The sequence below is a fragment of the Chenopodium album genome, chromosome 27 (genome assembly GCF_948465745.1).
Source record: "Chenopodium album chromosome 27, dcCheAlbu1.1, whole genome shotgun sequence".
Classification (NCBI taxonomy): Eukaryota; Viridiplantae; Streptophyta; class Magnoliopsida; order Caryophyllales; family Amaranthaceae; genus Chenopodium; species Chenopodium album.
The window spans coordinates 5988622-6060710 of NC_137860.1; the positions used below are offsets into that span (position 1 = coordinate 5988622).

At 34.2% G+C, this 72089-nt stretch overlaps 3 protein-coding genes across 3 annotated transcripts; all 3 read right to left on the minus strand.

Annotated features, from left to right (window-relative positions):
- Nucleotides 1-32195: 32195 nt before the first annotated feature.
- On the minus strand, nucleotides 32196-35759 carry LOC145621196 (syntaxin-72-like). The gene is made up of 8 exons (XM_081675934.1): nucleotides 35604-35759; nucleotides 35350-35475; nucleotides 33773-33932; nucleotides 33464-33549; nucleotides 33298-33366; nucleotides 32763-32807; nucleotides 32425-32487; nucleotides 32196-32276 (listed from the first exon to the last, which is right to left on the minus strand). The coding sequence occupies exons 1-8, from the start codon at nucleotides 35757-35759 to the stop codon at nucleotides 32196-32198; spliced, it is 786 nt and encodes a 261-aa protein (XP_081532060.1).
- A 4470-nt stretch (nucleotides 35760-40229) lies between these two features.
- On the minus strand, nucleotides 40230-41979 carry LOC145621212 (peroxidase 27-like). Its single transcript, XM_081675953.1, has 4 exons — nucleotides 41782-41979; nucleotides 41053-41244; nucleotides 40764-40929; nucleotides 40230-40645 (listed from the first exon to the last, which is right to left on the minus strand). Exons 1-4 carry the CDS (start codon nucleotides 41977-41979, stop codon nucleotides 40230-40232), a joined length of 972 nt encoding a protein of 323 aa, XP_081532079.1.
- Nucleotides 41980-45294: 3315 nt separating this feature from the next.
- Nucleotides 45295-47032, minus strand: LOC145621243 (peroxidase 27-like). The gene is made up of 4 exons (XM_081675982.1): nucleotides 46823-47032; nucleotides 46296-46487; nucleotides 45998-46163; nucleotides 45295-45777 (listed from the first exon to the last, which is right to left on the minus strand). Exons 1-4 carry the CDS (start codon nucleotides 47030-47032, stop codon nucleotides 45362-45364), a joined length of 984 nt encoding a protein of 327 aa, XP_081532108.1. The 3' UTR covers nucleotides 45295-45361.
- Nucleotides 47033-72089: the final 25057 nt, after the last annotated feature.

The window sequence follows — 72089 nt, forward strand, 5'->3', positions numbered from 1 at the left end:
TTCTGTCTTTTTGTGAACACCATATGATGAAGGGACTCATTTGAATCATTGTTGCTTGTGATTGAATAGCTCCATCCTTGGTCTTATGGCCAGGATGTTGAGGTAACTTCACTGAGCAGCTATTTGATATATGCATACCCTATCTGATGGTTTTTAGGACTATGTCTACAATACACAAACATATCTTCAATGCCATTACTAGTCTTAGATAACAATGTTTACACAAAAAGACATGAAACTGAGGCCCTAGTTTACATGACTGCCTTACATGTATTCCTTGTGATTCATCAAAATACACCTAACCTAAGCATTACACATGTAACTTAAGCAAAAGTTGGTAAGATGGGTTGTATCATTACATTAGGTGTCTTACCAGGCCAGAAACTTCAAAATACTAGGAAGGTTAGGTGTGACAGTCTATGTGCATTCTTTGAGTCCCCATTTGTTTGTGGCTTCACTTCAGTCAGCATCCACTTCCATGTATGCTTCTTCCTCTGCTGCATTTGGTGTTGGGATGAACATTATGTCTAGAAAAGTAAATTCTTGTTTTATGAGCTCCTTTGGTACATGTAGATGTTTGCATTGGGTAACACCCCTAGTCTGTCCAGCTTCTTCTTCTTCTTCATGTGTGGTGGTGAGAAGTTGTTGTTGCCTTCCTTTTCTAGAATCTTAATCATGACTGATTGCAGTGTCAGCCATATGAACTTGTTTGCCTTAGCATCAAATGCATTGTAGGCATTTATGACTTCTTTGATTAAGTCATCCAAAGTAGTGGGGAAAGCTTGATATTGGAGGGATTGAATAACTTTGAACAGCCCTAGGTCTAGCACATTCAAGTCAGGAGATTGTGCTGGTTGATAGACTGATGATAAGTCTATTTTATATATATATTTATTCCCCGTCCCATGGTCATATTTGTGCTTATTTGAGCTCTACGGAGCTATTTTTATTACTAATATATGTTTTCTAGTGTTTTTGTAGAGTTGGTATTATTTTTGTAGGAATTTGCAGATTAACGTCAATTCCCAAGCTTATTGAGCCACTATGAAAATATTAGAGATGATCGTACCTTATGACGAGTATTTGAAGCCCAAGGTCGAGCTAATTAAATTTGGTTCGGTGATTAAGGGCTCGGTTTGTTTGGAGTACTAATTTTGTTGCAAGTCCAAGATAAATTAAGAAGAAGAAGAAAATTTCAGCCCAAATTTGCTGGCCCAAACGAAGAACCAAGTACTGTTGGGCGTGAATTTTGACGGGCCCGATCGGGCGGCCCGATGCCCGATCGAGCGAGCTTGTTGCCGCGAGTGGAGCTGACTTGATTCATCATTGGGCTTCGTTGTTTTGGGCTTCGTCATCTTGCTCCAAATTCTCGCAGCTTTGGCTTTGAGTGGGAATTAGAATAAGTTGTTGACTTTTATTAAAACTCCTATTAGCTTTTCTTATTTAAGGAGTAGTAGTATTAGTTTTACGGGAGTAGGCTTTTCATTAGTTAGTTTTTTTTAGCTTAGTTTAGTTTTAGCTTTTAATTAATTAGTTTTAGTTTTCTTTTCTCTTTCTCTCTCTAACTCTTCTCTCTCTCTCTCTCTCTTAATTAAACTCTTAGATTTATCTCTCTCTTGTTTCTCTCTCTAAACTCTTAATTTATGCAATTTTATATTTCATTCTTTTAGTACTATCTCTTTTCTCCTTATTTACTTATTTTCCTTGCTTTGATCTTAATCATGTCTCCTTTAATTGCTTTGTTTACTTTAGATTTAATTATGTCCGAGTAGTTTAATTCTAGGGTTTATGGGGATCCATAATTAATATAAAGGGATAATTTGTTATTATTGATTATTGATATTGCATGATAATTTCTTATTGAATTGTTTTAATTCTTTGCAATTGGATTATGAATCGAGCAGATGTAATTTGATTGTGAATGTTTAGCAATATTGAATTGATGAATCGGGCAGATGTTAATTTAATATTAAAGGCTATTTTCAATAGGAACTTAGATCTAGTAAATTGCGAGAGCTTGTTAGATCTATGTTGGTTAATAAATTGCGAGAGCCTGTTAATCATGTTATTTGTGCAATGTTAATTATTGATTGTTATGTTTTATCCCTGAATATTAATTATTGGTGAACCTGTGACCCTAGGCTTTCTTATTATTGATTTTCTCCCTAAACTTAATCTCCGTAGTATAATTTCATATTAAACACAACAAATTGGTTAGCTTAATAATTTAGATTATATTAATTAATTAGGAGTAGAAAGACCAGTTTCCCTGTGGATTCGACCCTACTTCCCTATCTACTTTAGTTAGAGGACTTAGGTATTACTTTTGATTAGGGGATACGACATTACCCTGTCAAAATTTGGCGCCGTTGCCGGGGAAACGGTTTTATTTTTATTTCTAATTGTTTTTGTAGTTTAGATTATTTTTCCCTTTTGCCTCAAAGGACATTAGTTCTTTGAGGTAGTTCTAATATCTGTCTTTTTAGTTCTTTGTTTATGCCCAGGTGTTCCAGATCAGGTTACATTCCATTCGATCCTGAGATCGAACGCTCGTTTCATAGACAGAAGAATTTTTACAGGCAGATCCTAGCAGGTTCTGGGAGTAATAATATTCCTAGAAATCCATTACCTACTTCTAGTGATTCGGAGCATTCTACTGATTCAGAACTAGAGATGGGTACACCACCACCACCTCCACCTCGCAAGCTTAGCGATTATTCGCAACCATCGCTGACGGATTTCCCACATCTTTCTCCTACGCCCGATCTCGAGGGAGTCCAGTTCGAGATCAAGCCCCAGTTCATAACGATGATAGAAAGAAAGCAATTCAGTGGAGCAAAGGGTGAAGATCCTAATCTTCACATTGCAGATTTCTGTCAATACTGCAATACTATTAGGCAGAATGGGGTAACGCAGGATCAAATCAGGGAGATTCTTTTTCCCTTTTCTTTATGTGGAAAAGCTAAATTATGGTTTAATGGTTTGAATAGAGCTGCACTTGGTATTACTAACTAGGAGACTCTTGCGTTGAATTTTTATAATAAATATTACCCTGCAGAGAAAACAGCTTTATTGAGAAGCGCTATCCAGAATTTTGCCCAAGAGACAGATGAAGCATTATATGAAGCTTGGGAAAGATTCAAGGATCTGCAGAGGGAGTGTCCCCACCACAATTTGGCGAAGTGGCAGTTGATTCAAGTTTTTTACAATGGTTTAGGAAATGCATCTAGGACAATTTTAGATTCCGCAGCTAGCGGTAGATTTATGAATTTAAATGTTGATGATGCAGGTCAGGTTATTGAAGATATGGCAATCCATAATTCCCAATATGGGAATGCTAGAGGTTTTGCTAACAAGGGCAAACATCATGTTGATTCAGTCACTTTATTGCAAGCCCAGCTTACTTCTATTTGTCAGAAACTAGATAATCTTACTACTAACAATCCTAATTCTGTTGCTAATGTTTCTGCTGTTTCTAATAATGCTAATGATGCTTTCTGTGAAAATTGTGGAAGTGTAGGTCATTATGAACAAGATTGCAGGAGTTCAATGGAGGAAGTTAATGCTTTTCAAACCTACAAGCAAAATAACCCATACTCCAATTCCTACAATCCTGGCTACCGGAACCATCCCTACCTATCTTACTGTAGCACCAATGTTCAAAATCCTCCACCTCCACAACAACCACAACAAGCACCCCCTCCGCAGCAGAAATATTACCACCCTCATGCTAACCAGAAACCCCCATCACAGCCCCCTACTACATCTTCTGACCCTGCTTTATCAGAAATTAGGGCAATGCTGACCAGTATGCAAAAACATATGGAGAGCAGAGACCAACAGATTGACTCTATTATAGCCCATAATAAAGTCATGGACACCCAAATTGCCCAATTGTCCTCTACCCTTCAATCTCGTCAGCAGGGAGCTTTACCAGCGCAGGGAATTCAACCTACGGATCATGCTAATGCAATCACCCTAAGGAGTGGTTCACACTACGATGGGCCCCTGATGCCCAAAGAGGATGAACCTGAATTAACTAATATTGCTAATCCTGATTCCGTTGTACCAATTTCCCCTGCAGGGCTGCAGGGTAAAATTCCTGATGCTAATATTTTTGATGATTCATTGCAGGGTACAACCTCAGGGAAGGATGCACCCCAGGAGGAGAGTAGGGAAGCACCACCAGTTATCAAATTACCATTCCCTAATCGCCAACTAAAGACTAAGTTGGACAAGCAGTTTGGTAAGTTTCTGGAGGTTGTTAAAAATTTGCAGGTAACGGTTCCTTTTACTGAACTTATTACACAGGTTCCTGCATATGCTAAATTTATGAAAGATATTTTGACTAGGAAGAGGGCCTTTAATGAGGTAGAAACTGTAGCTTTTACTGAGGAGTGTAGTGCATTGTTACAAAATAAATCTCCTCCTAAATTAAAGGATCCTGGTAGTTTTTCTATCCCTTGTCATATTGGTAATGTCTTCATAGATAAAGCATTATGTGATTTGGGTGCTTCTGTTAGTGTAATGCCATCGTCTATTTGTTCTAAATTGAATATGGGTGAATTAAAAATTACTAATATTACTTTGCAAATGGCAGACCGTTCTGTTAAATATCCCCTAGGTATTTTAGAGGACGTCCCTGTTAGAGTTGGTAAATTTTTCATCCCTGTTGATTTTGTTGTTTTAGACATGGCTGAGGATACACAAATACCCATTATATTAGGTAGGCCTTTTCTCCATACTGCAGGAGCCATTATAGATGTTAAAAATGGTAAACTAACCCTATCTGTCGGTGATGATAATATTACTTTTAATTTAGGGAAGGTTTTAAAAGGTCCTATGCTAGAGGAAAACTGTTGTTTGATTGATGTTATTGATATAATGGATGATATTTGTGAGAATAGCTTGACACAGATTCTTGCAAGGGATCCCTTGGAAGAAATACTTTGTGGTAATTTGTCTGCAGGTGATGCGAGTGTCTGGAGTAAGGAGGTGGACATTATTGAGAAAGCTCTTGCCATAAAAGAACTTGATGACAAAGAAAATAAGAAGGTAGTAAAATTAGTTCAGGAATCGAAACCTGTAGAGGTAAAGAAACCTGAACTAAAACCTCTCCCTTCTCATTTAAAGTATGTTTTTCTTGATGAGCAGGAAATGCACCCTGTGATCATTAGTACTGCACTTGATGACCCACAAACTTCCCAACTTCTAGAGGTTCTCCGAACCCATAAAAGGGCAATAGGGTACAGTATTGATGATCTCAAGGGTATAAGCCCAGATTTTTGTATGCACAGGATACACCTAGAGGACAACTACAAGCCCTGCATTCAACCCCAGAGGAGGTTGAATCCCAATATGCAAGAGGTGGTCAAGAAAGAGGTTATGAAATTACTTGATGCAGGTATTATCTATCCTATTTCTGACTCCAAATGGGTAAGTCCTGTACAGGTGGTTCCTAAGAAGGGTGGGATGACAGTGATTAAAAATGATAAAAACGAATTAATTCCCACTAGAATTGTTACAGGGTGGCGTATGTGCATTGGTTATCGTAGATTAAATGTCGCCACTAAAAAGGACCATTTCCCTCTCCCCTTTATTGATCAAATGCTTGAGAGGTTAGCTAACCATAAGTTCTTTTGCTATCTGGATGGGTATTCAGGATTTTTCCAAATTCCGATCCACCCTGAAGATCAGGAAAAGACTACATTTACATGCCCTTATGGCACTTTTGCATATCGTAGAATGCCTTTTGGTTTATGTAATGCACCTGCTACTTTTCAACGTTGCATGATGAGCATTTTTTCTGATTTCATAGAGTCTATCATGGAAGTCTTTATGGATGATTTTAGTGTCTATGGTTCTTCATTTGATTCATGTCTAATTAATTTAGCTAAAATCCTTAACAGATGTGAAGAATGCAACTTGGTCTTAAATTGGGAGAAATGTCACTTTATGGTGACAGAGGGAGTAGTCCTAGGTCACATTGTATCTGATAAGGGCATACAGGTAGACAAAGCTAAAATTTCAGTGATTGAGCAATTACCCCCCCAGTTAATGTTAAGGGAGTTAGGAGTTTCTTGGGTCATGCGGGGTTTTATCGCCGTTTTATCAAAGATTTTTCTAAAATTGCTAAACCACTGACTCAGCTTTTGCTTAAGGATGCCCCTTTTGTTTTTACTGACGAGTGTCTTGAGTCTTTCAACAGGATTAAGCAGGCTTTGATTTCGGCACCCATCATATGTTCTCCCGATTGGAATCTTCCTTTCGAGATCATGTGTGATGCAAGCTATTTTGCTCTAGGAGCCGTGCTTGGACAGAGGAAGGACAAAGTTTTACATGCTATCTACTATGCTAGTAAAACTTTGGATGAGGCTCAAGTCAATTATGCCACCACGGAGAAGGAGTTTTTAGCTGTCATTTATGCTTTAGAAAAATTTAGATCATATCTAGTTGGTTCTAAAGTTATTGTTTTTACTGACCATGCAGCTTTAAAGTACTTGATAGCCAAAGCTGAATCAAAGCCTAGGCTACTCCGGTGGGTTCTCTTACTCCAGGACTTCAACATTGAAATAAGGGACAAAAAGGGAGCAGAGAACGTTGTGGCTAATCACTTGTCGCGAATCAGGTATGATGAGGGTAAGGATTTTCTCCCTATAGATGATTCATTCCCTGATGACAACCTGTATGCAGTTGTAGAGCAACACCCCTGGTACGCCGATTTTGCAAATTATTTAGTGGGTGGTACTCTACCTCTTGACTTGTCCTACCAACAAAAAAAGAAATTCCTGTATGATGTTAAACATTATTTTTGGGATGATCCTTTTTTGTTTCGTGAGTGTGCAGATGGACTATTTCGCAGGTGTGTCCCCGAATGGGAGGTACATGGTATTCTCACTAGCTGCCACACTTCACCTTATGGAGGACATCATGGTCCCTCTAAAACAGTGGCCAAGATAAACGAGTCAGGATTCTATTGGCCCACCATGTTCAAAGATGCTAACATTTTTGTGCAGGCTTGTGACTCTTGCCAGAGGACTGGCAACATCTCGCGGCGGCATGAGATGCCTCAAACTGGGATTTTGGAAGTTGAAATTTTTGACGTTTGGGGTGTTGATTACATGGGACCGTTCCCTTCTTCTAGAGGGAACCGTTATATACTAGTCGCCGTAGATTATGTATCCAAGTGGGTAGAAGCCATTGCCACTCCTACCAATGATGCCAAGGTGGTCCATAGGCTTTTCAAGAAAACTATTTTTCCTAGATTTGGAGTGCCTAGAGCCATAATCAGTGACGGAGGATCCCACTTTCATGAGCGGAAGTTAGATACCCTCCTAAAGAAGTATGGTGTTTACCATAGGACATGGCTAGCCTACCATCCCCAAACTAGTGGCCAAGTCGAAGTGTCTAATCGCGAGATTAAGGTCATCTTAGAGAAGGTGGTAGCAAAATCTAGGAAAGATTGGAGCGATAAGTTGGATGACACCCTTTGGGCATATAGAACCGCATTTAAGACCCCTATAGGTACCACTCCCTATAGACTTGTGTATGGTAAAGCATGTCATCTTCCGGTGGAGTTAGAGTACAAGGCATATTGGGCTATTAAGGAGCTCAATTTGGATGCTAAGCTAGCGGGAGAAAAGAGGCTTCTACAACTTAACCAACTTGACGAGTTTAGGTTGATGGCCTATGATAGTGCGCGAGTCTACAAGGAGAAGACTAGGAGATGGCACGACAAAATGATCCTTCCGAGAGAATTCAAAGAGGGTGATAAGGTGTTGTTATTTAACTCTAGGCTTAAACTGTTCCCAGGAAAGTTGAAGTCAAGGTGGTCGGGTCCTTTCACTGTAAAAAGGGCCAACAAGTTCGGTTCTGTAGAGCTGTTTGATGAGCATGGTAATGAGTTCAAGGTAAATGGTCAGAGGCTTAAGATTTATCATGACGGGGCTACGATTGGTGCAGTTGAACTACTACACCTGACTAGCTCCAGCTCGCCTTGAGAATACTATGGTAAGAAGGTCGTGCGGGACCTAGATAAACCAGCGCTTTGCGGGAGGCAACCCGTATTTTACTTGTTTTCATTTTTGTTTTTCTTCTTTTTCTTATGAGAGGAGAGAGGAGGGAATTTAATGAGTTTTATGAGTTTTTGGTACAGATTATAGGAAAAGGTTTAGTGAAAATTCGAAGAAAGTTAGGTCGACTAACTTTGCTCTCGGGCCCGGTAGGGCGGAGCGTCGCTCGACTGGGCGCGAGAGTAAGGGTTAGAAAAGCTTGAAATTGGCCCGACCGGGCAAGAGAACGCCCGGCCGGGCGCGAGAGTTGACGTATACGGACTTTAAATTGGCCCGACCGGGCGGAATGGTGCCCGACCGGGCGCGAGAAGGAGATCAAAACTTGAAGAAATTGGCCCGACCGGGCGGAATGGCGCCCGACCGGGCGCGAGAAAGGGGTAGATTTTTTGTGGAGATCGCCCGATCGGGCGAAATGGCGCCCGACCGGGCGTGAGCAAACGACGCATCAGAAGTCAAGGTCGCCCGACCGGGCCCCATTCCGCCCGGCCGGGCGCGACATCACTCCCCCCCTCACCCATCTTCTTTCTTCTTCTCCTTTCCTTCTTTCTTTCTTTCTTTCTTCATTCCTTTTTCACTCTCCTTCATTTTATCTCTCTAAAACTCAAATTTCCTCTAACTTCTCTCTAAGATTTCTCCTTCATTTTTCACCCAAATCCAAAACTTTTTACATATTCTTACTCCTCTCTTCATCCTCTACGTTCCTATATCAAAATTTTACATTTTCCACAAAAATAAATTTTCGACCACCACTTCCAATGGCGACAAAGAGGGCCAGAAACTTTCTCGGGGGGAGTTCAAGCGGGTCATCCCAACAATATGACCCGGCTCTTCAACTTGCTCAGTGGCCGACGATCAAGATCGCGACGCCGGAGCAAAGGGAAAAGCTCGAGGTGCTCTACGGACGCGAGGTAATCCCCTCACGGTGGTTACACCGTCCCACTTTAGAAGCTTTAGGTATTTATGGCTTTGTTAAGAGATTTTTGAACGATATTGGTATGCGTAAATTTGTAGATATGCATTATTCGACTTACCGTGAATTAACCTGTGAATTCTTATCTTCTCTTGTTATTCAAAACCATAAAAGTGGTCCAAAACTAATTTTTAGGCTTAATAATAAAAACATCACTCTCTCTTTTGTGGAATTTTGTAAATTGTTTGAACTGGAACCGGAATTAAATAGACAATGGAATGCTGAGTTTAAAATGGAGGATGTGTATTTAGCTTTGACTGGTATTCCTCATGTTTCTGCACAACATGCTAGTGCTAGGCCTATCCACCACCCCGTCCCTAAAATGTGGCAAAGATTTGCCGGTGTATGTTTCCTAGGTAGGAAAGAACCCCATAACTGTCAGACCAATGAACTAGCTGTAATTGGCCATTACATGTTTGGGTATGAGAAATTGAACATAGCCCGGTATATCATCCACCACCTAGGTAGGCATGCTACGGCCAGCAACCACCACACTACCCCCATCCGTCTTGGTGGCCTTATCACTAGGATAGCCATCAAGAAGGCCGGTTTTGTAGAGAGTGGACCCCACTGGATGACTAACATGGGACCCGACACCTACATGACCTCTAGGTACCTTGAGGAGCTTGGGTGGTTGCGGGTAGACGAGAACCAGGTCACCCATTGGTGCATTAGGACAGGGACTGAACAACCCTTGCCCATTTTTCCTTTGCCCAACCCAGACCTGACCACCTTTCCCCCAGGGCAAGAGTCCTACACTTATGCCCTGTTAGTTGCCCATGCTAGGGGTGAGGATCCACAGCAGGCCCAGGCCCAACCACAGCTTGTAGTTCAACCCATTCCACAGCCACCATCACCACCCCGACAGTCCTATTCCGTCCCTCACGGTGACTCTGACCCAGTTTGGGACTTGCAGAGTATTGGCCAGGCCATAGGTCGCATAGAGCAGACCCAGACCGAGTTCAGACAGATGATTGGCTCTGTCGACCATAGGCTAGGCTACCTAGAGAGGAACCAGGGTAGGGGGCTCTACCCTATTTATGATGATTACGCTCGTCGGGGCAACATTCCCGACGATGCTGTTTACCCAGACTGGTTCCAGCCCCCACCTCAGGGATACGATAGGGATCCCACTGCCCATGGTATTTACACAGACTATTCTTCGTTCCATGGGTACGATCAGGACATTCCTTTTGGGGGACCGCCGGGGGGGACTTTTCATGCTAACTATTTTGGTGGTAACTCCTTTGGTGCAGATGGTGCAGGTTCCAGTGGTGGAGCAGGTGGGTCCTCTCGGATGGACCAGGATGAGGAAGAGTAGCCATCTGGGCTACTTTCGAGCCAATGAGGACATTGTCCGATCTTGGCTTGGGGGAGATTTTTGGATTTGGTATATATTTTTCTTCTTCCTTTTTCTTTATTTTTGTTTATTTTTGGTGTGTTTTGTTAGTTTAGATTTATTGCTTTTTAGATTAGTTTATTGCTTTCCTTATATGAAAAGTACAAAAAAATTGAAAAAACAAAAAATAAAAAAATACGAACCAATGAACTGTAAATCATGCTTCCCTGTGCCCCATACTTGAGAAAAATTGTTTTGATTCTTGGTATTTGATTTTGAGCATTGTGGATTAGTTGATCATGATTTGAAGTTTAGTTACTTGGATTCCTAAACATGCGTCAATTTTGTCCAACTACTTGTGAATATAGTGCTTGACTAGTTGATTTGGTTAGGAATGTGTGATTAGTTCCTGGTATGTCAATGAATTTGAGTATTGATTTGCAACTATGAGTAGTGTTTCATGACTCACTATTATGCACATGTGGAGGACGAAGGCATTTGTTCTTTTAGGTAGCCTTCAGATTTATTTAGATACATTTGTCCCCTTCTTGCTACCCATGTTGTTGCTTATGCCCTTTTATTGTTTTTAGCCACATTACAAGCCATATTTGCCCCATTGGTTACTAGTCCCAAGCTTGGCTTGGGGGAGCTATTAGTGAGTGAGGTGAGGGAGTTTGTAGTGTGCACATTATTTGCACAATTTGGGTGGGTTTGAGAAGTTATTTGTTTTTGATCATATTTTTGTTTTGGTGGGTTTTATTGTGTATATATTTGAGAAAAAAATAAAAGTGTGATGGAAAAAAAAGGAAAAGAAAAAAGAAGTTCAAGAAAAAAAAGTGAGAAAAAAAAAAAAAAAAAAGAAAGTGAACTTCTAGAAAAAAAAATGAAAAAAAAGAGCAAAAAGAAAAAAAGTGTTTCATGTTCAAATTATCTAAGTGAAGGTTTATCAAAAGAAAAGAAAGAAAAAAAAAGTTGAGTTTCAACGTAAATATTTCAAGTTATGAGTTCAAAGCTTGTTATTCACTCTTCTTCCATATTATCATATTTTTATGAGTAATTTTGTAAGTGTTGGGATTGTTTATATTGATTGGAGTATATTTGGTGGATTTGTGTTGGAGTTAGTTTTGTTGGAGATGTTTATGATTATTATATTTGATCATGGGTTTATTAGGATATGGCTCCCTTTTAGCAAGGCTTTTCTCTCACATATTCCCAAATTTATCTTACCCTTTACCCTAGCCTTACATTACAAGCTTTAAAGACCTTCCGACCTTGTGCATAGAGTTGTGTAAATGTGAAAGTGTTGTTTATCAATGCAAGTTATGACTTGACATATTCCGAGTCGACTATTAGGTTGAGTGTACGTCTTTTTAAACACACGAGTATTGTGAGTTTGGGAGGGCACTGTTCACATTAAAGGGGTTGGGATGGAGAGCGATCGAGTACATCTTTTACTCGCCACATAAATGAGAGTTGAGTGTGTGAGCACTAGTCTTGAATTCTATATGCTCTTGTGGTTTGCTCTACTTGACAATTGTGGGGGGAGGAAAGGTGATTAGATGAATAGGATTGGTTGATTTTGAAGCATGTTCACTTGATTTGCCTTGAATCGTTTGTGCTTGATTTTTATATTGGGGTGAGGCATGTTTTTATCGTTCATTGAGGAGCTCTTTGCTTAGGGACAAGCAAAGGTTTGGCTTGGGGGAGTTTGATGTGTTTCATTTTATATATATATTTATCCCCGTCCCTTGGTCGTAATTAGTAGTGTTTTTGGCTCCTACGAGCCACTTTTATTACTAATTTGTGTTTTCCAGTGCTTTGGTAGTTTTGCTTGAGTTTTGTAGGAATTTGCGTACTTGGAGCATTTTCCCGGGTATTCCGAGGAGCATCTACAAGTATTGGAAGACCGCGACCCAGTTCGATAGCCCAAGACCGATTGGAGGGATCAAATCGGTGATTAAGGGCTCAAGTATGAAGATCCAAGGAGGAAACTCGGATTGGGCCGAGGAAAAGAGGCCCAATAGAGGTTTTGGTGGCCCAAGAGAAGCGGCCCGGACCAGGTTCTCCGCCCAAAGGCGCGCCCGGCCAGGCGGGGCGGAGCAACATCTTGAAGGGTCCCGCGCCCGGAGCACGCGCCCGACCGGGTGCGAGAAGACATCTGAGGCAAAGGAGGCGGGCCCGGTTGGGCGAGCCACTGCCCGACCGGGCGCGAGAAGGCATTTGAGGAAGAAAAAAGGCGGGCCCGGTCGGGCGGCCCCTTGCCCGACCGGGCGCGTGTAGTTTTAGGTGTTTAGTGTTTTCCGTTCAGTTTTGTTTTAGCGAATAATTCTTGCTTAGTATTAATGTAATTTTATTAGGCAAGATTAGGACTTCTTCATAATTCTCTTACTCTAGTTTTTATTCTCTTCCTTCTCTCTACTCAACTTTCTCTCTCTAGACTTTTATTTTCTTTCTTGTTCCTCAACTCTATTGTAATTCCGCCGTCTTGGTACGATTTCTCTCTTAATTAATCTCAGTATTTTATTCATTCTTTTTTTTCTTTCATGTCTTGTTTAATTATTATGTTTTGCTTAGTTTTAATTATGTCTGAGTAGTCTTCCTTCTAGGGTTTATGGGGATCTAATAAATAATATGAAGGGGGTAATTCTGTGATTGTTGATTATTAATGCTTAATTGATTTCCTATTGATTGTTTTAATGCTATGCAATTAGATTTGGCCAGGTTTAATTGTATGAGTTTAGCAATATTGATTCGAGATTCGAGAGATGAGAATTGATGTTTAGGCTTAGTTTCAATAAGCAGATTAATTTATAAATGGTTAGGTCGAGATTCGAGAGATGAGATTTAATACCGGTAAATTAATTCTGTGATTGTAATACGTAGCGAAAGCCCTTTATGATCTGATTAATTAATGCATTGATGATTGATTATTGTGTTTTACCCTGGAATATTGTTTATTAGTGAACCTATGCCCTAGGCTTTATTATTATTGATTTCTTCCTTAATTATTCTCTTTACTCATAATCTTCGTAGTATAATTTATAATCACAACAAATATTGGTTACTTTAATAATTTAGACTATATTAATTAATTAGGAGTAGAAAGACTAGTTTCCCTGTGGATTCGACCCTACTTCCCTATCTGCATAAGCTAGTGGACTTAGGTAATTATTTTTGATTAGGTGATACGACTTTAGCCTGTCAAAATTTGGCGCCGTTGCCGGGGAAACGGTTTTATTTTTATTTCTAGTTGTTACTAGAGTCTAAATTTTTTTTTCTTTCCCCCCCCCCTTACATTCCTTATGAGTTGAAAATATCCATGCTTACGTCATTACAAGAATTATATGATTTTTATGTAGCACCTGACTATTGTTGTTGTCAACGTCTTTGTCATGAAAATCCTGAATGCCCTTATTGTGAGTTTTTTGTGCGTGCTCCTGATGATTTTAGAGTCTTTCCATTAACATATGATCATATTCGGAAACGATTAGTTGCTAATGAAAGTTATTGGAAGGCTCTTGATGAAAAAGTCTATGGACACTATAATAATACGAATGTTATTGAGGATGAAGAACCATCGGTTATAGAATGTGTGGTTGAAAAATCATTGGTTGACGAATCGGTGATTGAAAAATCATTAGTTGTAGAAACGGTGGTTGAAAATTCCTTTGTTGATGATGAGGTTATTCATGAGGGTAAAATATTCAAATCATTATTGGACGATAAAGACAATGACTACCTCCATGTTCGTTCTATTAATTCTAAATTTTTTTCGGAGGAAGTAGAAGGTTGTGGTGTATTTTCATCTCTTTCTTTTGATTTTTCCTATTACCTTGAGTTCTCTTTATGTGCTCCTAACCTTTTCTTTGTAGGGATTAATGTGCTTGCAATTAAGCCCTATCTAGTGCCTAATGAAATGTTTGCAGGAGCGTTTGATAAGTTACTCAAGGCGTTGAATTCTTCCGATTGAGAGAAGGAGTATGGTCGAGCGGGACCTTGATAAACTAGCGCTTTGCGGGAGGCAACCCGTATTCTTTTGTTTTTTTTTTAGTTTAGTTTTTTTTTTTTTTTTTTTTTTTTTTGTGTTTTCTTTTTGTTTTGTTTTAGAGAGGTAAGGAGAGTGTATCTTATGCTTGTGGGAGTTTCTTTTTGTGCAGGTTTTGATCAAGAGAGCGAAAAAGAAGAAGACGAACTAGTACAAAAGGTATTCCGGGGCAATTAGCAGCAGCAAGCTGCCCCGTCAAATCAGCAGCACGGGCCCGATCGGGCAGAGCTCGCCCGATCAGGCGCGCGTACGTGTCAGCAAAGTTTGTGAACTTCGACAGGCCATAACTTTTGCATTTCTTATTGGATTTTGGCGTGTGACCTATCATTGGAAAGCTCTTCAAGTCTACTTTCCAATGCAATTAGAATCACTGAATTATGATTTATAGATCAAAATTTATGATCAGAATAGTGCACCTGACTCAAATTTAGACTTTTTCCCACTAACACTTTGTTTCATTCTTGCCCAAATTTGTTCCAAATAGATGCATTGCAATCCTCGAGGCTTTGGTGACATTGATGTGGTGATGATGATGAGTAGTCACCTTGACTATTAGCTTCCCTTTAAGACAATGAGGACATTGTCCAATTTAGCTTGGGGGGAGGTTCTCGTGTTCACATGGTATATCTTTCACTCTCTCTTTTTATTTATTTATTTTTTTTGTTTTCTTTTCATGCTTCCCTGTGCCCCTTGATTAAAAATTTTCGAAATTGTTTTGATTCTTGGTTATTGATGATATATATTGAGGATTAGTTGATCATGATTTGAAGTTTAATTGCTTTAAAACCTTAACATGCGTCAATTTTGTCCAACTACTTGTGAATATAGTGCTTGACTAGTTGATTTGGTTAGGAATGTGTGTTTAGTTCCTGGTATGTCAATGAATTTGAGTATTGGTTTGCAACTATGAGTAGTGTTTCATGACTCATTATTATGCACATGAGGAGGACGAAGGCGTTCATTCTTTTAGGTAGCCTTCAGATTTATTTAGATACATTTGTTCCCTTCTTGCTACCCATGTTGTTGCTTGTGCACTTTTTGTTGTTTATAGCCATATTACAAGCCTTATTTGCCCCATTGGTTACTAGTCCCAAGCTTGGCTTGGGGGAGCTATTAGTGAGTGAGGTGAGGGAGTTTGTAGTGTGCACATTATTTGCACAATTTGGGTGGGTTTTGAGAAGTAAATTGTTCTTGTTCATATTTTTGTTTTGATGAGTTCAAAAGTTGTATATTCTTGGAAAAAAAATAAAAGTGTGATGAAAAAAAAAAAGAAGTTCAAAAAAAAAAAAAAAAAGAGTGAGAAATTTGAAGAAAAAAAGAAAAGTGAACTTCTAATGAAAAAAAAAAAGAAAAAAAAAGAGCAAAAGAAAAAAAAAATGTTTGATGTTCAAATGTTCTAAGTGAAGGTTGTTCAAAAGAAAAGAAAAAAAAGTTGAGTTTCAATGAGAAATTTCAAGTTTATTTGTTCAAAGTTTGTTATTCACTCTAGTTCATTATTATCATATTTTTATGAGTGAATTTTGTAAGTGTTGGGATTGATTATTATGATTGGAGTTGTATTTGGTGGATTGTTGTTGGAGTTGGTTATGATGGAGATGTGTATGATCATTATTTATATTTGATCATGGGATTATTAGGATATGGCTCCCTTTTAGCATGACTTTTCTCTCACATGTTCCCAAATATTTCTTACCCTTTACCCTAGCCTTACATTACAAGCTTTAAAGACCTTCCGACCTTGTGCATAGAGTTGTGTAGATGTGAAAGTGTTGTTTATCAATGCAAATTATGAATTGACGTATTCCGAGTCGACTATTAGGTTGAGTGCTTATCTTTTTAAACACACGAGTGTGTGAGTTTGGAAGGGCATTGTTCACATTACAGGGGTTGGTTGGAGAGAGATTGAGTACATCTTTTACTCGCCACATAAATAAGAGTCGAGTGTGTGAGCACTAGTCTTGAATTCTATATGCTCTTGTGGTTTGCTCTATTTGACAATTGCTAGGGAAGATTGGTAGTTGGATGAATTTGATTGGTTGACTTTGATACATGTTTGTCATATTTACCTTGAATTATATTTATTAATTTTAATTGTATTTAGGGTGAAGTATCGATTTATTTATTCATTGCTTTGCTTAGGGACAAGCAAAGGTTTGACTTGGGGGAGTTTGATAAGTCTATTTTATATATATATTTATTCCCCGTCCCATGGTCATATTTGTGCTTATTTGAGCTCTACGGAGCTATTTTTATTACTAATATACGTTTTCTAGTGTTTTTGTAGAGTTGGTATTATTTTTGTAGGAATTTGCAGATTAACGTCAATTCCCAAGCTTATTGAGCCACTATGAAAATATTAGAGATGATCGTACCTTATGACGAGTATTTGAAGCCCAAGGTCGAGCTAATTAAATTTGGTTCGGTGATTAAGGGCTCGGTTTGTTTGGAGTACTAATTTTGTTGCAAGTCCAAGATAAATTAAGAAGAAGAAGAAAATTTCAGCCCAAATTTGCTGGCCCAAACGAAGAACCAAGTACTGTTGGGCGTGAATTTTGACGGGCCCAATCGGGCGGCCCGATGCCCGATCGAGCGAGCTTGTTGCCGCGAGTGGAGCTGACTTGATTCATCATTGGGCTTCGTTGTTTTGGGCTTCGTCATCTTGCTCCAAATTCTCGCAGCTTTGGCTTTGAGTGGGAATTAGAATAAGTTGTTGACTTTTATTAAAACTCCTATTAGCTTTTCTTATTTAAGGAGTAGTAGTATTAGTTTTACGGGAGTAGGCTTTTCATTAGTTAGTTTTTTTAGCTTAGTTTAGTTTTAGCTTTTAATTAATTAGTTTTAGTTTTCTTTTCTCTTTCTCTCTCTAACTCTTCTCTCTCTCTCTCTCTCTCTCTTAATTAAACTCTTAGATTTATCTCTCTCTTGTTTCTCTCTCTAAACTCTTAATTTATGCAATTTTATATTTCATTCTTTTAGTACTATCTCTTTTCTCCTTATTTACTTATTTTCCTTGCTTTGATCTTAATCATGTCTCCTTTAATTGCTTTGTTTACTTTAGATTTAATTATGTCCGAGTAGTTTAATTCTAGGGTTTATGGGGATCCATAATTAATATGAATGGATAATTTGTTATTATTGATTATTGATATTGCATGATAATTTCTTATTGAATTGTTTTAATTCTTTGCAATTGGATTATGAATCGAGCAGATGTAATTTGATTGTGAATGTTTAGCAATATTGAATTGATGAATCGAGCAGATGTTAATTTAATATTAAAGGCTATTTTCAATAGGAACTTAGATCTAGTAAATTACGAGAGCTTGTTAGATCTATGTTGGTTAATAAATTGCGAGAGCCTGTTAATCATGTTATTTGTGCAATGTTAATTATTGATTGTTATGTTTTATCCCGGAATATTAATTATTGGTGAACCTGTGACCCTAGGCTTTCTTATTATTGATTTTCTCCCTAAACTTAATCTCCGTAGTATAATTTCATATTAAACACAACAAATTGGTTACCTTAATAATTTAGATTATATTAATTAATTAGGAGTAGAAAGACCAGTTTCCCTGTGGATTCGACCCTACTTCCCTATCTACTTTAGTTAGAGGACTTAGGTATTACTTTTGATTAGGGGATACGACATTACCCTGTCAACTGACAGGGTAAAATCGTATCCCCAAATCAAAAGAATTACCTAAGTCCTCTAATTAATGCAGATAGGGAAGTAGGGTCGAGTGCACAGGGAAACAAGTCTTTCTACTCCTAATTAATTATTATAATCTAAATTATCAGGGTAACCAATGTTGTTGTGATTAAAGATTATACTACGAAGAATATGAGTAAGGAAAAATAAAAGTAGGGGAAAATCACTGAATAAAGGACCTAGGGCATAGGTTCACCAATAAATAATACTCCAGGGTAAAACATATAAATCAATCATCAATGTATCAATTAATCAGATCATAAAGGGCTTTCGCTATGTATTACAATCACAGAGTTAATTTACCGATATTTAATCTCATCTCTCGAATCTCGACTTAACCATTTATAAATTAAACTGCCTATTGAAACTAGGCCTTAATATTAATTCTCATCTCTCGAATCTCAAATCAATATTGCGTAACTCATACAATTAAACCAGCGCTAATCTAATTGCATAGTATTAAATCAATCAATAGGAAATTAATCTAGCATTGACAATCAATAATAATAAATTACTCCTTCATATTATTTATGGATCCCCATAAACCCTAGAAAGAAAACTACTCACGCATAATTAAATCTAAATTAATCAAAGCAATTAAAGAAAACATAATAAAAATAAAGAGAAAAAATAATGTTAAAACTAAAAACAACAAATAAAACAAGAAACTAAAGGCAAGAAAGCAAGAAGAACGTAAAACGTAGTAATAAAAATAACAAAAGCATAAAAGATGTGTGATAATAATGGAAAAGCATAAGTATCAAAACTCCAAAACTGGAAAAACGTAATCAAACAAAAGCTCAATTAAAAAAACTAAAAAGAAAAGACTAAATCTAAGGAATCTCTAGAAAAGCTCCGTAAAAAAAACTATTACTAAAGTCAACTCTCCCAACATGATAAAACAATGAGTATTAATAGCCTGCAACTCTTAGCCGACATAATCTCCTTGCAACACACTCACCCGATCGGGCGGATCAATGGCCCGATCGGGCCCGTCAAAAATTACCCGTGGCTTGGGCTCTCTCATGAGATTGGGTCAGCAAGTTTGGCCCAATCCTTAACTTGTTTAGTTTGTTTATTGTTTGTTAAACTTGGACTCCTTCACTAAAACCGAGCCCTTATTCACCGAACCAAATCCCTTTAACTCGGTCTTGGGCTTTAAATATACGGTCATAGATACGATCCGACTCCAATATCTTTGTAGTGGTTCAATAAGCTCGGGAATTATCATAAAACTGCAAATCCCTACAAAATAATACCAACTCTACAAAAACACTAGAAAACACATATTAGTAATAAAAATAGTTCCACAGAGCTCAAATAAGCACAAATATGACCGTGGGACGGGGAATAAAAATATATATAAAATAGACTTATCAAACTCCCCCAAGCCAAACCTTTGCTTGTCCCTAAGCAAAGCAATGAATAAATAAATCAATACTTCACCCCCAAATACAATTAAAATCAATAAATATAATTCAAGGTAAATCTGACAAACAAGTATCAAAGTCAACCAATCAAATCCATCCAACTACCAATCTTCCCTGACAATTGTCAAATATAGCAAACCACTAGAGCATATAGAATTCAAGACTAGTGCTTACACACTCGACTCTCATTTATGTGGCGAGTAAACGATGTACTTGATCGCTCTCCAACCACCCCTTTAATGTGAACAATGACCTCCCAAACTCACAACACTCGTGTGTTTAAAGAGATATAGACTCAACCTATTAGTTGACTCGGAATATGTCAAATCATCCTTTGCATTGATAAACAACTACTTTCACATTTGCACGACTCTATGCACAAGGTCGGAAGGTCTTTAAAGCTTGTAACGTAAGGCTAGGGTAAAAGGGTAGGAAAATATTTGGGAAAAATGTGAGAGAAAAGCTATGCTTAAAGGGAGCCAAATCCTGATAAACCCATGATCAAAAATAAATGATGATCATACATCTCCAACACAACTAACTCCAACAAAAATCCACCAAATACAACTCCAAACAAATCAAACAATCCCAACACTTACAATTTCACTCTTAAAAATATGATAACATAGGACTAGAGTGAAAAAACAAACCTTATTATTAAACTTGAAATATTTTCATTCAAACTCAATTTTTTTCTTTTCTTTTCTTTTGACCAACCTTCACTTAGAACATTTGAACATATGACAATTTTTTTTCTTTTTGCTCTTTTTTTTCTTTTGAATTCTTTTTTCTCATTTTTTTCATCACTTTTTTCTATATTTTTTTCGAACTTCCTTTTTTTCATATCATCATACTTTATTTTTTTCAAGAAAATTCAACTTCTAAACTCATCAAAAATAAAATACGATCAAGAACAAATAACTTCTCAAAACCACCCAAATTGTGCAAATAATGTGCACACTACAAACTCCCTCACCTCACTCACTAATAGCTCCCCCAAGCCAAGCTTGGGACTAGTAACCAATGGGGCAAAATAGGCTTGTAATGTGGCTAAAAACAATAAAAGGGCACAAGCAACAACATGGGTAGCAAGAAGGGAACAAATGTATCTAAAATCATCTGAAGGCTACCTAAAGAACAAATGCCTTCGTCCTCCACATGTGCATAATATTGAGTCATGAAACATTACTCTACTCAAATTCATTGACATACCAGGAACTATCACACATTCCTAACCAAATCAACTAGTCAAGCACTGTATTCACAAGTAGTTGGACAAAATTGACACATGTTTAGGAATCCAAGCAATCAAATATCAAATCATGATCAACTAATCCACAATATTTATCATCAATAACCAAGAATCAAAATAATTTTCGAAAAATTTTAATCTAGGGGCACAGGGAAGCATGATTCATAATTCATTGGAAAGTATTTTTGGATTTTTTTAATTTTTCAATTTTTTTGTATTTTTCTCATATAGGAAAACGATAAAACTATACTAGAAAGCAATAAATCTATACTAACAAAACATTAAAAACTAAACTAAGCACACCAAAGAAAAATAAAAAGAAAAGGGAAAGAAAGAGTACCTAAATATACAAGAAATCCCCCCCAAGCTAAATCAGACAATGTCCTCATTGGCTTAAAGGGAAGCTTGTAATCCAAGTGACTACCCTTCATCATCAAACTTGTCTCCACCACCATCCCAAACATTGCAATGCATCACCTCGGTACAATTTTGGACAAAATAGAAACAAAGTGTTAGTAAGAGAAAAGGCAAAGACGAGTCAGGTCCACTATTTTGCTCATAACTTTTTTTATACAAATGATAATGATGTGATTCTAATTTCATTGGAAAGTAGACTTGAATAGCTTTCCAATGATAGGTCACATGCAAAATTTCGTTAAGAAACGCAAGAGTTATGGCTGTTTGAAGTTGCCTAGTTTTGCTGCCGCGGTCTCGCGCCCGACCGGGCGAGCGTGGCCCGACCGGGCCCGCCTCTAGAGTCCAACCACGTTGTTTCATGGGACTTGCTGCTCGAAACACCTTTTTACACTTGATTTTCTTCTTTTTTCCACAAGATTGAGCATTTATCTCCCGATCAAGTGGGACTTTCACTACGGGCTCAAGCTCTACAACTTGCTTCTCTTTCTCCACTTGTTCATCCTCAAACCCAAGTCCTACACAATTTAGAGCTCTTTCTATAGCATCCACATCATCTTTCCAAGTATTAGTTTTTCCTGCGGAAGATGCAACACAAAATACCGCCTCCAAGGGATCTCTAACGAGAGCTTGGGGCTTATTAGAAAAATTATTTACATCAACCACATCAACACTATAGCACTTTTCCTCTAACATGGGGCTTTTAGGGACATTATTCAGATTAAAAGTAATATTATCATCCCCTACACATAATGTAAGTTTACCACTTTTCACATCTATTATTGCCCCTGCAGTATGAAGTAATGGTCTACCCAAAATAATCGGAATTTGCAAATCTTCCTTCATATCAAGAACAACAAAATCAACAGGTATATAAAATTTACCTACTCTAACAGGAACATCCTCTAAAATACCTAAAGGGTATTTAACAGAACGGTCGGCCATTTGCAGAGTAATATTAGTAGTTTTTAATTTACCCATATTTAATTTAGAGCTCACAGATAATGGCATAACACTTACACTAGCACCCAAATCACATAAAGCTTTATCAATCATCAAATTACCAATATGACATGGAATAGAAAAACTACCCGGATCTTTTAGTTTAGGTGGAGATTTATTCTGTAATATAGCACTACATTCTGCGGTAAAAGCAACTGTCTCTACCTCACTAATAGATCTTTTTCTAGTCAAAATTTCTTTCATAAATTTAGAATATGCAGGAACTTGAGTAATTAAATGTGTAAAAGGAACTGTTACCTGCAAATTCTTCACAATCTCCAGAAACTTACCAAATTGCTTATCCAACTTACTCTTTAAATGTCTATTAGGGAATGGAAGTTTAATAGCTGGACCCTGCACATCTCCACTCTTATCCTGGGGTTTACCCTGCAAAGAATTATCAGAATTATTAGTACTTCCCTGTAGCCCTGCAGGGCTAGTAACAACATCATTTGGTATAACGGAATCAGGATTAGCAATTTTTGTTATAACAAGTTCAGCATCTTTGGGCATAGGAGGCCCATCATAGTGTGAACCACTCCTCAGGGTAATTGCATTCGCATATTCTGTAGGTTGTACTGGCTGTGATGGTAGGGCTCCCTGCTGGCGAGTTTGCAGAGTAGAGGAAAGTTGCGCAATCTGAGTATCTATCATTTTATTATGTGCTATCAATGAGTCAATTTGCGCATCTCTACTCTGCATCTGCTTCTGCATAGTACCTAACATCGTTTTGATTTCTGATAGGTCAGAATCAAATGGAGGAGTAACAACCTGTTGTGGTCTCTGATGTGGAGGTTGGTAATACCTCTGTTGTGGTTGTTGTACCTGTGGTGGGGGGTTAGGCACATTCGTACTATTGTACGACATATTTTGGTTATTTTTCAACCCTGCATTGTAGGTGTTGGAGTATGGACTAATTTGCTTATATGCCTGAAAAGCATTAACCTTCTCAAGTGAGCTCCTACAATTCTGCGCCCAATGACCTACAAGACCAAGATTTTCACAAAATATTACAGGGTTAGTACCAATAGCAGAAACATTAGCAACGGAAGATGAATTAGAATTATTAATATTGTCTAATTTCTGGCTAATAGAAGTCAATTGTGCTTGCAAAAAGGATATAGAATCGACTTGATGTTTTCCCTTATTTGCAAATCCTCTGGCGGTGGATTCATGCTTGATTCCTGATCTGTACTAAACAAACAAATATGAGAAACTATCTCAAAGAACTTGCGTTCTCTGAGACGAGAAAACAAAATAAAAAAAAATAATAATCTAGACTACAAAAATAATCAGAAATAAAAATAAAACCGTTTCCCCGGCAACGGCGCCAAATTTTGACAGGGTAAAGTCGTATCCCCAAATCAAAAGAATTACCTAAGTCCTCTAACTAATGCAGATAGGGAAGTAGGGTCGAGTCCACAGGGAAACAAGTATTTCTACTCCTAATTAATTATTATAATCTAAATTATCAGGGTAACCAATGTTGTTGTGATTAAAGATTATACTACGAAGAATATGAGTAAGGAAAAATAAAAGTAGGGGAAAATCACTGAATAAAGGACCTAGGGCATAGGTTCACCAATAAATAATACTCCAGGGTAAAACATATAAATCAATCATCAATGTATCAATTAATCAGATCATAAAGGGCTTTCGCTATGTATTACAATCACAGAGTTAATTTACCGGTATTAAATCTCATCTCTCGAATCTCGACTTAACCATTTATAAATTAAACTGCCTATTGAAACTAGGCCTTAATATTAATTCTCATCTCTCGAATCTCAAATCAATATTGCGTAACTCATACAATTAAACCAGCGCTAATCTAATTGCATAGTATTAAATCAATCAATAGGAAATTAATCTAGCATTGACAATCAATAATAATAAATTACCCCTTCATATTATTTATGGATCCCCATAAACCCTAGAAAGAAAACTACTCACGCATAATTAAATCTAAATTAATCAAAGCAATTAAAGAAAACATAATAAAAATAAAGAGAAAAAATAATGTTAAAACTAAAAACAACAAATAAAACAAGAAACTAAAGGCAAGAAAGCAAGAAGAACGTAAAACGTAGTAATAAAAATAACAAAAGCATAAAAGATGTGTGATAATAATGGAAAAGCATAAGAGCAAGATTAGCCCTGTCTGGTCTTAAGATTTTGATTAATTACCACATCAGATTTTATATTAAATTTAATTATTTTTTTTCAATTTTAATTATGTTAAGACTCCTTAAAACTCAATCAGATTTATCTCTTCAATCCTAAGACTTATTTTAGATTTATTTAAAATATTTATTAATTTTTTTTGTCTTTTAACATATGTATTTCAATATTTTTTTTTGAAATCATCTTTAATCGTCTAGAGAGTCGATTTTCTTTTTCGGCCTTGAGTAGTCGTAGGAGGAGCTTGTACCTCAAAATGTTCCAACCCTTGTTGGCTAGAAAATTCAGGGAGTTGGGAATTTTGCAATGATTGTGAGGGTAGATTTTGATTTTTATTGCTTTGAATCAAGTTCATAAAAGATTGCAAATCAAAATTTTGAATGGGATCCATATTTAGAGAAAGCTATAATATTGCACGTTCTTTATATTTTTGGTAGGCTTTTAAAGAAGACAAATAAATGATAGTAAAATCAATAGGATATTTAGCTTTTATAATACACATATAGACTAGTTTAATTATGACTAGGTACATACATGATAAATATTAAAAACCAACCAACAATAACAAAAAAATGGGATAATTTAAATTGATAAACGTTGAATATATTTTTGATTGATAATTGTCATCAAACTTTTTTTTTTTGAAAGAAAAACATTGTTAAATCATGATTGGTATGTATGAATATTTTTTTTGCAACAAGATAAGTACATAATTAAGATAACATAAAACAAGCATCATGATTTTTGTATACAAAAAATTAAAAACAACGTTCATATCTATAAAAAAAAAATTTGGAACAACGTACATACATTTTTTTTTAAAACAACGTACATAGATTTTTTTTTTTTTTTTTTAAAGAAATGTACATAAATTATAATGTATTTAAAGAACTAAAAAAAAAAAATTATTATCAAAACACCGTGTTTTGATGTATATATAGGGAAAACACTGTGTATAGTGTATAGAGTTGAGTCTTAAGTTGAGTCTTGAGTTTTCAAGACTCCACTTCAGATTTTGTTAAGACTTAGCTTCTTAAATGCATTAAAAAAACAAAGTCTTGTCTTAAGATCACAAAATCAAAAAATGATGATGTCATCTTGAGTCTTAAGACTCAGGGCTAATCTTGCTCTAAGTATCAAAACTCCAAAACTGGAAAAACGTAATCAAACAAAAGCTTAATTAAAAAAACTAAAAAGAAAAGACTAAATCTAAGGAATCTCTAGAAAAGCTCCGTAAAAAAAACTATTACTAAAGTCAACTCTCCCAACATGATAAAACAATGAGTATTAATAGCCTACAACTCTTAGCCGACATAATCTCCTTGCAACACACTCACCCGATCGGGCGGATCAATGGCCCGATCGGGCCCGTCAAAAATTACCCGTGGCTTGGGCTCTCTCATGAGATTGGGTCAGCAAGTTTGGCCCAATCCTTAACTTGTTTAGTTTGTTTATTGTTTGTTAAACTTGGACTCCTTCACTAAAACCGAGCCCTTATTCACCGAACCAAATCCCTTTAACTCGGTCTTGGGCTTTAAATATACGGTCATAGATACGATCCGACTCCAATATCTTTGTAGTGGTTCAATAAGCTCGGGAATTATCATAAAACTGCAAATCCCTACAAAATAATACCAACTCTACAAAAACACTAGAAAACGCATATTAGTAATAAAAATAGCTCCATAGAGCTCAAATAAGCACAAATATAACCGTGGGACGGGGAATAAAAATATATATAAAATAGACTTATCATAGACTATTTCTATGTTGAACCCTTTTGCATGGCAGGCAGCAATAAATTCCTCATCTTTGGGCACTTGATGAGGTCTGGCATTATCCCACTGTATTTTTACATTTTTAGACACACCCTCTGGCCACTGTTGATGTATTGCTGGAATTATATGCTCCATAAGCATTTCCCTGATTGATTCTTTGTTCACATTTTGCACTGCCTTTGTCTCCAATGTACCTGCATCTTTGTTTTTACTCTTCTTCTTGGCTAATTGTTTCTTCACAAATGCAAAAATGCCATACTTTCCATCATGCAAAAGAGTCCCATCTCTTGCATATAGTGGTTTTCCAATCATTGCCATGAACATGGCCTTCACCTTGAACCTTTTTGATTGCTGACACCTGTAAGGATCCTCTTCCTTTGGCAGCAGATAAAATTTTCTTGTTTCAGGGTTCAAGTAGAACCACTTTTCATCAATGTGAATTGTGTCCTGCATGTCAACAAACTTTGGATTTCCTTGTCTTGGTATTGGGTTTATGTGACTTAACACCCACTTCATTCTAGCCACCTTGTGGTTGGATGTTAGAGCTGGGTGGTTTGTGCTTGTGTGAGTTCTGAGTCTTCCTTTCTTCCTTAATCTGTGTGTGGTTGAATGTGACACATTTAGTGCTCCAGCATAACTTCTCTCTGTGGTCCTCTTGTAGAGTGGCACAGATTGAAGCCACTCATCTGAGTATTCTTTGGGTTTTGGCCCTGTTCTGCCTAATTTCTTTGACCTGACATCAATGACATTCCCCTGTGCCATCTGCTTCTTTATGTCAGCATTTAACCTTGACATTGTTGATTTGTGAATGTCAAATTGTCTTGAAAGTTGTGAAAGAAAACCTCTGGGCAGTTCCCCCCCTTGCATTTTGAGTAAAATGGCATCCACTATCTGCTTTTTTTGTTCCATGGTGAGGTCTCTCCTCTTCTCTCCATCCTGTGTTTGTTGCTGATTGTTGACGGTTTGTGAATATGCCCATTCTACAGCATATTCATCCTCTAAATCACTGCTTGTCTGTGATGATGCACTTGAATACCCCTGATTTTCTTCACCAATTAACTGTTCTATTGAAAAAAATTCTTCATGATCCATGAGCAGATACTAACCTTGTTTTTTTTTTAGGTCTTGGGATGGTGATGAAGTGGAGGATGCAACTTTTTGGCCGTGCTCAAACTGAACCAACTTTTGGAAGAAGATAAAGCAAAGATGCTGCCCCTAATTTAGCACTAATTAGGTTAGATGAAGTAGGATTTGGGTAATTATGGTAGGATTAGTTTTAGGTTAGTGCTAACTTTTGAAAATTCAAGCTGAAATGTATTCATTAGGAGGGAGTAGAACTTGTTGATGTAATGTTGAAACAAAAAATTTCTGGTTGCTTGTGAACCTTTTATAACCCCATTTGCTTGTGAAAAGTAAATGGAGGGAAGAATTTGATGAATATTTGGCTTAATTTGAAATTTGGTGAAAAATTAGGAGGGAAAAGTACACCCTCCCAAAAATCAGCCATGTGAATGGTTTAAAAAACAAGTGGTCCCTTTCAATTCCCTCCTTTTTTAAAGTTAATCACATGGGATTAAAACTTGCTTTACTATCTTAAAAGTTTTGACTTGGGAAGCGTGCTCACCCCCTTTGTTGCAAGAAATAAGAAACGGAGGGAGTATATGATTTTAAACCATATTTTCTCTCTCCTCAATTGATTGTAGTACCTTCATTCTCTCTACTCAATTCATCTTCTTCATTTGATTTTAATACTAATTTTCCAGTTTATTTTTTACGATTTTGATAATCGTTGTTGATCATCAATGTCTAATTCTTCCTCTACCGATTTTGATCGTGATTGCGAAAGTGTGTTTTCATCTGGAGTTCGATTGATTGATTCGTTTGTTCAACAACGTATGATCACCATTTTGTACTTTTTGATTATCAATATTGTGTTATGTAGATGCTCTATTTATTTCTACATAATTTTGTACTCGATTTTGTTGCTTCAATTTATGTGTTATATGTTTTCATTGCTTCAATTTTGATATTTTGATTATGATGATTGGATTGTTAATACTTTGTTGTGATGACGATGAACATTTTATATTCATTTTCAATGTCATATTGATCATTTGTTTTTATAATTTTTTTCAAGATGATATTATGTATTAAAATTTTTCAAATTGAACATGTGCAATTTCGTTATTGAACATTTTATTTATTAAATATTGATCATTTTTGAAACCCTTTATGTTCACTTATAATTAAATACTAGTGTGTAGCCCGGGCGTTGCACCGGTTGCTACTTTAATTAGACCTTGTGATTATTAATTATATACATTTAGTTTTATGTTTATAGCATGGTTTATGATTTGCTTAGATGGTTAAGTAACTATCTTTCTTGTAAAAGGTTGGGCGTTCGAATCCTTTTATCATCATTTTTTATAGGAACAATAGGAACTACACGCTTAATAAGTGTATTTGGAAAAAACTGCCCACAAAAAAACTACCCCCCAATTTTAAAAGTTTGGGTATCACTACCCCTTTCTTATTTCCGGCGAGAAAATCCGGCGTGTGGGGCCCAGCAGTTGGTTTCCCTCCAAAAAGAACACCTAACAATCGTATTTATAACCCCAACCTCCCCTTGCTTCTCAAAAACGCACTTCCAAAATCAAAATTTGTCTAAAAATTGCAAATTGAAGAAGGGAAAAGGTTATTGGTCTACAATTCAGAGGTAAATCGTCTATTTTACTCCATTATTTATGTATTTTGTAACTAGGGGTTACAGATTAGCAGAAACACAAATATAGTGTTTTAGGATTCTTATAAATTGGGGGTAATTTGCAATGGGGAGAATTTGTTGATTTTTATTGAAATTTGTTGTCCTAGGGTTACTAATTAGGGATTATTGGTTGTAAATTATGTGATTTTTTGTCAATTGCAGAATGTCAAACACTTCTTTTCACTCAACTCACCCTTACCCAAGCAAATGCTATTGTGGAATTCCTCCAAAAATGGTGACTTCCTGGACAAGCACTAATCCTAGAAGGAAGTTTGTGGCATGTAAGTTCTACTAATTGTTACGGAGTGAAATTTAAGGAATTGTACCTTGTTTTTCCTCTTTTTCCATGTTTAATAACTACATCTTCTGTAGCTTTCCCCTTTTCACCTTCGTCCAACTGGGTGTTGTCCATTTTAGCGAATTTCAGTACCAATCACACTAACAATGACAGAAATTGGGTGGAACTAATTGAATGCTTTTGTTGTGTAGGAAAGAGAGAGTAAGAGAACTTAAGAAAAACAGGAGATTGAAGGAGAGAGATGATGAAGAAAGATGATGAATGGTAATCCTGCATGTAGAGAAAGAAAAGCAGGGGAAGGAGAGAGAAATGACAGAGGAGAGGTAGTTGGAGTTGTAAATGAAGATAGGGGTAGAATAGTCTTTTTAGGTGTTCTTTTTGGAGGGAAACCAACTGCTGGGCCCCACACGCCGGATTTTCTCGCCGGAAATAAGAACGGGGTAGTGCTACCCAAACTTTTAAAATTGGGGGGGGGGGGTAGTTTTTTTGATAAAATTTTAAAGTGGACAGTTATTTCCAAATACACCTATTAAGCGTGTAGTTCCTGATAATTTTTCCTTTTTTATATGAAGCAATATTCTAGTTGATTGAGTAGTGATGATCTGGCATAATAAGAGATGGAGTAGGTGACGTGGCGTGGTCTACGTGGCACATAGACGTTCTTAGTGACGCCTTTTAATATATTAGTATAGAATAATAATGTGTGCAATAGAAAAAAAAGGGTGATATTGTTGATGAAGAAGCATCTAAGTTTAAATTAATAATTTAAATCTGAAGAAGAAGCTTTTGAAATGTATAACGAATATGCTTTTAGGAACGGTTTTGGAATTCGAATTGGTAAGAGTAAGAGGAGAAAAGACAATTCATTTTTTATTAAAAGATTTGTTTGTTGTAGTGAGAGTTATAAAGATGATAGGTGTAGGAATAATAGTGTTATGATAAGTGTAGGCTTATAGTGAAAGCACTCTTCATTCCAACATATCTGATGATTTAGATATCATCTCTTACAAAGGTTTTGTTTTTTTAATCTGTTTATATAAGTATTTGTAATTGAACATTAATTGTTTTAATATTGATCATCATTTAACTTTTTTTTTTTGCAGGCTAAGGATTTAAATGTTGCTGAAGGTGTTTCTGTTGTTCAAGCTCGTTCTAACGTTTCTACCAATAAAGGTGTTGGTTGGTGTTAAAACTAATGCTCAAGTTATTCCAAGAGTTCCAATTCATACTAGTGCGTCTACAAAATCTCAAACTGGTTATTTTGTTCCACCCATAGTTTTTTTATTATAAAAAATCAATTCATACTAGTGCGTCTACAAAATATTAGTTATTATCTTTAAATATTATAAAAAAAATTTATTATAAAAAATCAATTATTATCATTATCATAATTAATAATATTAATTATAAGTATTATTAATACTATTATTATCATTATATAATTACTATTATTATTACTATTATTATTATTAAATATTAATTATTATTATTAATATTGTAATTATTAAATATTAATTATTATTAATATTATTATTATTAAATATTAATTGTTATTATTATTATTACAAAATATTAATTTTTAATTAATATTATTATTATTAAATAATATTTGTTATTATTATTAATTAATTATTAATTTTTCATAATATTATTATTATTAAATATTATTTATTATTATTATTAAATACGAAGTATTAATTATTATTATTATTAAATATTAATTATTTATTATTTTTAAATATTAATTATCATTATAATAATTCAATATTAAGTATTACTTTTAACTAGATAGAGAGCAGAGTAGAGCAGATCAGCAGATTTTAGTAGAGCAGAGCAACTCTAAAGAACGGGGCGTAATAGTATTTTTAATAGTTAAATTAGCGTGCATAGTACGGGACCTTATCTAGTTGATTAATAAAATGCAGTATTCCGGTTTTCCTCAAAAAAAACATTGCCTCATAACTTTTGAACTCTTGTTTTGTTAAGATATTATCAATCCTACCACTAAGCTTTACATTGTTATTATTTACATTTTTTTAATTTAATTTAATTTAATTTAATTTAATTTTTATTTTTATTTTTATTTTTTAGAAAACCACGCACTAAGCTTTACACTGTTCATACTTAGATAAAAAAAATTGTCAAAATTATTACGAACTTTTAGTGCTTCAGTCGCTCCACAATAATTAAAACGACATTTTATTTATTCCAACATAATACACCTTTGGGTATCCAATATACTCGGCCGGTAACCGCTTTTTGCAAATCAAGGGACACATGTCATCATTTAATTACTTGGGCTTTTTTTTATATATATATATATATAATTTTAATAGGTTTTCTAAATTCTGTCATAGCTAGGCCAATATCACAGAAATAATTTCAAGCTTTACATCAATCATGCATGCATTGCGTGCACATATGCCTAGAATATATATATATATATATATGAAATGAACATAGAGAATAAAAAAGGCGATATCTCATACACGTTATAACTTAAAAATGATACACTGATACTCGTTAAATTAAAGAAAAGTTATAAAACTCCGTACTCCGTGTGAACTTGATAACATAAACAAATGTGGAAATGCATAGTTAATGACCAATGAATTTGGTAACATATAGACCATTGCCAGAGTCCATGAAAGCTCTGAAATCGTTTCACTGCAAAACACTACAAAAATGGAATATCGTATCGTTAGTTAAATTTCTAAATTCTCGACTTATAAGTTTAGAGTCAATATCAAATACAAAATACATGCATGTACATTTAACCAAAAAAATAGAAGAGAGTATTGCAAGTGACTAAAGTGAGGTTTACCTAGAATAAATAATTAGTTTAAAAAAATAATTATATTTAAGTGAGCTTTGTACTAGTATGTATTTTCTCATAATTTTTGAAATAATCAAATAGATAGATAGGATAAGTAAAATCTTACTTGTATAAATAAGCTGCAATGCCCAAAATCACGCACAACAAGATGATGTCAATGCAAAAGTTACGGCTCGATCTTATCTGATCATACATACAAAAATGTCATATTGTTCTCAATTTTAAATAGATAGATAGATAAATGGACCTAAACAAGCAAATAATTAGATACACTCGGATGTATCTAAAAATTTTCAAATACGCACGCATCTTGTTAAAAAGTAATTTGTACCTGGTGAAGTGTTTGTTTGAGCCTGACATTGTTGTTCTTTAAATCAGTGTTGGCCTTGTCAACCTTAAGTAGCATGGATACAAGAGAGAAAACAACTATTAGTCGATCTACTTACATGCTAAGAATAATTTGATCTCATGCTTTAAACCTTAATTATATATAGATTTATATATATAGTACGTTGTTAAAGCTAGATTATAAATAATTAATAATCATCAAGATTTAAGTATTTTACTATTTTACATCGTTAAAACTCCCCTAGCTACAAATATTGATGAATGATTAATATAATTACATGTATAAAGTTACAATAAAAAATTTAGAAGAAGCAATCTAACCTTTGTATCGATTTCATCAACCAAGGGAACTTGTCTATCTAGTTCCTATGAATAAGAAGGAAATCAAAGCAAAGGGGTTAGTAAACCATAGAAAACCAAACAATTTTATTTGTTTTTTCAATGGAAACAATGTAATGAATGTATCTCATCAATTTAATCAACAAGATTTCCGAAACATATTCTATGTTGTGAGCTTAAATACAAGATTTTTGTTACAAATATTTAAAGCACTTAAAAATTAGCCAATAATACTTTCTTTTGACCAAGATCTTGTTAAAGAATGCAACATTTAAATAGGCAAAGGCTATATGTTTACCCACTTGTAATTGGTTAAAATAATTAAGCATATAGGTAGAGAAAGTTGAGATCATTTCTAATAATCCATATTTTAATTAATACTGTACTTGGTACGGAGAATAATTTTAAATAAATGTGATAGATTAATCAAATAAACACCGTACTAACTTAATATGGAGTACTTTCTACATACGTCCCTTAAATAAAAGACAACATATATAAAGTATTTGAAAATTACCTCATTCATATCATGCGCCAGATTCTTCAGGGTCTCGAGTCCTTCAGATATGATATCTAGACCTTCATCCTATTATAGTGATACCAAAATTTGTTCAAGTTACTATACACAAACCTCAATAATATGATAAAATGTTTGACATGTTTATGGACATACATGTACTTGCCTGTTTCAACTTCCTCATTTCGTACTCTTGCCTAAATTGACTCGATTGCTCCGTTTCTTGGAAAAACCCATCGTTTAAGTGTGAATCTGAAGTTTGCATTGATGTAACCCAAACAATCATTAGTTAACCATAGAATCACTTTTACCCCTTGTATCGTCTCTATGTAATGTGAACTATCAATTATTTTTACACGTAAACTTTTTCAGTCTCACTTTAATAAGTCACATGTGCTTCATAGCAATATTATGATGCATGATTAAATGTTGTACATGGAGTCATACTTGCGTGGTATGAAGACTATGAGCTTACCCCCTTGCATATCAAATTTGATGTTATTAGGATTACTCGAACTCGCCCATCCATCATTTTTGGCATTGTTTCCTCCATCGGGAATTCCTTGGATTCTTTCTCCTAATGCAATAGCCAAGTCACCTCGAGCAACCATATCGTCTTTTGAGAGTCCTTTTACCTATAACCAAGAAATTTTTGAGTAACATTACCATAATGAATATTAAAGAAATGATCGATTTAAATCGAAATCTAAAAAGAAAAATTTCTATCTTCATTGATTACAAAATAAAGTGATCAATTGATCATCACTAGCTCACATTCACATCAAATGGAAAATCGTATTTATATTGTTGCAAAGCTATATTGAGCTGCAACAATAATCTTCACCTTTTAACTTAAAGAGCTGCATCACTTGGGATTTGGAAAAACATTATAACACGGAAAACTTTTGTATACATCCGGTTTTCAGTAATTTACAGTACATCGGGTACACTTTTGTCAGATTTAGTGTCACTTTTGTCAAATTTATCAATAAAGCATAAATAACTCTTATATATGTCAAGGTAACTTTTGCGCGTTTTAGTGTAACTTTTGCACATTTTATTGTCACTTTATAACGGATGTTCGGTAATTTACTGAATATCCGTTTTATTTAAAAGTTCGTGTTATAACATCCATTTTATTTGTATTTGCGTACTCCTAGAGTTGATTGGGTGCATACATGGGATTTTCTTATGCTCAATGAATTTATGTCATTTGTATCAATAACTATATACTAAAAGACACACCAGCAATGACACGTGTCATCTCCTGGTGTCGTGTCATCTCCTGGTGTGTTCTTAGTATTTTGTATTTTTTTTTAATTTAGAAAATTTTATTTAAAGAAGTTATTTAAAAGAATTTTTTTTTCGTCAACCAAATAAAGAAATAATAATATTTACATTTCTTATGTTATTACCCAATTAAGTACAGATTAATAAGGAAATAAATAATCTCTTTACAGAAGTGTAATTATGATGGAATATAATTTATTCTACAAATATATTAACTTTTTATTTTGTATGCCATAATTCATAAAGGCATAAATTAATTTATATAAAGAAAATATGGAGTAATATAATTAAAATAACCGTGCATGGCACGGAACCTAACCTAGTAATTTAAATAAGCAACTTTGATCAAATGAGATAAGGTCACACTTAACAGATAGGTGCACTTGAATACAAGTGGCTTATGTAGTTAGGTCGTAATCAAATCATCAATAGAACAACAACACCCTAGCTAGAAGTCTAGGTAGATAGAAGATTAAAAAACGATATTGAAAACATACAAGAGCATCAACTCAACTAAAAACTTAAACTGATGGTTGAAGTCCGGGATTAATTTATATATACCTCTATCAAAACATGTCTACAAGTAAAATAGGAAAATAAAAATTTTATGCACCATCCAAAGAGAAACATGTACACCATATAAACACAAATTTCAAAGCAAAGATCAGAAACTAGTGCAACATTTTATTAATTATGAAGCTAAATTATACGAAGTAATATTGAATTGATCACAAAATCATAAAAAGGCAAGAAATATTTGACCTTTTTGTAAGCCAGTTTTTGTAGCTTGGCAACATCTTCCAATAGCCTGGCCTTGGTCCGTCTTATCTCGGCGTTCATCGCCACCGCCTTGGCCCTATTCGTCTCCATTGCCACCATCTCCGATTTCTGTCCTCCACATAATTTATTATGTTGCATATAAACAAATTAAAGGTCGTCTACATATACATTGTATTTTATCCATAAATTCTAAACGTAAAATGAAAATTACGCGAAAATTGATTAACTTCACATACATGAATGGATTTCTCGATATCAGACTCGATGGTGTCGTAGAGACGTGCGAAGGCATCATCACCGGTAGCATTGCGCTCCCTTTGCTTGTCAACGTCGTATTTTTCATATTTTTTGCAGATTTCATCGACCCGAAAAAGGATTTGAATCACGCTCATTTTTAAATTTAGATGATATATACTCACTTTAATTCCAATCAATTAACGTAATTTGATCCTAATTTCTTGAAATTCTGATTGGGAACAGATAAAATAAGTTGTTGATGATGATGAACGAGTCTTTTGACACGATGATTATTGATTGAGTCTAATTTCATATATGGTTGGTTGTTTTATTTTTAATGGTCTGACCAAAGTGAAAGCAAAGACGTGCATAAATCAGCACTTGAACCGTTAAAAGCGGTTTTTAAATAAATTAGCCCAACTAATTAATTTAACAAATAAATAGATAGAATCGTTATTCAGATTACCAATCTTGATTATATTTAATCATGGAGTATAATTTCAAGTACAAGTGTATGTATTGTTTGTTTCACACTAAAGGGATGTTTGGTATGAAAATTTATAAGGTAGGAAACGTAAAAAAAATAAGTGTATCCCTTTCTATTAGTTTGGTATGAGCTACAAGTAACAAATACCGTTTCCAAAGGGTAACAAAATCCCCCAAATTGTTACCCTTATCCATCTAGTGGAAACAAAATGAGTTTCCCTCCTCAATCATAAACTCTTCAGGGGGCGTTTGGTTCACGAAATATAGGTATGAGGTATGGGTTTAGAATGACTAAAACCCATACCATATGTTTCGTTGTCAAAAATATGAATTTCAAACCCATACCTCAAACCTATGAGGTATGGGGTTTAGAAACCTTGGGGGAGAGGTGGGTTTGGCTCATTCTATCCCTTAGGTATCAAATAAAAGGAGAGAATAGTAAGATATTCCATTCCAGAATTAAACCAAACACATGGTATTAAATATCAAGTTCCAACTCGATACCACCTTAACCCCATTCTTGATTCCAACCCCATATCACTCTGTGAACCAAACACCCCCTCAATTTGTTTCTATTCCATAAAGATACCAAACATATATCAAAGGTAACATATATCATTGCCCTTTCCCTTACTTATATAAATCTTTTCCATTCCGTTTACTGAATTTATTATAAACGCCCCCTAAAAAAGATAGAAAAAAACTTTAGGTTTGTAATTATTCTGGGCTAGTTCTTCTATTACCGTATCAATTGGTTTTAGGATGAAACCTTGCTTTGCGCTCTGATTTGTGGGTCTCTATCTCCTGTTTCTAATAGTCGAGTAGTCTAACAATTGAAGGTTGTGCCATATTAAACCGTTCCACTTCACTGGCTTCACTAAGCTCATGCATTAAAATAAGAATCAAATAAGGTAGCTACACAAATGATGATATAAAAATAACTCCTGTACACTACAGTAAGAGGCTAAGAGCCTTGAGAAAGCCCAGCCTTAAACTTAATTGATGATGGTTAGTCTCCACGACTCCACCACATCCAATTTTTCAATGTTTTGTGCTGCCAATTTCAGACCAGCGGAGATGGCTTTGGCTTTCGTAATCTTTACTGACCGTGAGTGCTTTTGTTAAGAGGATGTAGTTCTTCTTACTGCCAAACCTTATCCCGGCCCCCTCATTGAAAATAACAGTAGTGTCTACATCGATCGTAAAGCAGGCTTCTTAAGGCGGGCAGCAGCACTCCTTTGCTTCTTGGTAAGAATGCAGCAGTGCTGCACTCCTTTGCACTTCATTCACTTCTCTGGCGTTTCACTACTGTACTACATGTTAAAAGTGTCTCGACTGCAAGCTCTTCATAAGAATGAACACACATTAAAAGGGATCGGGGTTGAATTGTAATTCCCAATACTTTGTCTAAAAAACAGAAAAGGGCTAGAACATATGGGAATTGCAGCAGGACTGCTGGACACATTACAGGACACAGGACGTGTGGAAATGGTACAAATTAGAGGTGGTCTTGCTTATGACTAGCTTACGCCTTTTGCTCAGGAAGTTTACATAAAAGAGTTAAAAAGCAAAGCTATTTTAAGATTTGTAACGCAGTACAGAAGATGCTTATACAGAAAGAAAAACAAACTGTGCAATGTTCATTAATCCAAATCAAACACTTACAAACGACAACCAATCAACAAACAAAAGAATTAAATCCACCTTGGAACTACTAAAGCTAAGTAGTAACCATACTCGTCGACACACTAAGTATCACTAGCTAGCATACCTAGAATAATAGAAACACTTAATTGTACTATGACATAAAAGAAAGCCTATTTTTTTGTACTAAAGAACCAAATTGAGCCTTGACAGCGTTTCAAAGCAGCTACATTCTGCTCGTCTCCTCCTTCTCCACATCTTGGTTGGGTTGGCTTCTGTTCAAGGAAGTAATTGCCTGATTCTGCTCATTCGATGTCTCAGGTGTCTGTCTTCGAGCATCACCATTAGATCACTGTTTTCTACATCACCTGTAGTGTCAATTACAGGCTTAAATTTGTCTATCATTTCTTCCACCAATTCGACTTCATTAGTGTATGGGATGATATGCGAAATAGGCCGATATCTTAAAGAACTCCTGATCAAACCCGGTATAACTATTGAACAGGATGATATGTATCTGCTTGACACTTGGCGAAAGAAGCCCTGTATGTTTAATGGCCACATGTCATGATGTTTATTATAAATAGTAGGTAAGGCCTCATTATTGAGGGTATTAATTACTCTCTCTCTCACTCTCTCTCAACTTTCTCTCTCTCTTTAACACATTCTGACTTTATCATAGGTATCAGGGAAAGTTTACTTTTTAATAATGGCATGATTAACGGTACTCTATCCTTTTCGAGTACGAACCATACTTCAGTCTTCGAAACACGGAGATTACTGAATGTCATGGATATCGTTTGACAATCATCCCTCCTCATTCTTCCTTGTAATATATATTTCTCCTCTCCTTTGTCAGATTGCTTCCTTATTTTCAAAGGTTTCGAGTGTGCTACATTAAGCCTTCCAACAGGTGGTAGATACACAGATGATCTCACATACGGTTTACTACGTCCTGCTACTGATGTCTGTTGGAGTGTGCAATCACTTATAAGGAGCTTCTCACTTCCTTAATCTTTCCATGTGGGACTGAGATGAATATCTGTAATCATATTAAGGTGTACAAATCCATGTTTATCATATTTATAATCTAATATTAATCCATATAAAAACAAAAGGATAATGAGTTTGAACCCTCAACCTCTTATAACAAAGATGGTTATTTCACCATATAGCAAATTATCAACTACGATATGTGAAAAAAAAAAAATTATATAAGTGCAAACCATGAGTTTCAATTAAAAAAAAATCTCAAAGCATAACTCTTTTAGTTTGACATGACAATTTCAGTATTGAAAAACCTTTACAAAAATTATCGTTTCCATGTCTACAACGACAACGAACAACCCCAACTCCACCAAATCAACCCAACAACCCTGTTTTTATGCTTTTGTTGCCGAATTGCTTGAGAATTTTGTCGAAAACTGCACGTAAAAACCCCTGCCCAAAAATATATAGATTTGGGGATTTTCAAATTACTGGCTCTTTGTGTAAATTTCTTGCATGAATGAATTTGTTTGTATGTTGTACCGATCATCCTCATGGAAGGTAGAAGAGAGAAATCTTCCTCAAGGAAGGTATGGGAGAGAAAAGTAGAAGAGGTATACAACGAGGAGTTAGAAGTTAGAACTAGAAAAACACAAAAAAAATAAAAAAAATAAAAAAAAAAAAAAATAAATAAATAAATAAATTGTGGCTAGCTAGCTACACCGTGTAGCCAGCCACATATAAAAATTTTGCCTACTTAATGGATATTATATGATGATATTGATGAATATAAGTTTCTGATTTCTTGTTTAATGTATCATCAATTTTTTTTTCATTAAAAACTTAAGCTGAATGGGTATTAAAAGATTACTAACATCAATAAATATTTTGATCTTAGATGAAGATATTGATGAATTTAAATATGAAATTGTTTTAATATAGTTTTACAATTTATTTTTCTTTTTTTTGGGTATTTACATGTAATCATTTATATCCGATTTGGTTTTCATTTTTTTTTAAACGAAAGACGGTAAGAGAAGAGAGAATTTTGCCTCAAAAAAAAAAAAAAAAAAAAAAAAAAAAAAAAAAAAAAAAACACGGCTATGTGATAGAAATGACATTCATATTGCCCAATTCATCCATTAAAGTAACTTTATTAATTATGTCCCCATGTAATTCACCTCCAAATAAAAGACACCCCACATAAATCATGTCCACTTGTACATTTCTTTGATGATTTTCAAATAAAAACAAAAATATTATGGAGTACAAACGAAATTATTAGACCAGAAATTATTATGGAGTATGATTATATATTTGTGTAGTATAACCTTGTGAAGCTAATTTCTCTTGTTTAAACATGTTACAAGAAAAGTTATAAAAGTAACAGCTTCATGAAACATATTGTTATACTTCGTACAATTTATTAAAAAATAATTTAAATCTTTGTTGTTGTCGTTGTGCAATGCAAAAACAATAAAACATTCCTACCAATCCAAGTAAGAAATTTACTGATTAACTGAACCACAGATTTTCCTGATTTCACCTTGGGTTCCGGTGAGTACACCAATATTGATCATTTTGGTCATAGATTCGGCGAAATCTTTAGCAAAAGTTGATCCCGCTGTCTTAACTTGGGTCTCTATATAAGTTCGAGTTTCTTGATCATCCATTAGAGTGGCATCTGATGTGAAGAGTCCCCTCTTTTCAGTTACCATGGTGAAGTATTTCTCGTCGAAGACCTTAGCGCTAATTCGATCCATAAACACAAAAGATTTCATGTCGCTTGGTGTAGGCGGGCATCTAGTTTTCAACCATTCGGCATACTTTGGGGATATTGAAGGATCGGTGTCTCCATTGCCAGTGAAATTGTACAAACGACTACGGATGATGAAACAATGACCAACTCCAATAGTGTGAGCACCTACACAAAAATAATCAAGGGATAAATTTTTAATATAAAGTTACGTAAAATATAAATTGAAATCCACTTGTTAGTTAAAATTCTTCAAATGGACACTTTTACTTTTGTAGTTGATTACCTGATAACACAACCAAATCTTTAGCAGTAAGACCCAATGCTGCAAAGTTTTGTATAAGGGTAGTAACATTAGAAAATGGTGATGGTATAAGTGCATTTGCTTCGGAAGCCAATGATACTTTCCCATCCCTTCGACCAGTTGGAACCTCCCACCATGGTCCACTTATCTGTACCAATAAAAATATAGTAATTTGTTGATTGCTATTAGAAAGTATATAATTACTCCGTATCTACAAATAATCTTTCTTATCAATTGGTGGATTTAAAGTTTGATTGTAACTATAGCATACCGTTGTACTTGCATCTCGAGAAGCTAAAGCTAAAATATCAACACAAGAAACAACACCGGGACATCTCTTTTCTAGGGCGGATTTGATTGCATCTATAACTTCAAACCCTCGTAGCGTTTCGTTGGGAATGGCTGTCTTCTCTGTTTGGTTGTTGGAAGCAGACGGATTTACGAGTACAGAACCATCACAACCCTGCAAATAAGGGATCAAAGCCATCAATTACTATTGTGTAACAATGTAACATTACCAACTACTCTATTAAAGAATATTATAGATCATGTCGAGTTTGACTAAGGTATTGACGTACTTGATTGAGTCACTTGACGTACTATATGATCATATATAATTCATAAGTCAATAAAACATGAAACAAAAAAATAGCTTGTATGATGAGGAATTAACTAGCATGTATTGATGTATGTATACATATACGAAGTGTAATTTTAATCAATTAAATAACATGTGTTAGATACGTTCAAGCTAGCTAACGAAGTTTTTTTTTCTTTTATTTATTTTTCAGTGTAAATAGAGAGTTATAAATGATAAATGATGTATGGAATGTCGTCAATTATAACCAATTAAGTTAGCTTATTACATCAATCTAATACTTATAACTAATTATTAATAGTAGTAGATTATTTGAAAAGGATTAATTCTTACTTAAGATTTTAAGAATTTGGTTGACAAATATGCAACAAAAATAAATAATTTGAGTAAAAAAAGGCATACCCTAACAGCACAGTCGTGGAAGTTCATTCTAATCAAACCAGCAGCAAAGTTGTGAACATGACCAACATATTGTTTAGTAATTTTATGAACAATTTCCTCGGCTTCAGGGCACGAAGACTCGTAAAACCCGAGCTTCAATCCCTGTGCATTAGCCATGGCGAAAATGAGAAAGAGCGCGAGCAACCTGAGAACTGTCATACTGTACAAGCTTAGCTTAATTAAGCTTTAATTTCTTCTCAAGAATACAAGCTAGAAGATACTTTTAGAAATATTTAGCTTGTATAGTTGAATGATATAAATTTGTACGTAGAATGTTTGCATTATATACTACCAAAATTTATGGCATCTTTTCACATGAAATAAACTAATATTGTACAGTATCAAAATCAAATTAGCAAACATGCATTTACATGCAAAATATCAAATGCATTAAATTAATGCACTTTATTAGATCATATGGGCAGAAGATGTTATAATTACAACGTACAATGATGATGATTGATGATGGATTGTTTAACTTATTAAATGCAACAACTAACCCTAAAAATAATCCGTAAAATGACTGAAACTTAATTGCTACTCCGTATGATTATTTATTCGATTAATATTATCATACATGTATAATGTATATAATCAAACAAATTAAAGGCAAAAAACTTTTAAAATTATAATTTTTTCTAATGATAGATTATTTTATAAATATTGTTTGTAATTAATAGTATGAAGTTAAATTAGTGCTCTCATGCATTTTGGTTAGGAGCGAACAACTATCCCAAATTATTAAGGGCGGCTGGTGGCTTCGGACCATATATAATAATTGATCTTTAATCGCCAACCTTAGACAAGCTTGTAAAATTGTTACATGTACGACCACATGTTAATTTTTACATGTAATAATGTAATTACTCTCTCGGTTTTAAAATAAAAGAGTGCTTATTGTTTACGCAAAGTAATTAGAATGTTTCCTTTAAAAAAAAAAAAAAAGTAATAAGAATGTAACAAAAAGGATACATAGAGAAAGGAAAAGAATGATCCTAATTTCTTCTACCTATTTAGAAGTGTTAGTTTTATAATTAGAATAGATTGCATCTGATTAATGTTTGGTTCAAGCTTCAAAATAAACTACTTGCCCTGTTTCTTATTTTGTTCAACTTCTGACAAAATAGGATGTTACAAGATAAGTACAACAAAAAAATATCTTTCCTTTTATAGTAAATTATTTTTGTGTAAATTTACCAAAAAAAAACACTCACTTCAATATAATTAACACCTTAGATCGTGTAATATCATATCATATCGATCATATCATATCACTAATAAATAAAGTCGGTCTCACAGCCAGACCACGAGACAACGACACTTGGCATTTTAGTTTTCGCCAAGTGTCACACATTGGCGACAAATAAGTATTATTAGATGAAGCCCGTGCAATGCACGGTTTGTTAGTATTTTTTTTTAAAAAAATATTTTTTATATTTATGTGATTAAAATTGTTATTATGTTAGTTATAAAAAATATTAGAAAATTCCTAATCTCAAAAAATAATATTTTGTATTTAATTAATTTAAACTTTAAAATCTCATTCGTCAATTTTGCTTACGTGGTATTTGAATTATTTATTGTAAAGAAATTAATAAGCTCTTATTTAATTGGTTAAAACTTAAATTTATAATCCTACGTGGCGCACTAAGAAAATTAAATCCTACTATATATATATATATATATATATATATATATATATATATATATATATATATAGATCCGGTGAGAATAGGTCCATATGTGAGAATTCATACTTATATGAGAACTGATTTAAAATTTAGAACATGTGAGAAAAAATTTAGAACATGTGAGTTAAAATTTAGAACATGCGAGTTAAAATTTAGAACATGTGACTCAAGTTAAAATTTTGAACATATGAGTAATAATAATTTAGAACATTTGTGTGAGTAATATGTTTAGAACATTTGATTTAAGAGTTAGAACAAGTGATTAAAAATTTATAAAATTTGTTTTATGAAATTTTAAACATATGAGTAAAATTTAGAACATCTGATTTAAGATTATGAACATGTGAATAAAAATTTAGAACTAATTGATAGGATATAGAAAGTGTGATTAAATAATTTAAAATATAATAGAACATACGCTTTAAAATTTGGAACATATAATTAAAAATCATAGAACACACGTTTTAAAATTTAGAACATATAAGTTAAAATTTTAGAATATGTTATTTAAAATTTATGACATCAAACTTAACTAATTTATGGTTTAGAACATGTGAGTACTAAATTAGAACATTTGAATTAATTTTGAACACCAATGAAAAAATTTAGAACATCAGATTTAAAGTTTAGAACATACGAGTAAAAATTTAGAACATAAAGAGAGTTCTCACATATGAAAAATTCTCACGAGAGCCTTCCTATAAATAGGGGAAGGATCCGGTAAGAACCCCTCTTTATATAAGAACCCTTTCTTATGTAAGAATCCTTTCTTATGTTCTAAACTTTTTCCTATGTTTTAAATTTTTTTTCTACTTGTGTTCCAAATTTTTTCCAATGTTCAAAATTAATTTTTAGATTTTGTTCTAAATTTGTTCCTATGTTCTAAATTATATTTTTCAGCTTATGTTCTAAATTTTTTTTTTTTATGTTATAAATATTTTTTTCAGTTTATGTTCTAAAGTTTTTCCTATATTCTAAATTTTTTCTACTTATGTTCCAAATTATTTTTAATGTTCTAAATTGTTTTTTAGATTATTTTCTAAATTTGTTCCTATGTTCTAAATTATTTTTTCAGCTTATGTTCTAAATTTTTTTCTATGTTCTAAATTATTTTTTCAGATTATGTTATTAATTTTTACCTATGCTTTGATTATTTTTTTCAACTTATGTTCTATATGATTTTTCTTATGTTCTAACTTTTTTGGATGCTTATGTTCTAAATTTTTGCTATCTTCTAAATTATTTTTCTTATGTTCTAAAATTTTCAGCTTATGTTCTAAATTATTTCACCTTATGTTCTAAATTTTTTTTCTATGTTCTAAATACGAAATTCTCAAAATTACAGAATTGTCATTACTAAAGGATCATTTTAGATGGCTAGATCAAAACTAATAAAGGACTGGGATTGGTTCTTATATAAGATTGGGTTCTGATATAAAGGAGGGTTCTTACATGAGCCTTCCTCTATATATATATATATATATATATATATGTATGTATATATATATATATATATATAACACATTAGTTAAGTAAAGAAAATTTACACCCACGTGTTTTCCTCTACCAAACATGTTCTCCTAAAAAAATGGTCTTTGTGCCTCCAAAAACTAATTCTAGAATAAGTAATTGAATTTTGATATACTCAAAACACTCAAAATTTTATTTAAAGTCGTTCACTTTGGAAATTTATTCATTTGAACATCAAGCTACAAGTTCAAATTCAAAAAATTTTTGAAGCCAATTTCTCTGGTCCTAGACATGATACAATAAGAATAAAAATAAAAAATAAAACTTAATGTAATGAATTATAATGAAATAGCCTTAACAAATAGGTCGAATTTGTCAACCTATTGATTAACCGCACCACAAGTCTTCCTAATTTCACCTTGGCTTCCAGTAAGTACACCAATATTGATCATTTTGGTCATAGACACTGCGAAATCATCAGCAAATGTTGATCCCTTGGTCTTAACTTGGGTCTCGATGTAAGTTTTAGTTACTTGATCAGTCATAAGAGTGGCATCCGACACAAAGAGCCCCCTATTTTGAGTTACCATGGTGTAGTATTCTTCGTCGAAGACCTTAGGGGTAATTCGATCCATAAACACAAAAGATGTTGAATCACTTGCAATAGGAGGACACCTAGTTTTCAACCACTCGGCGTAATGGGGGGATAGTGTTGGATCGGTGTCACCATTTCCGGTGAAATTGTACAAACGACTACGGATGATGAAGCAGTGACCAACTCCAATGGTGTGAGCACCTATCACAAATGGAAGGGAAAACTTTAGATACATTGTATAGAATTGTGTTTTTAAAGAACCTAAATGCTCAAAGGTGCTTGTAACGTGTCAGCCTATGTATAGAGAGTCACAAAATGCATTGACTTTTTAGATGGTATTAATTTCATTGACATAGAAATAATGATCACATATGCTTATCAAATTATAATTTTATTTTGGTACAATGTATGCTAATATTACCTGATAAAACCACCAAATCCTTAGCAGAAAGACCTAAAGCTGCAAAGTTTTGTTTAAGGGTAGTAACGTCTGAAAATGGTGATGGAATAAGTGCATTGGCTTCTGATTCCAATGATACTTTTCCATCCCTTCGACCCGTTGGAACCTCCCACCATGGTCCGTTTATCTATACAAATTAAACATAAATACAATTATTTTAGTAATTGAACAAAGTATATATTGTATATATAGTCTCGACTCACATCATGTGAGATTTACTTTACAATTTTTTTTAATGGTAGGTTTATGGATCATATACCGTTCTAATTGCATCTCGAGAAGCCAAAGCTAATATATCAGCACAAGAAACAACACCGGGACACTTCTTTTCTAGAGCGGACTTGATTGCATCAATGATCTCAAAACCTCGGAGGGTTGTGTTTGGAATGGCAGTCTTCTCTGTTTGGTTGTTGGAAGGCGTTGGATTGATTAGTACAGAACCATCACAACCCTACGAACAAAGGATCAATACCATCAATTACTATTATGCACGTTAATTTGACTAATTATGTACTTGGCAATATGATCATCTAAAAGTCAACGCAAACATGATAAGTTAATTATTGGTGGTTTTTTTTTTTTGAAGGGTGGTTATAAGAAAAAAAATATGCAATCATGTACTATTAATGATTTTACTAGATTGAAAGAACTAATATTAGATCGCGTAATTTGTACATTTATTTTTATAGTCAAAATTCGATCAAATGAATAAATAGAGAAAAATACTCTGTAATAGATATTTACGTTTTAAGACGAGTTAAGGAATACTGTAAAAAAGAGGCATACCCTAACAGCGCAGTCGTGAAAGTTCATTCTAATCAAACCAGCAGCAAAGTTAGGAACATGACTAACGTATTGCTTAGTGATCCTTTCAACAATTTCCTCGGCGTCGGGGCACGAAGTCTTGTAATAATCAAGCTTCAAGCCTTGAGCATTTGCAATGGCAAATATCGTGGCAAAAACAAGAAAGATTGAGGACAATTTGTGGTCTGCCATGTTGTATAATCTAAGTTACTACTCTTAGGATAAAATTGATTTAGAAGATGTACTTCTAGGAATGTTGTTTTGAATGTTGCAGGAAGAATGTTTGCAATTTATACTTCAATTTTTGGCATCTTCTCACATGAAAACGACTTTGATGTATTTAAAAAAAAATTAATTAAATAAATAAATTATTGCAAACATGCATTTACATGCAATTATCAAATACAAGAAATTGCACGTTAGCTCATATGGGTTGATCAAAGATGATATAATGACAACAAATAATGACAACTCTTTGATTAATCATGGTTCAACTTACATACAACACACTAATATATACTTTGTATGTAATATATTTTTTTCAACAAGAGAGAAAATCTGTTTATACGTAGGGCATGTTCTCTTCAGATTATTTTCAGTTCAGTTCAGTTCCTAATTAATATCATACTCTCATAAAATATTCAGTTCAGTTCATTTCAGTCAATCAGAACAGGCCCTTATAGGGGCTTAAGTTTTACTCTTTTAACCGTCCTTACACAAGAAGATAACTTGTATCGGGGGGTAAGGGTACAACTTTCATGAGCTGCTAACAAGTACTACATTAAATAATGACAAGAGTTGAATTAATACAATAATATATTTGATAGATATTATGTATATATAAAGTCAGACAAAATTGATAAAAACTTTTGGGAATTATTGTTTTTATTTTATTCTAAGTTATTATAGTATTATTGTAAGAGTTGTCGTCCATAAATTGCAAAAGGTTAGATTAGTGTTGTCTCCATGGTTTAGTGCGAATATTTAGGCCAAATTATTGAAGGCAGCAGGCGGCTTGTGACTATAATATAATTGAACCTTAATCGGCATTTTGAACAAGTTAATTACATACTAATTCATCAATTCGTACCTTAGAGGCTTAGACCTCAAGTTAATTTTTACAAATAATTAATTTACATACAATCTCTTACCAAGATTTCAATTTTTATTCAAGAAGATTGCATTGCCTTCATTTTCTTTTGTTTGACCTATGTGAAATCTTGACAAATTCCAATTTTTCAAAGCAAATAAGTGAAATTTAGTATTTTAACAATTTTTCTATATTTTAAAATATAGTCATCTAAATTTGTATTGATTTTTAGTTTCTATAGGTGTAAATGTCTTAAAAAAACAATTTACTTGTTATATTTTAATTATAATATTACATTAAATAAAAATTTGTGGAAAAGGCAAATGAGATTAGGCCAACAATATTAAAATGGAGCGAAAGTAGTTATTTTGTACAAGTAGATTTTGTTTGATTGTGCGATATTATTAAATTTTTATTCCTTGCGTCGGTATAAGGCCTTGTTCTCTTCACCTTGAAAAAATAATATTAAGTAAAAATAATTTTAGTTCAGTAAAAATAAGTCCAATTTAGTAAAATTAATTTCAGTTCAGTAAAAATAATTTCAGTTCAGTGAAAATAAGTTCAGTTCAGTAAAATTCAGTTTTCTTAAAGAAGAATTATAATAGAAAATCAGTAAATCAGTTCAGTAAAAATAATTTAAGTTTAGTGAAAATAATTGAAGTTCAGCAAAAATAATTTCGGTTCAGTAAAAATAATTTCAGTTCAGCAAATTTAAGGTGAAGAGAATGGGGCCTAAATCTAAAATGTAGATCGATCAATTTCATGAGTACGTATTTTTTTTCTTGTTATTGCAAAATTTTGTTTATTTTTTATTACAAAGTTTTCAGGATATTTGTGTGTAGAATTGTCACGATGGGTTTTGTATAATTGTGGTAAAAATTTGGGAAAATAACTCCATTGTTGTATATTGTGTAAGATAAGATTTACAACTGACATTAGTGCCAGAAAAGACGACCCATTAATGATAGGTCCAAGTATTATATTCATGACTTGATCCAAACACTATCCTAGACAGTGAACCTAGAGCTTTGTACAAGTAATTATTAATGATAGGTCTAAGTATTATATACAGCTTTAGTTATTTAATTAATTACTGTATTATGAGTTTTTTGTTCTTTTGCAATAGCATTACGTACTTGAACTTTTTACATTTTTTTACGCTCTTTCATGTTTTACACTCTGTAAATAAGAAGAATTGAAAAACTAGTCATTTTGAATCGTGTTATTTTGGTCTTGATATACAAACTAGGTTAGATTCCGTGCCATGCACGGTTATTGACAAAAAAAAAATTATGTACGTATATACTTATCAGTGATCATATATTGTAATATCTCGTTTTTAGTCATTAATTTTTGTCTATCTCAATTGTATCCTTGAAACAGATATTGTATTTGCCACATAAAAACTTATAGTGGAAGATTGTATTTTTTAAAAATATTTACAAAGATTATATTTTGCTATTCTATTTTCCATATTAATTAGTTAATTGAATGTGAATATTAAAAAAAAGGTAAATATTATTTCTATTTATATACTAATTAAATTTTACAAAATTTCCTTAATTAAATATTCTATTAATTTTTTTTAACAAAAAAATACTAAGGATACACCAAAAACTGACATGTGTCATTGCTGGTGTGTCTTTTAGTATATATTATTGATTTAGCTGAAAAAGATATCAGAAAAATTTGTCAAAAAGGTAATTATATGTTCATTTTTTTGTGAATTAAAACCTTAATTATAGGTTTAAAGTGGTAAAAAGAGTCCTTATAAGTCACTTTTATTGTAAGGACTAAGAAGCTAGGGACCTCGACATCGAAATATGACCCAGCTAACTTCATTTTTCCGGCCCTGACCATCACGTGCCATGCACATGATGTTTTAAAAAAATGCCTTGTGCTTCTTTTTTCCCATGATTTTGAGGAGAGAGAATGAATTTTGAGAGAAAAATTGGGAATAAAAAAAAATAAAGGTGGGCATCGTGCCGTGCCGTGCCGTGCCGTCGCGGGCCGTGCCTGGGTGGGGCTCGTGCCGGGCCATGTCGTGCCGTGCCAAATTTTGGCACACCCCATCCCATGGCACGGCACACGTGCCTGGCGCGCCGTGCTGTGCCGGGCTGCGGGCCAACCCGTAAATTTTTAATTTTTTTTAAATACATATGTATATAAAAAAATCAATATATATATATATATATATATATATATATATATATTAATTTGAACAACTTAAGTTTATATAAATAATGTTATTAATTTATGTTTATGTTAATGTTAATAAATTTTTTTTCGAACAAATTTAATTTAATTAAGTTTATATAAATAATTTATGTTTAAGTTTATATAAACTTAATTAAATAAGTTAATATAAATAAACTTAATTAAATAAGTTTATATAAATAAACTTAATTAAATAAGTTTATATAAATAAACTTATTTATTTATTAATTAATTAAGTTTACTTAATTAAATAAGTTTATATAAATAAACTTAATTAAATAAGCTATAATTGGGCTTGGGCCGTGCCATGGCCCGTGCCGCCGCCCGCCGTGCTTGTGCCGAATTTTAATTTTTTGTTCACGGCATGGCCCACGGCCCACATGTGGGCCGCCGTGCCGTGCCGGCCATGACGGCCCGTGCCCATCTTTAAGTGAAAGTGAAAACGTGGGAAAAATATAAGTAAAGGGTTTTTTTTATACATCACGTGATGTTAACGTCAAAAAAGTGAAGTCAACAGTCATATTCTTACGCCAAAGTTCATCCTCACAACAAAAGTAACTAATAAGAAGCTTTTTTACCACTTTAAACAAAAAAAAAAAAAATGAACATATAAATACCTTTCAGAGAAAATTTCCAAGATATTAAATTAGAAATCGGTAGTGTGAACCTCCAAAATGAACATTGAATAATAAGTAATAGATTTAAAATCTAGTACACTAGGTAGCAATTGGTAGGTAGAAAGCAATATCATCTAACCTCCGATATGTCAAACAATATGCAACGAGTATCACTATACTCATGAACTATGCTGTCACACACGTTAGTTGATTTTGATGTATTACATTAATTTTAAATTGATGCATTATATTTTATATTGTTGAATTAGATAATTAAAAATTGCTAATTCCACAGTTGTATTCTTAACAGGCATTGCAATTGAATGAATTTTTTAGATTACAAGACTTCTGTAAGTTTGTGAATTATGAATGTATGATAATGTATGTACAACTAAACATTTTAATTATTTAATAATTTATATGAACGGTGCTCCATCAATTACTCCTCCGATGATTATTAAGTTGACCTTAAGTTTTTGAACTGGTAATATAATCCTCTATGGAGGTGCATTTTCATTATCTTTTGTGCAATGATTAATTGAATAATAAAGGGCTTGTTTGACATCATTTTTGGTTTTCAGTTTCCTGTTTTTTCGAAAACTAAAAACCAAAAACAGAAAATAAGAAAAAGGTATTTCCCCTTTTTTGTTGTCAGTTTTCAAAATTATCATGATTTTAATAAGTCTAAATATTTTTTGATCCATTATGTAACATATGTAATATACTTTTAAAAAACAAAATACCAAAAAACAGAAAACCACAACGATGCCAAACGGACCCTATAGTTTTTAGTTTATTACTAGGTTAGTACTCATGCGATGTATGGTTTATATAAAATCTATTTTTATAATTTGTACATTTAAAAAAACGATAAATATAAATAAGAATTATGCACCTCGTACAAGAATATTTTGTAATTTATAATTTTTCGATTTTCATCAAATTTATGATATAATACATGTTCAACATTATCAAATACATATTTCAATATACGAGTCCATTTATTAGTGTTCTATTTACAATTATCTCATTTTCTTTTTGGAGCTAAAGTTGTAATGTAGAAGCTTCTAATATTCAAATTTTAAAATTGTTATATATGGTAGCTCTATGAAAAAAAGAGATGACATCATCCTTGCTTTCAGGCGAGAAAAATTTAATATGAGAGTGACATATGGACATTGATGATGTCAACAACGTTTTGTTTAATAATAGTTAACTAGATTAGCCCCGTGCGATGCACGATATTAAATTTTTTTTTGAAATATAGAGTATATATATTATGTATTCTTATACTCATTAATTACCTCATATGAGAAAAATTATAGAGACATAACCATTCATTATAAATAATAATTTTATATAATTAATTTTGAATAAGAGCAAACCAAATATGATTATTTAAGCATATACATTAGACTTGTACTATAAACGATTTTAAGCAAATAATAAATGATTTAAAACTTGACATTTTTTTGAACGGAAAAAAAAAAAAAGGAAAATAGAAAGAATTTATGCATACAAAGTATTTTGAATTTTTTTATTCGATGAAGCACAATGGAAAGATGAATTAAATACAAATAGTTGGCGATAGAAGAAAATTAAATAAAATTAAACAGTATAGATAAATTGAGAGGAGAAGAAATCGAATTTGAAATTTGAAACCAAAGAATTTTTTTTTTTTTAATAGAAAAGAACAAACACAAACAAACTAAAACAACCAAACTAGCCTAGGCAGGAATTATGAGACGTGGGAAAGCCATGCCCCTTACATCGTCCACCAAAATCCTACTAATAAGTTCAATGGGAACACTACCTAGGATGATGAGACTAGTTGATTGAACCACTCCCCGATTAGCTAGTCAATTCGCGGCTCGGTTCCCCTCGCGAAAAACATGAACCACCTTGACCTCCCAATCGGTTTCATTTATTATCGAACGACAATAATTAATGAAGTGAGCACACTCACCACTGCTTAGAGCATCTGAATTCATAGCTTGCACACATGCTAGATTATCAAGCTGGATCACAAGTTTGCTTATGTGTAGATTTTATAATGACATCAGATTTTATTTAGGCGTGAGAGTTTTTTCTTATAAAGTTGCCACGTGGACAATATGATATCAGCGGTTGCTACTTTAGTACTATTTATAGATAGATAGATATGTAGTGGTAGTTTTACTCAAATTCTTTGAATTTTTGTAGTAGTTTTTTCAAAAAAAAAATGGTAGTTGCTCTCAAAAGTGGTCATTTAAATAGTAGTTGTTGACAAAAGTTCCATAAAAATAACATGTTTAAAAATTAAATAAATAAAAACTTACAATAATTTATAAAAATATTTTGAATTATATATCTAATAAGAGAGTTTTTAGGGTAGACATTAAATAAATTTAATTTTTTAAAAAAAAATTAAAGAGATGTTACATAAGTCATTTCATTAAAACTAACTTCATATTAATTGATTTTTATTATTTACAAGTTTATTATTCAGAATTAGTGTATTTTACGGTGGGGATCGAAAAAAACTAATTTATAATATTCCTTATCCAACGATATTATGTTAATATGTGCAAAATAATAAATATTTTTTGACTTATAACATCACAAAATTGTCAAAAAATTAATTATAAAACAATAAAAAAAAATTTAAAAAAAAAAAAACAAACAAACCAAGAAATTGGATTTCACCACCACTTGATGGACTTTTGGATGGAATTTGTTAATAGGGCTCACCATGTGCATGTTTTAAAAACCTATTGGTTAAAAAAAAATAAAAAAAAATAAACCTAAACCCTAACCCAGCCTCACCCCACCACCGGCAACCCTGACCCTCCCATCGGCAGCCCTCCTCCTCATCCCACCCCAATGACCTACTGCTAGCACCCTCATGAAACCCACCGTACCCGAGCCAACCAACAGCACGACACACCACCTTAGCCCAATCCTGAAAAACCCCAGCCTTTTCCACCCTCGAAAAACCAGCGGCATAAACGCATTTAACCCACCCTTAAAACCACTCCTCGCTTACCCTTCACCTTCAAAATGGCTTAAATCGACCATAAAAGCCCAAAATGATCGATTCGATGGTTGATTTTGCCGTTTCAACGGTGGGTGTTGAGGCAAATATTGTTCTTTGTCAACAAGTCAAATACCACATTAAGGAAGCTTTCTAAAGAAATCAAACAAGTTTGATTGCTTAAAGAAACGAGTAAATAAACATATAGCTGAAGGAGTTATGTCTTCGATAAGTGCAATTACTAGATATATCAAAGGATCACAGTTATGGAGATAATAAGTTCATACTATAAGGTTGCCAATGTCTATTGCTAGATATGAAAATTGGACTTTGGGCTTGTCAAATGGTCCAAAGCCTTATAGGATGGATCCTACAAGGTCACACACTAGAGTATTGGGTTAAACAAGTTAGAGGCCCATTATTGGGCCTCATGAGTATATGACACACCTTATGTTTGGGCTTGGATTGTAAGTAGAGTTCAATTAGGATTTGGACATGGTTTTATTTCTAGATATGATTTATAAATATAAACCATGCCTAGGGTTGCAGGACATAACAATTTACACATTGTGAATTGTCAGACAAGCAACCAAGAGATCCCAAATCCTAATTCTCTCTCTCACTTTCGGCCCTCCCTTTCTCCTCCCCTATTTCGTGTGTCTCCCCTCCATTGGTGGTGCGTGTGGTGGTGTGTGGGTGGTGTGCTCGTGACTCTAATCTCCGTTGAAGGTTGATTGAAGCGTTCGGTCACAACTAACTAGCATTAGTGGAGGTTTAATCCGTGCTCGTGGACTAAGTAGAGGAATCACACGTGGGGTTCTTTGTCTCCCTTGTTCTTGCTCGATCACTAGTGGAATCACGCTTCAAAGGTATAATTCTTACTTCTTTATGTGTTATGCATGAGATCCTTGGTTTGGTGCTATGTGAATATAATTCATGTTAATTCCGCATTTAGTACCTATAATCTCCTACAGTGGTATCAGTTAGCCTCTTGCATTTACATATATTGAGTAATAATTCTTTGATAATCCACAATTTTAATTCAATTAGGAGGGAGAATATTTAATTATGAGTCAATTGTTATTTTAAATGTGATTTAACAATATAGAATCATTAAAGGTGTTTAATTTGCTCCATATAAATCTTGAATTGATTCGATTTGTTGCCCTAATAGATTCGAAAATTCGAACCCCATAAACCCTAATTTTCGAAAATTTCGAATTTTTTAAGCCCTAATTTGTGAAATTTTGTGTTTATTTTGATTTATTTCGATGGTAATATGTTTAAGGAATTTAATCTATTTGATTACATGTTAAAATTATGAATTTTTCATGATCAAATTATTTACATTAATTTGTTAATTACTACCTCAAAAAAGGGGTCTTTGTGAATTACTACCCGCAAAAAAAAAGTTGTTAATTACTACCCTAAAACTGATTAATTTTAGCAACTACTACCTTTTTTACTAATCAGCATACTTAAGCTCTTAATGATATTATTATTCATCTAATTACTAATTAGTAGCTCTTAAACCTTAATTAATTAGGTAAACCCTAGCACCACCTTTCCACCACCATTGCACCACCTCCGGCGGCCCCCCTTTGGCCCTTTAACACATCCGATAGCTCCTCCACCATGAAACCCACTCCCCGCACTCAATCCCCCACCACGAAACCCACCCTCCCTTTCCCCCACCACAAGATCCACCCTATTCTTGTTCCCCCCACCACGATTACCGCCTCGATTCTGCTTCCCCAACACACAATTCCCACCCCCTTTTACGATACCCCCATCCCCTACCCGCGGCGGCCCTGACCCCCTACCCCTCGCCGGAAATCCTTGCTCAACCATCCTTAATCTTCCTATATCCCCTTCCCCCCTAATCACCACCCTAGGGTTTCAATTTTAGGGCAGTAGGGTTTTAATTTTGAAACATTAGGGTGGTGATTAAAGGGGGGAAGGGGGTGGAGGAGGCTTAGGGAGGGCTTAATAGAGTTCTCTAGCAAGGGGAAGGGGCTAGGGTGGCTAGTGGGTGGGGAGGAGGGATTTTTTCGAGGGTTGGAGGGATTGTTGGGAGGTTTAGAGGTGGTGCAATGGGTGGTTAGAGGTGGGGTGGATGCCGGGGCGAGGGTAGGCTGCCGGAGATGGTGGGGATAGAGTAAGGGGGCTGCCGGAGGTGGTTTAGTGGTGGTTTAGAGGTGGTGTTAAGGTTTATTCAATTAATCATGCGTTAAAAGTAACTAATGAAAAATTAGCCGGATAATGATATCATTAGTAGATTAAATCACCTAATTAGGGGCTGATTAGGGAAAAGGGTAGCAATCTATACAATTCATCAGTTTTAGGGTAGTAATTAACAACTTTTTTTTTTTTGCGGGTAGTAATTCACAAAGACCCCTTTTTTGAGGTAGTAATTAACAAATTTTCCAATTATTTAATTTAAGTGTTAGATTAAATTGGGGATTAATTTCATCAAGAACCCTAATTTCAAAATTGAATATGATTTAGTTTTGGAATTAGTTGGACCACATAAAGTTTAATTTATTTTTACAAAAATCTGTTTTGTTTTAATTAATTAAAATCATCAAAAAAAGGTGAATTTACAGCAGCAGCACCGCGGCTGGGTGGCGCTGCCACGGTGGTGCCGCTGCTGGTGGTCCGGAGGGAGGGGCAGCAGCGAGGATCGGAACAGCAGCAACAACAGTGTCGCGCTGCAGGTGCACGGTGTTGCTGCTGCTGCCCTGCGCCGCTGCACAGCAGCGTACACCTTGCGGTGTACGGCCACCATGGCTGGCTTCGACTGGCCACACCACGGTGGCTGGCGAATTTCAAAAAAAAAAAAATTATTTATTTTATTTTTAGATAAAATCAGATTTCAAATTTTTTTTAAAAAAAGGATAAGTTTAAATTTTGAAAAGATAATTAACAAATTTAAAGTTGTTATTTTTGTTAAGTTTGGATAATTATGGAGCAAAAGATTCTATTTGGATAATAATTGATTAAATAATGTGATTATCTCATAATTATTTATGGATAATAATTGATTTAAAATATGTGATTGGTTAGTAATTAGGATAGAATTTCCTAAATTAGTTAGGATAATCATGGAAAATAAATATGATTTATCTTCCATAATTCAAATAAGATTTGATTCTATCTCATTCCTAAATTAAAATATATGATATTTTATGGTTGGTCATGAATAATATATGATATTATCTAATTACAGTAATTAATTAATTAAAATATGAGATATTTATAGCCATGTTTCCTTTATTATGATCATTTGATGTTATAGTTTAGGAAAGCATGATGAGTGATTTATTATATGGCACTTTATAATATATGATATTGTTTATTGCTATATATAGACTAGTATGACCCATAGATTCTAAATACGATCTGCGCATCGTGATGTATTTTTGTAATCTAAATACGGTCTGCGTACCATTAAGTATTTTTGTAATTTATTTTATTTTATTTAAGTAGTAGATAGAGTAGAATAAAATTACAGGTTGCAGTTGATCCAAAAGCCAATGAAGTGAAGGCCCAATGGAGCAAGATGGATGAGATCCATGAAGGTTCAAGTGGGAGCATTTTGCTTTACTAGTTTTCTTAGGATTAAGGGGTCATACTATGTCATGTTTTATTGCATTAGTAGATTATGCATGTTTAGGTTTATTTATGTTGCTTGATGATGCGCTAGAGTTCACTATATAATCACAACATAATAAATCTAGATCCCAGTAATATTGAGGCAGCTTTTCCAATTAAAAACCCGATGAAACCTTTGACATTTGTGATGGGTCATGCCAAAGCTGGGCATCATAATTTTCATTGGGGAGTGGGGGTAGGACAAATTCTACACTTTTAATTGGTTATACTCAACAGGGTTACCTAAAGACAAAGTTTAGAACCTTGAAGCTAAGGGTAATAATTAAACATGTGATGATTAATTATTCAACCAAGAATTACAAGAGTTGTAATCAGTAAAGAGTTTACTCACCTTGAAAATGTAATGGTTGATGGCAGGGCCAAAGTCCGGTTAATTATTGCACAAATAAAGGATCTTGGAATCATTTTATTCAATAGGGATCATTTAAAATTGAATAAATGCTTTAAAGTTACCAATAAATTCTGAAATTGCTTATGGTACTTTAAATTTATTGAACATAATTATTGAATTTTGCCTCGTTTTGTTTTTGTTTGTAGATGAATAACTTATATGACAACACGGATTTACCAATGTAACTCAATTTAAGGCTAAATCTCATAAACTACAGGCAATGGGAGGGCGAATTGAGAAATGTTCTCACAAGCCACAAGCTTGAAGCTCGTCTGTATGTACCCATTGAGAACAAGTGTGCTCTTGGTCAGGACCCTGAAATGCATGCAAAATTAGTTTTGGATGCACAAAAGGTCAAGTACCTAATACTGGAATCTATTCCAAACTGTTGGTATAATAGGTTCAGACGGTATGAGGTGACCAACTTTTATCAGTGTCTTCGTGCTATCTGTAGAGGTGTCATGGGGACATTGGGTAGTGGAGGTGTCAACGATCCAAATGTAAGAGAGATCGTTAACTCGATCCCTCAGATTTACTATTCCTGGGCTGACAGTTTAAGGTATGAGACTTACAAGATTCATGGTAAGATAATGGCAAAGAAACTCTTACCTGGTCAGTCAGTGAGGAACCATGTCAATGAATTGGTTGATATGATCAATCAAATGGATATCCTTGGGAAACCGATCGATGATGATTCTGCGCGTGACATTATCTTGTTCTCGCTCCATGCTGGTTTTGACATTGTAAGACTCTCTCATAATGATGAGGGATCATCAGCAAATTTGATCAACATCTTACTTAACCATGCTGAGGAGTACCTGATAAGGAGAGATTGCCAGTGCTTCTTTTGTGGTGGATGGCAAGTCCATACACCAGGGTGTCCCCATTACACACCAGTGAAAACAGAAGGTAAGGAGTTACTTGATGTTTTTGTTGTAGAGATTAATCTTACTTCATCTTCCACTTGGGTTTTTGATACCGGTTGTGGTGCTCATATCGTCAATGACGTGCAGGGCTTGAAAGGAAGTAGGAAGCTAGATCCAGGGGAAGTAACACTTCGAGTAGGAAATGGAGCAAAAGTTGCTGCAATTGCTATTGGGAGTTATCATTTGAGACTTCCTTCTGGACTTATTTTAGTACTTAATAACTGTTATTTCGTACCCAGCATTACTAAAAACATTATTTCAGTTCCAGTTTTAGATACTGAAGGATTTTCATTTGAAATAAGAGACAAGCGTTGTTTTATTTCGAAAGAAAACATGTTATATGCTAATGCTAAGTTAATCAATGGCTTGTATGTCTTAGAATATGCAACTCATGTCTACAACATAGATCATAAAAAGCAGAAAACAGATGGTTCAAACCCAACTTACCTATGGCATTGTAGGCTTGGACATATTAACCAAAAGCGCGTCCAGAAATTACAAAAGGATGGACTCCTCTCTTCTTTTGATTATGAATCATTTGAAAACTGTGAGTCATGCTTGCTTGGAAAAATGACTAAGTCACCCTTTACGGGTATAGGTGAAAGAGCTAGTGACCTTTTGGGACTCATACATACAGATGTGTGTGGACCAATGAGTTCAAAAGCTAGGGGTGGATATAATTACTTCATTACTTTCACTGATGATTTAAGTAGATATGGTTACATTTACTTAATGAAGAACAAGTCGGAATCCTTTGAAAAGTTCAAAGAATTCCAGAATGAAGTACAAAACCAGCTTGGGAAAACAATTAAGGCATTATGATCTGTTCGTGGTGGCGAATATTTAACCCAAGAATTTGATGATCATCTGATTAATTGTGGAATACTTTCACAATTAACCCCTCCAGGGACACCTCAGTTAAATGGTGTGTCAGAAAGGAGAAATAGGACCTTACTAGATATGGTTCGGTCCATGATGAGCTTTACTAATCTACACATATCATTCTGGGGATATGCATTAGGAGAAGCTGCGAATATACTAAACAGAAGCCCGTCCAAAGCAGTTGAGAAGACACCATATGAGTTATGGACTGGAAGAGTTCCGAAATTGTCTTATCTCAAGATTTGGGGATGTGAGGTCTATGTAAAACGTTTACAAAGCGACAAATTACACCCAAAATTAGACAAGTGTTTCTTTGTGGGTTATCCTAAAGAAACAAAAGGGTATTACTTCTACAATTGCAAAGATAACAAAGTGTTTGTTGCTCGCGATGGTGTCTTTCTAGAAAAGGAATTCCTCTCTAGAAAGCCAAGTGGGAGTAAAGTGGTTCTCGAAGAAATTCGAGACGAGCAACAAATGGATGTGGATAACACTACGTCAGAGGCGAATGCGCGTGAGACGATTAATCATGCGTCGAAGCAAGCTAATTCCACCAGCGAGACTCCTATCGTCCCACTTGAATCTAATTCATGCGAAAATCTTCAAGGAGTTGGAAAGAAAATTTCTACTGTTGCTCCTACCCCACGTAGGTCTACCAGAATCAGAAACAAACAGTTTGTGAGGTTCTGTTAACTGAGGATTCTGAAATCTTCTTATTGGAGAATGAGGAACCCACAACCTACAAGCAAGCTTTGGTGAGCCCCAACTCAGATAAATGGCTTGAGGCCATGAAATTCGAAATTGAATCGATGTCTGAAAATAAAGTGTGGACCCTAGTAGACTTGCCTAATAGGGTAAAACCCATTGGTTGCAAATGGGTCTACAAGATTAAAACAGACAAGGATGGAAATGCCTACATCCATAAAGCAAGACTAGTTGCAAAAGGGTACAGACAGATTCACGGTATTGACTATGATGAAACTTTTTCCCCAGTAGCAATGCTTAAGTCCATTCGGATTCTTCTAGCGATTGCCGCATTTTTCGATTACGAAATTTGGCAGATGGATGTCAAAACCGCCTTCTTGAATGGGTTCTTGACGGAGGAAGTGTACATGACACAACCTGAGGGTTTTGAAGATCCAGAAAATCCTAGAAAGGTATGCAAGCTTGAGAAATCCATCTATGGATTGAAGCAGGCATCCAGGAGTTGGAATCTTCGTTTTGATGAAGCGATCAAAAGGTTTGATTTTGTCAAAAGTGAAGAGGAACCTTGTGTATACAAGAAGTCTAGTGGGAGCAGCATAGTTTTCTTGGTCTTGTATGTGGATGACATACTTCTCATGGGAAATGACATACCAATGCTTGAATCAGTCAAGGAATGGTTGAAAGTTGTTTTTCCATGAAAGACTTAGGAGAGGCCGAATACATATTGGGGATCAAAATCCATCGAGACAGGTCTCGAAGGATGATTGGATTAAGTCAAGAGACTTATACTGATAAGGTTCTTGATAGGTTTTCCATGAAAGACTCTAAGAGAGGATTTCTCCCCATGTCTCATGGCATCACTCTCAGTAAATCTCATTGCCCTAAAACGGTAGAGGAGATGAGACGAGTAAGTGATAAACCTTATGCTTCGGCAATAGGATCAATCATGTATGCCATGATATGTACAAGGCCGGATGTTGCATATGCTCTAAGCATGTGTAGCAGGTTTCAGGCAAATCCCGGAGAAGCACACTGGACTGCTGCCAAGAACATCCTTAAGTACTTGAGAAGGACTAAAGAGATGTTTCTAGTGTATGGTGGCGAAAAGGAATTGGTTGTCACGGGTTATACGGATGCGAGTTTCCAAACAGACAGGGATGACTTTAGATCTCAATCTGGATACATTTTCTGTCTGAATGGAGGAGCAGTGAGCTGGAAGAGTTCGAAGCAAAGCACTGTCGCAGACTCTACGACAGAATCAGAGTATATGGCTGCTGCTGAAGCAGCTAAAGAAGCAGTTTGGATAAAGAAGTTCCTAATTGAGCTGGACATTGTACCAAGTGCTCAAAAGGGAATCGAGTTATTTTGTGACAATAATGGTGTTATTGCTCAATCAAAAGAAGCTAGGTCACATTTCAAATCCAAGCATGTAGAGAGGAAGTATTACCTCATTCGAGAGATCGTTGACAGAGGAGATGTCAAGATGTGCAAAATTCATACGGATGAGAATATCGCTGATCCACTTACTAAACCCCTTCCAACTCCAAAGCATGAGAAACATGCTAATGAAGCTGGATTGAGGCGAATGATGTAATTAGAAGTTGTTTTTGTTTTGAGAAAAATAAATTACATATGTAATACATTCATTTGCAGAATTATGTTTAATCATAAATTTTATTATTTCTCTTATTTAATTATGGTTTAATTTTAAATAAAATGTCCAAAATAATTATGAATTGATGGGCTCACTAGGTTAATGACCTTTTGAATGAAACCCCACAGGTGAACAAAATTCATACATTATTTAAGTTCCTAGTTCGGAATCATTAAAGTGGACATAAATGATTTCAATTTGGACTAGCATGTAAGATTGATTGGATAGTGCAGTTTCATGGGCTATGGGAGCATAGTGATAATGCTCGGTCAATCACATGGATATGCATGAATGATGCAGGATCGAACTATAGACCTACTTTGAAGTTCAAGTATAGAACTTCCGGATATATTAGTGGATTCCTTTGACATGAGTGGAACACTGATTCTATTCAATGATTGTTTTGACTGTGGTACATTCAAACGTCTTACCGTAACTGGAGATTATAAAGGATGTTTCCCGGTCACTTCATGAATTGAGTGGGAGCTTTTGTTGCCACAAGATTGGATTGAGTCTACCTATTGACTAGGAATGTGTCTTGGCCCCTTGAAGAGGGAGAATTCAGAGAATGCATGGCCGTGCTCAAATGTGTTACATAGTAACCATTTGTTTTGTAATTCTAACTCAGATTTCAAGAAAAGATTTGTAGACTAATATGATCATGACATGAGATGCAATCATATTATCAAATCGACACACATTGAGTTAAGGAATTTGAATATTGTGCACTTGTCTCAGACAAGTGGGAGATTGAAGGAGTTATGTCTTCGATAAGTGCAATTACTAGATATATCAAAGGATCACAGTTATGGAGATAATAAGTTCATACTATAAGGTTGCCAATGTCTATTGCTAGATATGAAAATTGGACTTTAGGCTTGTCAAATGGTCCAAAGCCTTATAGGATGGATCCTACAAGGTCACACACTAGAGTATTGGGTTAAACAAGTTAGAGGCCCATTATTGGGCCTCATGAGTATATGACACACCTTATGTGTGGGCTTGGATTGTAAGTAGAGTTCAATTAGGATTTGGACATGGTTTTATTTCTAGATATGATCTATAAATATAAACCATGCCTAGGGTTGCAGGACATAACAATTTACACAATGTGAATTGTCAGACAAGCAACCAAGAGATCCCAAACCCTAATTCTCTTTCGGCCCTCCCTTTCTCCTCCCCTATTCCGTGCGTCTCCCCTCCATTGGTGGTGCGTGTGGTGGTGCGTGGGTGGTGTTGTGGTGTGCTCGTGACTCTAATCTCCGTTGAAGGTTGATTGAAGCGTTCGGTCACAACTAACTAGCATTAGTGGAGGTTTAATCCGTGCTCGTGGACTAAGTAGAGGAATCACACGTGGGGTTCTTTGTCTCCCTTGCTCTTGCTCGATCACTAGTGGAATCACGCTTCAAAGGTATAATTCTTACTTCTTTGTGTGTTATGCATGAGATCCTTGGTTTGGTGCTATGTGAATATGATTCATGTTAATTCCGCATTTAGTACCTATAATCTCCTACAATAGCATACATTAGAAACAAATTCTGTCCATTAATTAAAGGATAAAGTTACGTCTACAATTGTACAAGTTGAAGGAGAGGTTACCTTTTTGTTCATACAATTGAAAAAAACGATCGATCTTCAATACATGCTATGAAAAGCCACACTATCGCGTGGCTACTAATCAAACCAGGGGAAAACTAAAAAAGCTAAGAAGAAAGCTTAAAGAAAATAAAATGCTTGTTGCTGATTGATTTACTAATGTCCTTCATGCGGTCCCCTTGCCCCGATCTATTTATAGACAAATTAGAACAGTTATGGCTAACTCCAATAAATGTTTTGTAGTCATTTTTCTTGGCGCCAACTCTATTTGAAAAATCAAGTTGTCCACTTTTGCACCTAAGCCGATCCTTTGGGGCCTTTGCTTGATTAAGTCCATCCCACCTTTAATTGCTACCATCGACTGACCCAAAGCCTTTTCCTGACTCTAAAGTTCATTTAATTCATTTAATTCGGTCAAAGTCAAGAAAGAGTTAAGAAAAGTCAAAATTTTAAATTTTGGGTGTAACAAATGACCCCTTAATTTGGATGGTTGATGGCGTTTGAAGCCAATCAAAGTATGACTTTCTTGTAAAATATTAGGAAGTATTGTGTATCTTTAATTTCAAATGGAGAAAACACAAGACATTAAACAATCTTCATATATATACAAGTAAATAAAATAACAAAATTAGAGCATTTCAATACAGAGTAATTTTGAATTGCATATGCTCTTTGGGAGTCAAGGCTAAATATACACATAGATATACTTATTATATATGTTTCAATTCCCTTAGTACCCGGGATCATCTTGGAAGTTTACTACATCATTCTTCGGACCTGGATTATCGAGATAATCCTTGAACCTATCATCGCTAGGCTCCAAAAGCAACCAATTGGTCCTATGATTGTTGATGATCTCGTCATGCTAACACTAGCATTTACACTTGTACATCAGTCATCAGGGTATGCATCTCCCCCTCGGTTCCTCCAATTTTCTCTCAAATGAAGGAGAGAAGATCGCTCTGATCTCCCTAGCCCATACCTTGTAGACTTGTAGACATCACCTGAAAATGTCTCCCCAAAACCAAACTCGATGATAAACAACCTTTCACCACCATTATTGGTCGGGTCGAGTATTTAATCTCAGGAGTGTTTAAAATCCATATTCAATCAAACACAATCAACAAAGCAGTTCAAAGATCAGTTCAAGTATTAAGTCAAAGTATAGTCCAATTCACATTTCAACCCTAAAACCTTTTTAATCCATTTCATTTCATTTATTAACTGAGCCCGAATAATATTAAACCTAAAAACCTAACTAAGCCCGGAATAGCTGAAACGACGCCTAATTATCCCGCACTTTATGTAAAATAAAAGATAGAAACAAATTTTAAACAAGAATATCAGAAAAATCATATGTCGTGCCATGGCAGAATTGTTGCGCCACGTTAGACATTGTCGTACCACGGCAAATGTTGCCGTGCCATGGCAATTTCTTTGACCCGATTTATCTTTTAACACGTCTTGACTTTTAAACTGATAAAATTAGTTATCATGCCTTGTCAGCATTGTTGTGCCACGATAATTGTGCCGGGCCATGACGCCACGTCAATTTATTCCTTTCCGGCACCTCGTTTCTAGGTTTCCGTACGTCGCCCTTCACACTTTCTTTGTAAATACGAAGCTGATTTCACGGTTTTGGGGCAACACACATTCTCATCTCTTTCTCGCATTCTAAGCCTTAAACCTATTCACCTAATCACACCATTCCTCTCGTAAAAAAAAAAAAAAAATTTATACACCATTCCTTCCTTAAGCACTCCAAGTAATCCATACAACACCAGAAGTTCCATACTTAAACCAAGAGGTGAAAAGTAGAACCGATTGAAGGTTTGGACCAAATAAACTCTACTTTAGTTTTATTTAATTTCATGCAATTTGATTTGTTATTATTTGAAGTTTCTAACGTTTTATTCATGATGTAGCAGTTAAAAGAAGCGTGGAACATGAGTGTAGACACCTAAAATGTCTTCCCAAAACCAAACCTGATGATGAAAAACCTTTCACTGCCATTATTGATCGGGCTGAGTATTTAATCTTTGGAGTGCTTAAATCCAATATTCAAGCCAATACATTTCATAAACCAACCCAATTCTTAGCCCATTTCCCTAAACCATAACTTATTTTCCTCTTTTCGTGTCAACATCACAAAACCGAGCTAAACTAATTTTGTGGCCCTATAATTTTTATCCAAATATTATTTTTTTTGGATATCCACTGAAATAAACTTTCCAACGGTATATCATAAGCCCAATTTCGATTTAAAATGAAGAAGATATGAGCAAAATACTAAACTCGACCTAAAACCGACACCCTTTCACTAAAACGTCCATATATTAAAATATACAAATGATTTTGACCAAATTATTAATTGGGTTGTAAAGTAGACTTGATAATATTTCCAACGATATATTATATGCTTTATTCCAAGTTACGGATCAAAAGTAATCATAGTTTTAAAAACGCGTAAACACAGGAATTTACCGCGCCACGTCAGAATTGCCACGTAGCAACATTTCCTGCCCTGTTACTGCAATTTACAGCATGGCACGGCACATATGCCATGACACGGTATTTTTTCTGGGATTTTCTTCGCGGCGCCTCCACTTCTAGGGTTCCGTGTTTTACCCTACTCATTTTCCTCTATAAATACGAGGCTGATTTCCTCAGTTTTGGGGCACCAAAAAATCATTCTCTCTTCCTCGATCTCTTATGCACCAAATTATTCTCTCTTGTCTCTCTCATATTCTAAGCCTTAAACCTATTATCCCAACTACACTATTCCTTCTCTAAGCACTCCAAGGAGTCCATACAGCAGTTGAAGGTTTATACTTAAACCAAGGCGTGAACGATAGAATTAACTGAGGATTTGGACCAAATCAACTTTAATTTTATTCAATTTAATTTCGACTTATATTTTCGTTGAAGTTACTAACAATTTATTCATGATGTAGTAATTTAAAGAAACACAGAACGTGAGTAATTAATTTACTTAATTATTCTTATTATTATCTTTATTGCTAGTATCATGATTATGTTTATTTTCATTTGACTTGACTAACAATATTATGGTTAAATTGCTTCCAATATTAATGCTTATTCTAGCTATTGTTATTGTTGATCACTATATTTCATTTTTAAAGAGAATTTGTAGTTGAATGTCATGACTAATAAGATAATTTGGACGACCGGTTTAGGTTCCTTTTTAATCTTGTTGTTTAATCAAGTGATCACAATATTTTAGAATTATGTGTTGAATTAATATTCAACCAATTTAGCATAATTATTAGTTTAGAGAAAATTGAATCTTTGTTTGCATGCCTTTGAGATCGCAGGAAATACTTTTCATTATAAGATTCGAGTAGAGGCCAATACGGGCGAATGTGACTCCATGACTAACTTCATACCATCATCCTTGATCCTCCTTTCGTGGTTCCCAACCATATGGAGTTAGTAATCTCATGGGTTATGAATGGGGTGTAACCTTCACGGGTAAATCGTTGTCCCTTATTCGTGGTTGCCTTTTATGATCCATGAACAGTTTACAAAATCCTTAAAAACTTGTTGGCGGCTCTCTACTTTATTTGTCCTTAATAGTTGTCCCTAATCGTATATGTCAAATCCCGCTTCCTAAGAATGCCAGCAAGCATATTCACACATGCTTAATGTAAGCGCGCTTTGAAAGATGCCTATAGTGAGTAGTTTTTACTTATTATTATTTTTATTGCTAGTATCATAATAGGGTTTATATTATTATTATGATTTTAATTTGATGATTTGATTAACAATGTTATGATTAAATTGCTTCCTATATTATTGTTGAATCTATTGTTTATTGTTGATCACCATATTGCATGTTTAAAGGGAATATGTAATTGAATATAACGCCTAATAAGATAATTTGGACGACCAATTTAAGTTCCTTTAACTTGTTGTAAAATCAAGTGATGATCACTAATATTTTAGAATTATGTGTGCATTAATATTCAACCAATTTAGACTAATCTGGAGCAAATTGAATCCTAGTTTGTATGTCTTTGAGATTGCAGGTATCACTTTTCACAATAAGAATCGAGTAGAGGCTAAATTACGGGCGAATGTGACTCCATGACTCACTTCGTACCATCATCCGCCGTCCTCCTTTCATGGTTCTGAACCACATGGAGTTAGTAATCTCCTGGAGTATGAATGAGGTGTAACCTTCACGGGTCAATCGTTGTTGCCTATTGTTGTCCCTTAATCGTGGTTGCCTTATAATGATCCTTGAATGGTTTACAAGTTCCTTAAGAACTTGTTTGTGGCTCCTACTTTCCTTGTCACTAATCGTATTATGTCAATTCTCACTTCCTATGAGTGCAAGCATATTCACAACATGCTTAAGTGGGCGTTTTTCGAATGACGCCTACAAGACTAGAGTAGCGTTTGATTGATCATTTGGATCAATCTTGGGGAGGATATGATTCCTCAGGAGATCATCATTTGCACTCATCGAAAAAGCGCCAAGGTCAATAGGACCCTCTTAATCTTATAGAATTTTTGGTCACTCACTCCATCGCTTGTTAAATCTTCTATTCAAGCAACTCCTCTTCCTATTCCTATAATTCCTTCTCCATTTGGCTCGTCTATCCATGGACAAATGGTGATTTGGACACTTATATGCATGGATATTGTAACGAGCCCTAGAGAACTTTTGGTCACTCACTCCATCGCTGGTTAATTCTTCTATTCAAGCGACTCCTCTTCCTATGCCTATAATTCCTCCTCCATTTGGCTCGTTTATCCATGGCCAAATGGTGATTTGGACACTTACATGCATGGATATTATAACGAGCCCTAGAGAACTTCGTTTATGAAGTATCTGAATAGGCTGTAAAAGATCATCCAATGGTGGAGAGTTTTTTGAAAATCTAAGTGTTTGAGAGTGGATAGAGAAACTCTAACATTTAATCTTTTAGAGAGAGAAAGAAAAAGAAAGAGATTTTAAACTTGGCTTGTGGAGAAGCTTAAGGAAGGAAGTGAAGTGACTATAAGTATTTATAACCACTTTTGAGTCACTCTTGATGGTTAATATACTCCGTGAATTCAATACATTGTGGTAAAACCACGTAACTCTTCTCATTCAATTCATCATGGCGATGCATCATACCCTTTTAAAAAGGGATGAGAGATTGATAGAGTGGGATATCTTATAATAATGGAGTTGTTTTCATGGAGGAAAAAAGCAAATCTGCACATATATGTATCTAGCCTTTCAAATTCTTTATTGTTATTTTTTTTATTTTGGTCAATCTACAGCAGTTGCACAACGTTATATCTTAGATTAAATGATTTGCACGGCTAAGATTCCTTCTCATCCTTCTCATTTTAAAATCTTCTTATTAGTACACATGTTTTTATATAAAGCAATCATTATGAAAGTTTATATAAATGTCTTTAAAATATCATTTTATAATAAATGCTAGACGGTAGAATCATATAACTGAAGTTTGTGAGCATATCTTGTGATTCTATGCTCCTAGATTATTGACATCCGTTCTTCTCATTCAAAACATATGGATCATGCTCATGATATTATTTGACCTTTATAGTATTGTGACCAAACGCAATTTTAGGCTCATAAGATTGTCCTTGAATGTCTCGTTGCTGATGGGATAATGTAAGACCCTATTATTTTAGATTATCATGTATGTGTTTTATAATATTAGTTTAATTTGCATGTTATTCTTTTCTTGATTAAAATAGTACATATTGGATTTGAATAGTGTTTCTCGACTATGTGTTTGTCGTATGGCTTACAATGAGAGAATATTGTTTTTTTTTTTGACATTAACAATATTGTTACTACTCTCATAATAAAATAAAAAAATAAAAAAAAGATTACATTTGTACTTGAACTTTTGTGTGGAAGCCATGACCTATTTGATTGATTGGGAGGGCACTTTGATAATGTACCATTGAGTGAGTTATAATAATAAAGAAAAATGAAATGAAAAGAGCACGGTAGAAAATGAATTTACGTATAATTAACACATTTGCAACAAACAGGTTATAGGTAGTTTCACAAAATCTATTTCCTTATAACATATAATTAGTTAGTTCTTAAAGTATTAGGGGTTGATCACTTTGTATGTTCAATCTTTGTCAAATCTTATATGCAGTCATCTTTTTAGCCTATAGTGGGTGGAACAATTGTCTATTCTCTTGGCAATCGATTACACTTCTGTAACAAAAATTTATGTATGGAATATGACTTTGCAATTGATATAACTTTCAATATTAAATAGATACGTTAGTTATATGTTTTCTGAATTATACAAACTTACGTGCACACTTGCAATGTCAGAGTCACTATGACAGCACCTACCATTATTTTTGTAAAAAAAATTAAGTTTTATTTTTTTTATAAAAAAAATATCAAATAAAGCAACTTTTTTACACAATATTGTAGTTTGTCAGTGTTAAGTTAGGGGCGGAGTTAAGTTCAAGACAACGGAGTCAATTGACACTACTTATTTTTGTAAAAAAATTGTTACAAACACTTTAAAACACACTTATTTGTATGTGTATATATGTGCAATATATAATATATAATATGAATGTGTTTTAGGATTTTAAAGTCAATATTAAAGTTTAAATAAATGTTTTTATTATCAATTTAGCATAATCAATTCAGTTACATTTAAGTAAGAATTAGTTTAAATTAATTATTTTAACTGACTTGTTGAAAAGCTTGCTCCACCACTTCGTAAAAAGATGTTCTCAATCACTAACCTGAGACTTGCGGCTTAAAATTATTATTGGAGCTGTCCGAGGAATTTCTTTCATACATTCTTCAGATGACAGTATGATTAATCATGACATAAAATATGCTAATATATTGCTGGATGGAGTAAGAAAATTTGTAAAAAAAAATTATAATATTAATGTTTTCATATTAACTATTAAGGCGTATATTAGTGAATTTTCATATAGAAGCATCTTTAGACGAATAACATTTATGCTTGATATTATATTATGTTAAAGTGATATACATAAGGGAATTATATTTTTGTTAGGGATAGATTTTGCTAATTGAGTATAGTGTACTACCTAAACACAATTAATTTTACACAACGTTTGATATATTAGATTTCGGCTTGGCAAAATTGGAGCCTTTAGCGGGTAAGTCACATGTCACAACAAGGGTTTTGGGCACCAATCACATATGTTGTACGTAACTTAAAACATTAATACAAGTTCTTTTTATCTAGTCCATGTTAAATACAATAAAACCTGTTTATTGCCAAACTTAATAATGGCTTTAGCTTATTACCTAATTCTAGTTTTGACAAAAAATTAATAATAATTGTAATTCTAATAGGTCATTTATATGTCAAGAGTGACATGTACAACTTTGATATTGTGTTAGTTGTAGTTTTTGCTGTCTTAAGAGCACTTGATGCAATCCGTTTTGATGCCAAGAAACTCTCGGGAGAGTGGATCAAACCTTATTTTGTCTGATAATAGGAAGTTGAAAAATTTTATGGATAGTAGGTTGGAGGGAAGGTATCCCTTAAAAGTTGCTGAAGCAATTGCGAAATTAGTTGTGTCATACATTGCACTCGAACCCAATGCTTGACAATCAATGAAAAAAATTTGGAATACCTATTAAAGATAAAAGGCAAGGGTGAAAACATATCAAGGGTAACCAGGAGAAAGTCAACAGTTATTCGTCATGGAAATCGTTGAAAATGAGATTTAATTCCACCCAATTAACTACAATCTTGCTAGATAATCAAAATTAAATTGTACGGATTCACACTTGTACTAATTTATTAAGTTTTCTACTTTCGTTTGCTCTATAACCAATTAGGGATACTATACATTCTTTTAATTTGGCAATCAAATAAAACTCTACTAGTCAACTTTAAGAGCTTTTTAAATCTATTTTTTTTAAGCATTTTAACAACAAATAATTCTTATAAAATTAAGAAATTAACTAAAAATTAAAAGTGAACAAAGAAAATTTTAAAAAGGTATGATGAAATAATTGTAACTCAGGGGTGGTGCTAAGTTCAAGGCATTAAAGTCGATTGACACCACTTAGTTTTACAACAAACATTATAACAAACATTTTAAACACACTTACTTGTATGTGTAAATATGTGCAATGTATAATATATAATATATAATATAATATGAATTTTTTTTAGGATTTTTAAGTCATTATTACAAATTTAGAATAATAAATTCATTTACTTTTTTAATAAGAATTAGTCTAGATTAATTATTTTAACTCACTTTATCTTGCTCTGCCACTTCGTAAAGGATGTTGTCAATCACTAACATGGAACTTGCGCTTAAAATTATTATTGGAGTTGTCCGAGGAATTGCTTTAATACATTCTTCGGATGATTGTATGATTAATCGGGACATAAAAGCTACTAATATATATACTGCTAAATGGAGTAAGAAATATATTTAAAAAAAATTATAATTTTATTGTT

Coding starts and splice junctions, on each gene's coding strand:
- LOC145621243 (XM_081675982.1), bottom strand. CDS start 47,032: ATGGCAGACCACAAATTGTCCTCAATCTTTCTTGTTTTTGCCACGATA. Junction 46,488..46,822: donor TTCACGACTGCGCTGTTAGG/GTATGCCTCTTT, acceptor CTTTGTTCGTAG/GGTTGTGATGGTTCTGTACT. Junction 46,164..46,295: donor CTCGAGATGCAATTAGAACG/GTATATGATCCA, acceptor TAATTTGTATAG/ATAAACGGACCATGGTGGGA.
- LOC145621196 (XM_081675934.1), bottom strand. CDS start 35,759: ATGAGCGTGATTCAAATCCTTTTTCGGGTCGATGAAATCTGCAAAAAA. Junction 35,476..35,603: donor ATATCGAGAAATCCATTCAT/GTATGTGAAGTT, acceptor TGTGGAGGACAG/AAATCGGAGATGGTGGCAAT. Junction 33,550..33,772: donor CAAATTTGATATGCAAGGGG/GTAAGCTCATAG, acceptor TGCAAACTTCAG/ATTCACACTTAAACGATGGG.
- LOC145621212 (XM_081675953.1), bottom strand. CDS start 41,979: ATGACAGTTCTCAGGTTGCTCGCGCTCTTTCTCATTTTCGCCATGGCT. Junction 41,245..41,781: donor TCCACGACTGTGCTGTTAGG/GTATGCCTTTTT, acceptor CCTTATTTGCAG/GGTTGTGATGGTTCTGTACT. Junction 40,646..40,763: donor AGATTTGGTTGTGTTATCAG/GTAATCAACTAC, acceptor ATTTTTGTGTAG/GTGCTCACACTATTGGAGTT.